The following is a 72,089-nucleotide window of genomic DNA, read 5'->3' on the forward strand; positions in this document are numbered from 1 at the left end:
TTATAACTCTCTTACAGGTCTGCATCCTCTCATCATCACAAAACTATGAAGTGGAAAAACATATTGTTATATGGTTACATGAGCCACATGAGCAGCTCTGTTGTGTATCAGTTTCTTAGTTTATACAAGTTAAGTTTTTGAATAGGATTTGTTTCCAAATAAACTGAAAATGTCCCACTGACCTTCATTTCTATTTTTATTATATCGTTAACTTCTTAACTCATTCACCGCCATTGACGAGTTATCTCGTCAATTATGAGTTAATATTTAACTAATAAATACGCCTTTCTGGACGAATTTCAAAGTGAAAGTGTAATACCGCTTTTATCCACTAGATAGCGCCAAACCGAATTAATCAAAAACGGAAGTTAAAAAGAATTAATGATTTATTTTAACTGCCTTTATGTTTGATAGTCATTCTGAGTCTGATCTCTAACATAAATTCCTTTACAAAAACGCAATTTTTTAAGCTTATTGCTCAAAATGTTGTATTTTTGAAGAGAAATATCCATATTTCAGTGGTTAAATTAAGTGGAAAAAGTAAATATATAATTAAACGTTTTTTCCCCATTTTGTTTGTTTGTTTATTGTTTGTTTGAAAGCAGAAGGTGTGTTCTTTATTTGGATATAATTTGTATGTTTATATATTTATAGAAGATAATTTTTCCTGCAAGGAATTTTGTGAAACTTTTGTTAAAATCACAAAAATGCAGGTGGGCAACTTTTCTCAAAAAGGCAGGCGGTGAATGAGTTAATAAACCACAAACAAACATGTATACATTTATTTGTCCGCACATTCTTTACTGTAGTTCCCTCTCACATTCCTGCCTCATTATTAGAGTTGGGTCCGAGTCCACCTTTGTCGAGTACGAGTCAAGACCAAGTCCTTAAACTTCAAGTCCAAGTTCACCCTTACGAAAGTTAACCATGGTTTTACTACAGTTAAAACCAAAAAACCATGGTTACTGTAGTAAAACAATGGTAACCACAAAATAACCATGGTTTTGACAACTATAGTTTTAAAAAACCATGGTTAAACCATGGTTAGTGTAGTAAAACCATAGTTTTGCTGATAGTAATCAATACACCAAAAAACCATGGTTACTACACTTCTACCACAATAAAACCATGGTTAATTTTTGTAAGGGCAAGTCCAAGTCCAAAAGGGTCCGAGTTGGACTCAAGTCCGAGTTCTTAAAGGCCGAGTCCAAGTCGAGTCCGCCCGAGTCCAGAAAGTAATTAAATTGAAAAAAGATACAAAATTTGTATTGTAAATGGTTACTTTCTATTAATACTTTAACCTTTCAACCCATTTAACCAATGGCAATACAAAATGTAATTAAAATACCTCTATTGCATCTTGTCATTGCCATTGAACATTTTTATTCTATGTCAACTAGTTTCCTATCAAAACTGATTTCAAAGAAAAGAAAGGGATATAAAGGTATCTTCTTTTTACCAGATGTCTTGCAAATAAATTCTCTTATGATTTTCGTAAACAAAACAAATTATTGCTGACTTTGAGGACATCGTGCTAGCCACGCATTGATGTGTGTGATGTATTTGTCTGCAAGTATGATGCGACTGGCTGCTGCCTGCCAGTGTGTTGCAGTAAAATAACAGGAGGGGAGACGGTCCCGTACACACTGCATATTAAATTGGGTTGTCACTTCACCTTTTAATGCTTAATCCTGTTCTGTACACACACACATCAGTAATTTACGGTATTTACGTAAAAAAAAGCCGAGGACCTGGCAACACTGCAAGACTTGCGCGCTGTGAAGCAGCCTCACAAAAGAAGCATACAATACACAACGCCTGGACGGAGGTTCATTGCAAAACACAATGCTTGGACGGAGGTTCATTGCAAAACATAATGCTGTTAGATTATTTTGGTCAAAGCTGTGAGTGATAAGCACGCGAGACGGCAGAACGTTGCTATGGTTATTTCTGTGTCAATCATCGCCAGCAGCCATATCACCCTGTAGCCCAAGACAGCTTGCCCACTGAAGCTAAGCAGGGCTGAGCCTGGTTAGTACTTGGATGGGAGACCACCTGGGAAAACCAGGTTGCTGCTGGTAGAGGTGTTAGTGAGACCAGCAGGGGGTGCTCACCCTGTGGTCTGTGTGGGTCCTAATACCCCAGTATAGTGACGGGGACACTATACTGTCAAAAAAAGCACCGTCCTTCGGATGAGATGTTAAACCGAGGTCCTGACTCTCTGTGGTCATTAAAAATCCCAGGATGTCCTTCGAAAAAGAGTAGGGGTGTGCCCCGGCATCCTGGCCAAACTTGCCCATTGGCCTACTAATCATCCCTCATACTAATTGGCTATATCACTTGGTCTCCTTTCCACTAATAAGCTGGTGTGTGGTGGGCGTTCTGGCGCAATATGGCTGCCGTCGCATCATCCAGGTGGATGCTGCACATTGGTGGTGGTTGAGGAGATTCCCCCATTCATATGTAAAGCACTTTGAGCACTGGAAAAGCGCTATATAAATGTAACTAATTATTATTATTATTATTAATTATTATTATCACATTTTCGGGAGTGAGTCTTGTTCCATACAGACATGAAACGAACATTTAGGGGATTCACTCCCGCATTTAAATGCGGTTGTCACTCTCGAAAGTTTGCAGTGTGTACGAGACGAGACATTAATTAATTTCTCATCTCAAGGTTATGCTGTTTTTAATGTTGCACATGACGTGGACTCGACTGTACTCGGGATATTTTCCGAGTCCAAAATCTCCAAGTCCGAGTACAAATTCACCCAAGTGCGTGATAAGTCCGAGTTCATTCAAAATTGGACTCGAGTCCAAGTTCGAGTACACCAACTCTACTCATTATGCAGCTCATAATGCAAGTCTTTTGTTTCCTCAGCTGTCAATTAATCCTTCTTGCATACGGCCCCTCTTAACAAAAAGTGTCTTACAATTTCTAAATCAATATATTGTTTTATGTGAATGAGTAGGCAGAATGATTTTCAAATCATTTAAAAAAAAAACTCTAGACTACTAGATTCTGTTTAGAAAAGTCTTGTGAAAACATGTTTAGTATGGGTTTTGTGGACTTATATCAGTGACTTAAAAATTTAGCTTTTTCAAAAACCACGCATAAACATTTTTCTCTCAAAAATACAAACATGTACATACATGTAGCTCATATAATATTGTAGCCCAGTTTGTGCTGAACGCAATGTTATGAGACACTTGTTATTATTATGTTTCAAAGCAATTAAAAAAAGACAAAATGGTTGAACCCCAGAGGGTTGAAGGGACCTGCCAATAGCGTTTGCATAAATCCAGAGTGGTGATAAACTGTGCCTCACTCAGTCTTTCTATAAGCTCATCCATTCTGGGCATAGGAAAGGGGTCAAACTTACTCACTGCATTAAATTTTCTAAAGTCCAAACAAAATCTTATTGTTCCATACGATGGGGTTATTCTAGGGCTGAACGATTTGACCTAAAATCATTCTTAAGAACCGGTGCCCAGTAAATCGATTCCTTTGAACCGTTAGCATGCCTGCTTAACGATTCCGCTTATCGGTTCCGCTCGTTGCAAATATGTCATGATGTCACACACACACACGCTGTGTTGTTTTGGTTTAGAACGCAACAAACATTGCATCGAGGCAGAACGACCCAAAGTTTGGTTATATATAGTGGTGGGCGGAGCGAGGCTTTGCGAAACACTGAAACAGTTGAATCAATAACTTATATTTCACGCGAAAATACGACAATACGGTCGCGTGGTTGATACACTATTACACAACAACACCAGCGAGTCAAGCAGCAGCGGAGCTGATGGGACGCCATCTGTTATTAATGCGGAAGGTAATGTGTTAATGTTAATATGAGCGCCATTTCATTATGTAAACTTTTACTATACGGATAATCTCCGTTGTCATTGTCCATCAAATTTAGTCTGGCTGGCTCTCACACTGGCTCAGAGGCTGCAGAAAGTATCTCTCGTGCACCTCTAGCTACTCCGTTTACAGAGGCAGGGAGGAATAAAATGACCGAATTGAGGATAAACAAATTTCACCGAGCAGTAGAGGGGGACACTACTTAAGTATTTCTACTTAAAAGTACATTTTCAAGTATGTTAGTAATTAAGTAAGTAATTTTAAACATACATTCCAAAGCATATTATCATAATTTTAACTACACTACATTTCAAGTTTTTTGGTTTATATTTAATATTTAAGTACATTAAAATGTAGTAATGTTTTTTTTTACTTTTACTTAAATAAAAAGTACTTTTGTAAGTAAAAGTACACAATTTTTATGTAATTATGTATTAAATCAAATTTAATATGCAATATAAAAGCAATATACAGTATGATTCTATGCACTAGAATGTAGTGAAAATTTTTTAGTCACGTAAAGTAATTTTTTTCCCCAGACAACACTCTGATAAAGCACAGATGCTTGGAAAATGAAACTAAATACTCAAGTAGTGTCCACCTCTGCCGAGCAGTGACTAGGTTTGTGGCAAGGGTTTGCATCCGTTTGCCACAGTAGATGCCTCTGCATTTTGGTAGGTTAATTTGCTGTATTTGCTGTATTTTGTCCAGCATCATGTCTTTTCAAAAGAAAATAACAAATGCATGCATGACCAAAAGTTGCATGTTTTATGTCAGTGTAGTTCTGTTTTATTAATTCCTAGTCCTATCACAGATTTACTGGTTGAGAGACACTGCTCTAGGGTATAGGTCCCTGGGGCCTCATTTATCAACAGTGCGTAGAAAATGTTCTATATTTGTACCTACGAATGAAATTTAGAATGTGTCTAAGTACAAAAAAATCGAGATTTATCAAACGTGCGCACGGGGTTCGTACGCACATCAGTAAGTAATCCTTGATGATAAATCCCACTTGTTCTTAAGCACCATGCTCGTGCACGTTCATGGTCATTTGCATTCCGAAACGCCTCCAATGAACCATATATGGTGACAACACCTCCCGTTATAAGTCACGTGGTTGTGTTTTTTCCCTCATCGCAATAATGACAAAGAGAGCGTAAAATAGGAACTTTACAGACACAGAAATTGAGTTACTGGTGGATGAGGTTAATAACACATCTGTTTGGTTATTAGTACGGGAGGAATGACTAACAAAAGAAAACAAATCTGCATGGGAACATGTTACCAGTGAGTTTAATACCGTTGGGTATGAGAACACTTCTAGAAATAAAAAAGTGGTTTGACATTAAATTATCAGCCAAAAAAAAAAAAAAACCGCGTCACAGCACACCGACGTGAAATCTGTAGGAGGACAGACAATGACAGAACTTTCCTTGGACAGCCGCATAACCAGCATCATCGGCGCAATCTCTGAAAACGCGCTCCCGGCGGAATGGATGATTTGCCAAGTCTTCCAATAATGCAAGATAAGCCACTGTTTTAAGCATTTGACGGAGCTTTCTTACATAGGGTTAGACACTTATTTCATTAATTAACTTCAATACTGTTTTGCAGTTACTTTATTAACAGTAATCATTTTTAACACCTGGGGGTGGATAATAAATAGACAAAGTGTTCTTTTAACACTGGGGATGGACGGTCCTGTGTAGTATCGCTATTCTACCACTAGATGCTCTGCGTACGCATACTCCGAGGTGTGCGTATATTTACACACATTTCTACGTATAAGTACAATTTGATAAATTCCACACTTTGCGTAAAACTGTTCCTACGCACACTTTACGCACACTTCTGTTCGTACGCACGCTTGATAAATGAGGCCCCAGGACTTTACAAATTTGTGCTTATTCCCTCACCCAATGAGAATCGATAAGAGAATCGATAAGGAATCGGATCGATAAGCAACACCGATAATGGAATCGGAATCGTTAAATTCTTATCAATTCCCATCCTTACAGGTGAGTACACTGGGCTCTTAGCTTTGGGGCGTACAGGAGGTATACAGGTGAGTACACTGGGCTTTTAGCTTTGGCCGTACAGGAGGTATATAGGTGAGTACACTGGGCTTTTAGCTTTGGCCGTACAGGAGGTATACAGGTGAGTACACTGGGCTCTTAGCTTTGGGGCATACAGGAGGTATACAGGTGAGTACACTGGGCTTTTAGCTTTGGGCGTACAGGGGGTATACAGGCATCCTTCCTCTCTTCAGCCAGCTCTGGTAAGACAACAGGGCCTCAAAGCAGGCTGGGTGGTAAGTAAACACTTAATCTGGTAGGCAGAAATTAACTTGGGACGATAGTATTAGCAGAAATACGGATAGCAATGCAATAACAGGGGGAGTTCCAAACGCACAAATGCAAGGTTCCTTTAAGACACACAGTCGAATCATAAACAACACTGCATGAATGAATGGTCTAGCACTTATCTCTGTTTTCGTTTCCAGCCCAAATCTCCGTCTTGATTTCGCCCAGCCTGTAAATCCACACAGAGACGTCTCCTCTATCACACCAGTAGTTTCCTCCTCGCTCCCCACGAACGCCGGGACAAACGTTGCTTTCCAAACTCCTTCCTTGAAGGTTACTTCTTCTCCACCATTTGCTGCTTTGTCCAGACACTCGTTTTTGCTCTCGGTTTTGTGCTCTCCCTCACCTGCCCCGCCCCCCTTTCATATCGATCCCAGCGGGCTCCCAGAGCTAACTTCCGTTCCTGCTTCTCAAACGCCCGTTTTATAAGCCTCCTCTTTTCTCTAAGGCCCAATTGTTGAACGCCACATTCGCTTTGTACACCTGATTCATATATGTTTTGATTTTCTTCCCCGGAGTCGACTGGACGTGTTTCTTTGAACTCCATGACATATACTGCAAGTTTCCTAAAAAAAGTAGATAATAAATTAATTGTTTTTAAAGTCTAGTAATTCAGGGCTCCAGACTAACTTTTTTGTTATTAGGAGTACTGTTCCCCCTGACTGAAAATTTTAGGAGCACAAGCAGAAAATTTAGGGCACACCTTAAATCAGCCTGCAATGCAATTATTCACATTTCCCCCCAAAATAACTGCATTACTGAAAAATACTAAATTAATTGAGTCAGTTGCTGCACATGTTATTATGCACAATTGATTAAACTTTTAAAATAGGAACTTATGAACCAAAGATTCATACAACCCACGTGACTAATTCTAGCCATAAGATACATATGTCACAGTGTGACTTTTTCATAGGCGTAACTAAAGTTGGGAAGGTTAGTTCCGCCTGAAGATGGTTTCCGCCCGGACGACTCACCGCAAACACCGAAACTTCCGGTTGTGTTCCGAAAGGCAAATCAGGCCAAATTAGACGCAGGTGTGCACAATCATCACAGCGGTTGGAGATTGGCTAATGAGAGGAAGAGAGGGAGTATAAGAGGAGCCTTCAAAATACAAACGGCGTGCTGTGCTGTTGCTGTGCCTTGTTCTGGATCGCTGCGTTGTGTGTGACCACGGAAACTGGTCCGGTGAAGGCCTGGGTAGAATCTTCTAAGAAGGAGCAGAGTTCGCGAGTGACTGGGTGAAGGACGTATCAAAGATACGATCGACTGGGTTGAGTACGTAACGAATATTTACCGTTGTGATGTGGATGTGCTGTCATGTGTTGACGTTGTTGGAGCAGCCATGTTGAAGAGTCTTCACTAAAGGCCTTGTTGAGGACGAATTACAGCGGTGGGTAAACTAAACGGGAAAGCAGAACAGCAGAGTGTCATCCATAGTGTGAGTACCCAGTTGTTGTTTATGAAGTATTAAGGAGATTTCTTTACCTGAGCCGGGAAATAGTACTGGAAGGCCACTGTGTCGTGAAGTACTGGCAAATGCACGTGAGTACCATAACACATCATAATACGTAGAGTGGAACGGGGAATATACCTCTTGAATTACATTGAGATTCTAGCGCACGACGTAGCGACCCCATTGTAGAGAGAAACGTAGGCGTGCCGGGGAGTAAGACTGGAAGACAACGTAGGAAGTCAGCGTTGTGGAGGATTGCTTCTCTCACGTGAGTAACATCACACATTATAGCCAGTGATACTGAAGAGGGTATATTACCTGACGTGTGTTGTGAAGTTTAGCACACAGATTTGCGGCCCCACCGTGGAGAGAAGCGTGGGCGAGCCGAGGAGTATAATCAGGAGAAAGCACAGGAGGTCCGGCGTTCATCCTCTAAGCACTTTTTTCCCCCTCCGCTAAAAACAACGCCCAGCCAGCCACATGACAAGCCCGGGTCGAGTTTTGGCTCCGTCCTTAGTCACGAAAAGTGTGAGGAGTGCCGTGGGTGAGTCATTGTCTTTACTGTGTGTGTGTGTGTGTGTGTGTACACATAAGCTTGCATAGGAGTGCTGTGCTTGTGTCGACAGGAGCCACTACGAACCAGAGGAGTCGTGAGGAGAGAACAGCCCGTTGAGGCTGGAGGAGTGTGCGTTCAAGGCAGTTATCGATTGGACCTCCTGAGTGTAAAGTGACGGATCCATTCTGAAGTTGAATAAGGGCAGTGGTCAAGTATACCTACAAAATAGTGTGAGTAGACCATCTGGTAGTCGTTACCTTTGGACGAAGGGTGCCTGTTATATCGCCGTGTGTTTTAACCACTCTTGTGTGTGTGTGTGGAGCCTCTTCAAAAGTTCGCCCCTGCTCAGCATCTCTGGAACCATAAGTGGAGGAGGAGCAAGGGAAGCGTTCGGCTCCACACAAGCATTTTGGATGCCCTTCGACCAACAGCGAGCCTTAGGTGGGCCGTGTGCTACGTGTGCTACCCCGGCCCTTCTGGAGGCCCGTAAAATTGAACGCCTACTGTGTTGGGACCTCACCCCGTAAGTCCACTGCCCCAGTGTGAAAGTTGTGCAAACCAACCGTTGTGTGTGTGAGGAAGAAAGTTAAAGTCTCAGTCACCTGTGTAAACTCTTACCTCTGCTTACATCTCCAAACCTGAGGAAGAAAGTTAAAGTCTCAGTCACCTGTGTAGACTCTTACATCTGCTTACAGCTCCAAACCTGAGGAAGAAAGTTAAAGTCTCAGTCACCTGTGTAAACTCTTACCTCTGCTTACAGCTCCAAACCTGAGGAAGAAAGTTAAAGTCTCAGTCACCTGTGTAAACTCTTACCTCTGCTTACAGCTCCAAACCTGAGGAAGAAAGTTAAAGTCTCAGTCACCTGTGTAAACTCTTACCTCTGCTTACAACTCCAAACCTGAGGAAGAAAGTTAAAGTCTCAGTCACCTGTGTAGACTCCTACCTCTGCTTACAGCTCCAAACCTGAGGAAGAAAGTTAAAGTCTCAGTCACCTGTGTAGACTCTTACCTCTGCTTACAGCTCCAAACCTGAGGAAGAAAGTTAAAGTCTCAGTCACCTGTGTAGACTCTTACCTCTGCTTACAGCTCCAAACCTGAGGAAGAAAGTTAAAGTCTCAGTCACCTGTGTAAACTCTTACCTCTGCTTACAGCTCCAAACCTGAGGAAGAAAGTTTAAGCCTCAGTCCCCCGTGAAATACTTACCTCTGTGTAAAGCGAAGAACCTGCTCCGTCGGACCACCCCCGTCAGCTGGGAAGCGTACGGTCTGAACCACAGCAGGGAACCTAAAGAAAGAGAGAGAGAAGAGCGTCAGTCACGTAACAGACAACATTGAGACAGATACACCCTTATGGACCCTCGAAGTGTGCAAGACCAGGTAGTCGATCCCTATTGCATAGAGTATTTACTGTGCCTCTCTTTTTAATTCTGCCTCGAGGAAAGCAGAGGGCGCCACGGGATCAAGAAACAATATTGAAGGAGCCCCGTCCCACTTCTCCCCACGAGAAAATCCTACCTGGAGGCCAGAAGGAACATTGTTTTAAACTTACCCTTTCCCCTCCCTGAAAACCATTTTAAATAATTTAATAAAGCTTGTTTTAACTTACCTGTACTCTGTGAGTCTGGTCATTGGGGTGGCTTTGGGACCTCCTCGAGGTGGAAACTGGGAAGGGGCGTGACTCCATAGCATCTGAGTCCGCTCCGGCCTGTGACACATACATATACAATAAGTTATATCCAGATAATGAGATGAGTGGCATGGTAATACACATTGTATCCTTTACACGTTTCTTGTCTTCTATTCAATTTTCTTTGACTGGGCACTGCTATATAAGACCTTTACTCTCATCTATAATGTTTCTGGTGCGTGACTACTTCGCTTTTCCTTGGCACTAGATGATCTGCTCAGTTAACACAGTGTTTGAGTTCTACTCCATGTATCTCTATGCTACTGACTGGACGGGGCGGAGCCACGTAACCTCACACGCAGTAGTTTGTTTTAAAGGGAAAGTATTAACAGGATTAAAAACCGAAAATAACCAACATGATGAAATAGGGTCGGTTAACGTTTCAACGTTTTCGGTTATTTTTAAATTAATCGTGCAGCCCTAGGTTATTCCATTCACTACTGGAGGGTTTTCTTTCATCATCTCGTGTTTGAGATCCACCTATGGGAAGGGCATCCGTACCTGACCTCTACAGAAGCATCCAATTGCTCCAAATCTTTCTAGACAGAAAAAAGCACGCAGCCAATGCCAGGTAAGACCACACCCTCTTATCTAAGGGACATATAAGGCCTATCCGCGCTGCTGCTCCTCAGTTGACATTCGCTTCTCGCAATCTCTACACGGATACAGTTCGGTTGGATTTTTCGCTGTTCACTGAGTCTCTCCAGGAGGAATTATCGTCAGATCAGCCTCCGCCTGATGTGGCAGTCGTTAATCTAGCCAGGTTAGCTGTGTCTGCCTTTTAGCATCATTGAGCCGCCCACGCTCGTGTTTCTTTCGCCTATCCCTTTATGCACGGCTGCCCGCCACGGATTTCTCAGATTTTTTGATCGCTGCAAAGGATTCGCACAAGTTTTGCGTGGTCTTTTTGGGTCTCAAACACGCAGGGGAACCTTTGCAAAACCCGGATAACTGCAGCCCATTGCCTTGCACTGCTGAAGAAACTTTTGCGGGCGCTGTCTTAAAGTTGCTTCAACCCAGTGTGGTGACGATGGCCTTTCAGATTTGGATGAGGGGCTTGGTGGAGGGGATGCGCAACTGGAGACATCCAAGGGCGCAACTTCCCTCAGCTGGGCCGACATGCCCAACCCTGCATTTCCAGAAGAGGACATCTTCGAGGAAATTGGGGCATTAGCCGGCAAACCGGTCAGTTCCGGCGACGCTGACAACGCGGACCTTCTTGGGACCTCAGAGGACGAGGAGGCCATCCTGCCCTCATGTGCTTCCCAGGTCAACCCCCAGCGGCCTTACCTCAGTCCATTCTCCTCGACGTATGTGGCCGCACGGCTCAAAATCGAGTGGGCGACTCCACAGAGAGCCAACAATCAGGAGAGGGATATTTATGATGGGAAAGTGCTGGGACCCCCTCCTGGCCCGAGGAAACAACTCTTTCCTGTTCTTCCTGCGTGCGCTAAGCACATGAGGCATTATTGGAAGGACCTTAAACACGGTCTCGCTGGCCTCGAGGTCAAGGACATGGCGACTCTCGGCTTGGGCGACTCGCCCGCGGTCAAGCCGTCGATCGCCAGACACTTCAACCCCGTCCAGGGTGGGCTGCTCACCCCCCCTGAAGCCGGCCTTGCCTAGCAAGATGGACCGCTTTTCTGCCTCTGTCCTACAGGCCTCATATAAGTCCTCGGCTTTGGGGTAAGGGCTCTTAATGTTTCCTCGCTCCTTTCCGCCTACCAGGCGGAGAATTTGGACGACTTGGGGGCTCAGCTGGACAAAGGGGCACCCTCGTAGACTTTGTGGAAGGAGATCCTTATGGTAAACGACCTAGTTCTCCTTAACGCTCGACAGGCCATCCAGGCTCGTGGGTGTTCAATGGCACTTTCTGTGGTGAGGGAGCGTGGCTTTGGCTCAACCTGTCGGGCCTCCCCGACAGCGAGAAGAGGCGAATCGCTGGTGCTCCGGTTGAAAGCCCCTCTCTGAACCCACGCATGTCGGCCCTTGTTTGTCCACTAGATGGCGCCATTGCATCACAAATGAGTCAACCGGCTGCTCACGAGATGAGCTGTGCGTCTCCGGCGGGGACTCTCGCGAGTCACGAGCCAGCCTGGCGAACTGTAGCAGCGCCCGATTGGGTCATGCGAATGACACGCAGGGCTACAGATTAGTTTGTCAGAAAACCCCCACTTTTCAAAGGTATTCTCTTCTCTCACACAGAGGAGAATTCCGCTCACAATCTGACATAGGACATCTGTCCTCTCTCGTAATAAAGGCAGCGATTCAGGTGGTGCCCCCAGATCTGATAAATCAGGGGTTTTATTCTCGCTGGTTCCAAAGAAGGACGGCTCTCTCCGCCCCCCTGAGAATGTCAGGTCTATGGATGTTGACATACATAGACGATTGGCTCATCATAGCCGAATTGAAAGAGAAATTGCTGCGAGAAACCCACCAAGTGCTCTCTCATATCACGTCCCTGAGGTTCAGAGTGAATGTGAACAAAAGCAATTTCACACCCAGTCAGTGTGCGCTCATTAAAACTCCACAATCTAGCTCACAAGCTGTTAATGTGGAGCAAGGGGTTTTTTCTGTCGTTACGTGTGACTCATGTTCCGGGCATTCTGAACAGGGGAGCGGATCTTCTGTCAAGGGGAAACCCTCCTTACGGGGACTGGGGTCTCCACTTTCCCCCCTTGTGTCTTATAATTCCCACACTGTCCAGAGTAAAAGAGAAAGGCTTGTTTCTCCTTCTGGTAGCACCCAGATGGCCCAAAGCTCCGTGGTTGGCAGAAATAATTCCTCTGCTATATGCCCGGCCGTGGCCCCTCCCCCTCCGCACATACCTGTTGTCTCAAGTGAAGGGGGAAATTTATCACCCGCACCCAGACAGGGTGGCTCTTTGGGTTTGGCCCATGAGAGGACAAACTTAAACACGCTGGGGTTACACCTGCACGTAATTGCTACTATTCAAAAATGCCAGAGGCCTTTCGACACGGTTCTTATATGGTTGTAAGTGGCAAGTATTTGAAGGGTGGTGTGATGAGCACGGTCTCATATCTTGTCAGTGCTCAGTCCCTGATATTTTGCGTTTCTTACAAAACCTTATGGATAAAGGCAAGTTTTTTTCCACAATTAAGGTTTACCTGGCGGCTATTTCTGCTTGTCACGTAAGGTTTGATGGCTGTACTGTCGGGCAGCATCCTTTAATCTGCAGTGTGTATTAGTGCATCTGCTACTTGCTTTGCTATAACTTCTCTTAATGGATATGCTTCTGGGTATCTAGTAGCATATTCACAAATGATTAGTATGAATCAATTACCCTTCTGACTCTTTGGCAGCAAACCAACAACTACACCTGTTCTCTCCAATGGTGTTTCCACTGCAGGGATAGAAACCAATGGCATTATAGAAATTGATTTGCCAGCTGTAATCTGACACTCTGGACATGTTCTAGAGAAATCCTTTACATCAATGTACATGCCAGGCAAATAAAACCTCTTAGCAATTCTCATAAACATTTTCATAAAACCCAAGTGTCCCAACCATAGCACTGAATGCCCAAGCTTTAAAATCTGCTTTCGGTATTGCTTTGGTATTACCATCTGCATACCGTCTTCATTTGATTGCCTATACAAAAGGTTTCCTTTTAATACAAACATGTCACTTCTCAACATATCTATAGCCATTTCTTTGTCTGCTCTATTTCGACAATCTGCCAGTGTTTCATCCGTTCTTTGCCATTCGGCTAGCTTATTAGATATATTAGCATCTACAGTATCTGGTTCTTCCAAATTGACAATAGACAATTCTGACATGTGCATGACATTCTCTACCCATTGTCTACATTTCTGCAATCTTTCATTTACATCTAACTTTGTCGGATGTTATTTCCTAATCAAAAAATGGCATGTCATGAAGTGTCTGTCCACCAGCCCACACAGTTTCTTGTACCAATTCAGCTAAAATGGGCATATTTGTACCTAAAATAACTGGATAGGGCAATGTAGCAGCAATGCCAATTTTCATTAGATATGGTTGCCCATTCACTTCAATGTACATTTTAGCAGTAGGTAAATCAGACTGATCTCCATGCACACAAGATATAGAGACTGTGTTTTCTTCCGAAAACTCTATCGGCACATATTGCTTTTGTACCAACATTTGACCAAAACCTGTGTCTATTAAGGTTTCCACTGACTTGCCATACAAAAGAACTGACACAATCAGATTTTTGATTGGTTTTGCTGTCATTACAGGGGTAGGTAAATAACACAGCCCAGCTGATTTAAGCTTCTTAAGCGGACACTGAGAACTTATATGACCTGGTTTTGTACAATTGTAACACAAAATCTCATCTTTACATATTGACTGCTGTGTTTCTACAGTTGGTATTGAGTTAGAGTAGGTGGGCTTTAAATTTTAACTGCAAGTGCACACTACCCTTAAACCCTCCAGAGACTGCCAGCATATCAAATAGTTCCAAAAAAAAACACTGCCCCGATGTAAGCCACCACAAAACGTACTGCCTCTGTTGCAGTGGCAGGATTTCTCTCTTTGACCCAGGTTCGTATTTAAGGTACCCGCATATATTGTTTTAGTACTAAAGTTTCCATAATGTCCGTTTTAGTTGTAGCATCAAAACGTGCCCATTTGGAAAATAAATCCTTAAGTCTGACATAAAGTTCCATAGGTGTTTCATCAGCTGTCGTGTCCAAAGCACGAAATCTCAATCTATATGTCTCTGCGTTTATTTCATATTTCTTGAGTATTACCTCTTTGAGACCAATCTATCATCGAAGCTGGAGACATAGCAACGAACGCCGTCCTTGCTTTTCCCATCAGTAATGGAATTAAATTGACAGCCCAATCGTCCTTTGGCCACCTGTAAACTTGTGCCAATCTTTCAAACGTGGTTAGGTAATTCTCATATCGTCATCATCTTGAAGTTTTGGCAATTGCATACCCAAAATCGCCGTGGACACCATTAATCAGTGTTTTGCTGACCTCCGTGTCTGGTGTGTTCAACATCCATTTGTAATTGTGTAACTTGATGAGTGAGAACTTTAAATTGCTGCTCTTGTCACGACAACTCTTTATCCTGTCGTTCATCCCTCTTTCGCTGATACTGAAGAAAAGTTTGAAACATATTTGCCAGCACTGCGAGCGGTGCTTCCCCTCCTGACACGGAGGTTCCCACTGGCTGTAGCCCGTCTCCATCTTAAGTATTATCCAATGGTTTCTGCCCGCCGTCGGACTCCATTGTTGTAACCTGTTGTGCCCTTTTTTTCGGTGGCATTCCAGTCACCCTTTCGGCGTTACTACTATTCTGCCTTCACTTCTGGCACCGTATGATGAGGATGACCCTTACGGTTATAAAAACGACCGGGAGAAGCAGGAATTTATTTAAGGCACATTTTATTATGCCACGTAGCAAAGTTCCACAGTGCAGACAAAACAAAAAATATTTTTCCTGTAGGAACACATTAGTATCCTTGATCAACCGGAGCTTACATTGCTCAATGCTCACCCCACTTTACCATACCTCCTATTTAATGTTACGGACGCCATTTGAACACTATGGCCCCACCTACCGAACGTTTGATAGTATTCACAGGTCTACTGGTAAGTAACTTATATTCACACAATACTATCACATATGTTTACACAAGTCATACATAATACTCAAATACAGTTTTCTACAAATATGACATCAAAATGGCATGATACACTATTATTCACAAACGCAACATGGATTCATCCAATGACGTCAATAGAAGCCCCCCATAACTTCTAACTAGCAGCTATCTGATTAATAAATGTCTCAAAATGGTATTACTGCATTTTGTCCTTAAACATACACTCAAATGACTTATGTAAAATGCCCACAAAATATACCACAAAATAAGTACAGAGTTTGCACTAAACATAATACACATAAAAAACAACATATGAAGAGTTTTGTTGCAAAACAAGATAATTGAAATTTTTCAGAAATCTCGTTTTTTTGTTGTGCATTCCAATTAATATCAATTCAACTGCAGTCGGTTTGTTTTGATCTAAACCTTCATAACTTAAAAAAATACAGCTAAGTAGCACCATAAAACCAAATAATAACATGATAACATAATAATAAACATGTTTTGACAAAAATGTTAAAAACAGAGTTATCTCGTGTTGCAACAAAACTCTTCATATTTTCACCCAACCTTTCAATATGTGTGTACATGTTATGCATGTGCATCACAGTTCTTAACTTGTCACGGAGTAACTTCGTTTTTTGCCAGTTTTGCCTAGTTCAATATGGTGGGTTAAGGAAAAGGTAGTGACCGGCCTTCTGCAGTAAGCCCAGGTTCTACCTCTTCAGGTCTAGAAACGAAAGATTTACCCAGGCACTGGAAGGGGCAGCTTCATTGGCGCTTTGGTAGGAATTCCCAATTCATCGGTCACGACGTGACGTCATGGTGACTGACTGAAAGGAAACGTCTTGGTTATGTATGTAGGAATGGAAGGAAGGAAGGGACGGAGCAGTCATGTCCCGTCACCACAGTTTGCTGTACCAATGCTGAGGTCGGCCGGGCACTGATGCTCAGCTTTCTCAGACAAAATAGCTGACTTGGTATTGCACCTGATGCTCGTTTTGTGCTTGCACTGTGAGGCAGTGCTGGCAGATACAAATACCTGCATGCAAAGTTTATTGGCATATTACAACTTTCTCAAAGTAGATTGGTCCCGCGAAGCACATTCTAAATTCTTCTGTCACGACGTGACCTCTCCTTTACCTTCCTTCAGGGAACAAGGATTATTATATACGTAACCGAGACATTTATTACCTTAATTTAACATGAGTAGTTAGAACCATGAACCCGATATCTTTTGATAACTTGATTGATGATAACTTGATGACGCTCTCTGTCTCGCTAAGCAGTAATGCGCATTCAAGTAATCAGTGTAGCTGGCAGCCCCCTCTGTGGGTAAAATAATCATTACATGATTACTCCAGTCTGATACTCTGCTGGCTAAATGTTGACTGGGCTTTTTCAGTTTATTTGCTGGTTGTTTAGGACGTGCTGTAAAATGGGGACATTTCCGTGGACAGCTCCGGGAAAACGGGGACGTCTGGTGACCTTACTCTAGTGGCAAAATATGTTGTGCTTTTAACCATAGGATAGAAATTTAAGGAGAGATAAAATATTATTTATATTTTTGGAGTTTCTTTAAACTTGATCAGGTTCCTGTTACGTAGAATTAAGTATTTTAGTGCAAACAACACTGCCCTACAAAGGCTAAGTGCAGTAACTACGCAAACACTGAAACCGAGAAAAACAAACAAAATTGAACCAGGAGACTTTATCACAAGACACAACAGATCTCATAATGCCAATTTCAACTCTTAACTCAATTTTGACCAAATGCGTAGTTACTGCGCTTTGGCTTTGTAGGGCAGAACAGCAAACAACAAAAATGTGATGTCCACGAATGTGGACACACCAAGTCTTAGGAGTGTTAAGGAACTTTTGACATATGCTCATAAAAATCATACAAAAAAATCACCATTCACATAGTAGCTGCAACCTGATGATGCAAGAAGGCTCTATGGCAGCACTGCACAGACACATGGGAACACAGCATGGTGTATTTAGAATCCATGTTACTGTATGTGTCACACTTTCATTTCAGTCTAACATAAGAGAAACATAACATATTATTATAGTGTCATCAATCTAAAAGAGCACGTATTAATGTTGTGAATAGAATAACAATATTTTTTTTAAACTCCTATTATTTATAAATGTTATGCTAGCTTGTTATACCGTATAACACATTCACAGAAAATTAATTGAACGTTACAGAGGAAGATTTTTTTTCCACAGCACCCCTTTGCAGATTTACATGAAAATATAATCACAGACACTTCAGAATTAAGGTAAACTTTATCAGTGCAAAGGGACATATCAGTCATTTGTTTATTGTTGGAAATATGCTTAGGATATTGGAAAACTGTAAAACGGAAAAAAGTCTAATCATTAATTTAATGATCAATGATTTGCTTTTACTTGAATTTTGTATTTAATTGACAGTCACAGCACAGAAACAATGTTTTTTATTCAACATTACTGAGAAATATTTGTTCCCATGGTGTGGCTGAGTGTTGTTACAATAGAAACATAATCATCTGTAACTTCTTTGTTTAATGAAACTGATTTCTTTAAACAGAACTCTGCACGTGCAAAAAAGTTTTCAACATGAAGGACCTTCCTGTACAAAATATTACATATACAGACTTTAAACTAAATGGTTTCTATAGTTTAGGAGAATGGAGGCCTTTTTTATTCATCCCTTTCTTTCTGATGTTTGTATTGTCTACATCAGCAAATTCTATTCTCATATATTTAATCATATCTAAGAAGTCTCTGCATTCACCTATGTATGTACTTATAGGTTTTATGTGTCTTTCAAACTTAATAATGCCCATATCGTTTGTACCCAGCATGCTTCTAAGTTTTTTATTTAATTGGAGTGGGATATCCTTAACTGGTTGTGTGATACAAATGTTTTGTATTTATTTTACTGGTTCATTTAATACTACTTTGCTATTTTGGATGTCAGTAGACCGTTACTTTGCAATATGCAAACCTCTTTATTATCATAAGTACATGGAAATAAGCAATTTTATTAAGTTTGTTTTTCCACCAGTAATGAGAAATGCACTACTGGTGATTATAATGGTCTCTCTGGCTGGAAAACTGTCATATTGTACAAATATAATCGATCACTCTTTCTGTGAACACATGCCATTGGTTCAGTTGGCATGTGGTGATATATCCCTTAATAATTTTGTAGGTCTTTTGAATGCTTTTGTTATACCAGTTACAGATTTTATTCTTATTACTGTTTCGTATATTGTGATTTTTACATCTGTGTTCAAATCTGGTAAGGCCCATTCAAAGGCCATTAACACCTGCATAACTCACTTGTTTGTTTTGACAGTTAGTTTCATATGTGCTTTAATTGCATTTTTGATATACAGAATAAGGAATAACATTTCTTCCAGCAGCCGTATATTCGTAAGCATCTTATACTTACTTGGTCCAAGCTGTTTAAACCCAATTATATATGGATGGAGAACAAAAGAAATAAGACAAACATTTCTTAAATTCATAAACAATGTTAAAGTTTTGCCTTTTTTAGAAAAATAAATGGTTTGTATCAATTAAAGGATCTATGTGTGATAATACAGTGAACATCTGATTATAAAACAAGGTGCTATTCTTACGATTACATTATATTATGACAAAAGAAAGTCACTCGTAAAATATATCTTGTAAATAAATGCATAGTAAATCTTGTAATGAAAATAATATAATTTATTTCCTGATTCAAAACACTAGTGAATATTTTCTATAATGAAAAACAATAAAAATATTTATTTAGATGCTAATATGTACATTTAACAAATGAACTTGTATATTGTATATATATTTTTTAGTTTGCTTGGTGTCCTGAGGAGGACTCTAACTCGTGATCATTTGACAGTGGGACACAATTTCACTCAATATGATGATAACAATAGTGCGATTACACTGTGAAATGTGATGACAATATTGCATGTACACGTAATGCGATTATACAATGCATAACAATAAAGAAGATAGCAGATAGAAAACAGTGATAATAAACACAATTGTGTAAGTAAATAAATAAAGGGTGTCATTGCCATTTGATGTACATATGCAAGATTGAAAAGCAATGGACTTTGTGATGCTTGATGACAAATCAATACAGAAAAACAGGTTTACTTGAGTTTATCATAATTTTATCCATGATGTTTTTTATAATGAAAAATATTCTGTTGAATCAAAAATTGCAAATGCGTTTTTTATGAAATATATAATAAACAATGATGGGTGCTGTTCTTAGTTATAAGTTATTTCAGAGAAAATTGTAGGTTCATTTTCATGAAAGAGTACAAACTAATGTCTTTATTGCCATGTTTATTGTGCACAATTAGGCAGCAGTTGTAAAAGCCCTGTCTTTCATCAAACAGGTGATTTTTATTGCTTTTAATAGAGATTGAATTCTCTAAAACACACATTCATTGCAGTCCTTTAGACTGATATTCCAGGTTGATTAACAGTAGATTATCAGTTTGATTTCTTTATTTGACACTAATCATTTGCCATATTTTATAAACAATATGGCAAAGTGGTGCATGTTTGGAAGTTAAATAAAGGAGTTGTGTCTCGGTGGTGTAGCAGCACTTTCTCATTGGAGTCTTACCCTTAATTACTATGTTATCCAAGACCAATGATGGATTCAAAGCTTAATTTAAAGCTTGCTAGAGTTTTTTTATTTATTCAGAAATTAAAGTATGACCAAGTAATTCTTTACCAGGAAGTATTTAACCCTCTGGGGTACGACCACTTTGGGACACTGTCAGAGGTTCTGACATGCTCTTACATTTGGAATTTTTGAGTTGCTTTAAACATATTAATGGCAAGTGTCTCATAACACTGCATTCAGCACAAACTGAGCTACAATATTATATGAGCTACATGTATGTGCATGTTTGTATTTTTGAGAGAAAAATGTTTATGTGTGGTTTTAAAAAAAGCAAAAATTTTATGTCACTGATATAAGTCCACAAACCCCATACTAAACATGTTTTCACAAGACTTTTCTAAACAGAATCTAGTAGTCTAGAGTTTTTTCTTTTCAATGATGTGAAAATCATTCTGCCTACTCATTCACATAAAACAATATATTGATTTAGAAATTGTAAGACACTTTTTGTTTAGAGGGGCCGAATGCAAGAAGGATTCATTGACAGCTGAGGAAACAAAAGACTATCATAATAAGCTGCATAATGAGCCTTTAGACAGGAATGTGAGAGGGAACTAGAGTAAAGAATGTAGGAAAGGAATATATACATGTTTGTTTGTGGTTTATTAAGAAGTTAACAATATAATCAAATTAGAAAAGAAGGTCAAAGTGGGACATTTTCAGTTCATTTGGAAACAAACCCTATACAAAAACTTAACTTGAATAAACTAAGAAACTGATACACAACATAGCTGTAAACTTCATGTGGCTCATGTTAAAGAGCACCAATTATGCTAATAAATTAGCACGTTAGCATGTTATTGTAATATCCCATAGTACATACATGTTATTAAAACTTGAACTAATGCACTGTGAGTCTTATAAATTGCTTACATACCTCACCGATTTCTGCATGTCTGGAAAACGCTCGGATTTAGTTCCTGTCTCCGCCTCCCAAAATGTCTAGTGTATTCGGATTGGTCAGATGACTACTCAACTTTTATTGGTCAACTGGGTTCGGCGTGTGTTTGAAAGGTTACGCCCCTGACTACGCGTGGGTTTTCCGGTTCTGACTGAGAGTCACAGGCAACGTAAACAAGCGCTATATTTCTCTATAAACGATGGTGTCTGTACGCCTTACCACTTCAAGCTCGATCCAGAGAGTTCAGACGGCCGTTACGATATAAACGATCTCCGTCAATGAACGCGATTGGATTTAACTTTTTTAGGTGTCCTTAGCTCTGCCAGAATGCTAAACGAAGACGAAAATGTGTTGCAAAGACATCCAAAAGGTAATTATATAACGTACTACATTACTTTGCAAACTATATGGAAACACCAAATGTAGCACATAGAAAGTATTTTTTGAAATGATTATAAAACTATTTCACTTATTAACATTATTTTACTATAGTAAACTTTATTATAAAAGCCTGCTTACATACTATATTACTGTGCAAACTATATGGAAACACCAAATGTAGCACATAGAAAGTATTTGTTGAAATGATTATAAAACTATTTCATTTGTTAACATTATTTTACTATAGTAAACTGTATTATAAAAGACTGCTTACATACTATATCACTGTGCAAACTATATGGAAACACCAAATGTAGCACAAAGAAAGTATTAATTAAAATGAATGTTCTACATTATTTCACTATGGTAAACTTTTTTATGAAAGACTGCTTACTTATAAGTGCTATGTTTTTACTTATTAGGTTTTAAGGAGAATGCAACTTATTAGGTTTTAAGGAGAATGCAACATGTTCCAGGCCTCTTACCTGCGTGATTCATCATCCAGGTTTTGCACAAATTGTCTAAATCCCTACACACAGAACATTTATTGTACCGACTATAAGCCTTTGAGGTGCAGGACTAGAGTAAGTTTTATTACATTTTTAAACCAATAACACTAAAGTATCATTATAGTAACAAAGTACCCAAAAGAACAAAAGATGTAACTTTAAAGAAAATATAATAGTCAGTCAAAAGTTTTTTTATTTATTACAAATATATATTTATATGTTAAACAATATACAAATAAACATACTTTAGTAACCATATTGTGCTCTTGTTTCAAAAATTGTTCAATTCATTTCTTACAGCTATCTATTCAGATAAATGGCATATCAAAGCTTTGTCAGCTGGTGCTATTTAAGACGACACTATAAGGTTATCATCCTGTCGTGTGTTGTTCTCCAGATACGCTTGGAGCTTCCTGATCAGATCGGTCACAATTTTGGCTTTCGACGACCCCTGCACTGAAGATGGCATGCAATCACGTCCTCCTTTGAAGGTCTCTCAAACTGTGATGCCAGGTCCATTGGAATCGGGGTTTCCTTCAGCTTATCTTCAAATACCTCATCAAACACAAGCCTGATCACATCATCCACATAACTGTAGAAATATTGCAGTCAATAAATCTTTTGTTTTGATCATTTATTTCCCTGCTTCATACATTAAAGGGATACTTCACCGATTTAGCATTCAGCTTTGTATCTGTAGAAACCCGGCAGTATTACTGAATGACCATGTTTCCCTCCATCATTTCCCCCTGAGAGGAGAGATATCTGCATTTTGGTTCTGCAAAAAAGTCCTCCGATGATGCAAAAATCGTCATATTACATCATCGGAGGACTTTTTTGCAGAACCAAAATGCAGATATCTCTCCTCTCAGGGGGAAATGAGGGAGGGAAACATGGTCATTCAGTAATACTGCCGGGTTTCTACAGATACAAAGCTGAATGCTAAATCGGTGAAGTATCCCTTTAAGTTTTTAATTATGAATGTATTTGAAATAAAACATTACTGCTTACGGTATGTCACTTGTGTGTTTTGGGAACATAGCCTTGTACTTTCCCTCTCCTGCTTTTGTTACGGCTTGGTGACATGTAATGGATGGCTGCAAGGTACAAATACCTGTAAAATATAAACAAGCAATTAATTTATTGTAAAAGTAAATACTACTTTATTTAAAACAGTTACTAAAATACTTAAATACCTGCACAGCATTCCAATAAATGAGAAAATCAATTTTTTTTTGCTGCAAATCTGAAATATCAGGCTACGGACGGCAAAGGCATCCACTGATGATGGTGATGGAAACATTGTGAAACGATGCTACTGCGTGGGTTCCTATGATTATGCAGAGAAAAAAAACTTTGTCATCATCAGTTATACATCTAAGACTGGTAGTGGTATCACTAGCTAAATACATCATATGTGTTACACACCTTTGCTCCTCATATGCCAGTCTGACTCCTTGTACTGTGTGTAATGATGTTGCATGTTTGCATACAGTGTAGAAGGATGTGTCCAGCTGCGAATCTAGGATATAGACAAATAAAACAAACATGTATTTGTCACCACCAGGGGCTGGCTATGTTAAACTAAAGCCACGCCCCTTTGCAACTCCCACCTCGAGGAGGTCCCCAAAGCCAACCCAATGACCAGACAAACACGGGAACAGGTAAGTAAAATTTAAAACAAACTTTATTTGATTTAAATACTTAAAAGAACTGGGGAATTGGGGAAAGGGGAAATTAAAACTAATAGACTTCTTCTCCTCCCTCCAGGGAGACTGCAGCCACGGGCAGACAGGGGCAAGGGCAACAGGAGTGCCAACCACCATAAGTCGGGGGACAAAGGGAAACGTCAGGCTCCGGCCTGGACCCTGCTAACCGTGGCGCCCTCCTTCTTCTTTCCTGGAGGCAGAACAATTTCGGTGTGACTGGTAGGAGATTTTCCACTGTCTGTGTACCTTTCCTCGGTTCGGCAGGGGGTCCTCGCCCCACGTGCCTTCACGTTCCCCGTCGTACGTCCACCCTCGTTCTCCTTGTTCCCCACAGGTGATCACTGCGACACAGAAGCACTGTTAGCTTGGACTTTGTATATTCCTCAACGGTTCTGCTGTTTACAGCTCTCGGGGTAGGTAGCACGTTACACAGTCTGTTCTCCAATTGTTCACTCTCGTCTTCCTTTCTCTCCCAGGCGGCCACTAAGACACAAAGACACTGTTACTTGGACTTCGAGTCTTTCTCACCGGCTCTGCTGCTTACAGCTCTCTGGGTAGGCATCACATTACACAGTCTGGTCTCCAATTGTTCACTCTCGTTTTCCTTTCTCTCCACAGGCGGCCACTAGAACAAAAAGACACTGTTACTTGGACCTCGAGTATTTCTCACCGGCTCTGCTGCTTACAGCTCTCTGGGTAGGTATCACGTTACACAGTCTGTTCTCCAATTGTTCACTCTCGTTTTCCTTTCTCTCCACAGGCGGCCACTAGGACACAAAGACACTGTTACTTGGACTTCGAGTTTTTCTCACCGGCTCTGCTGCTTACAGCTCTCTGGGTAGGTATCACATTACACAGTCTGTTCTCCCATTGTTCACTCTCGTTTTCCTTTCTCTCCACAGGCGGCCACTAGGACACAAAGACACTGTTACTTGGACTTCGAGTATGTCTCACCGGCTCTGCTGTTTACAGCTTTCTGGGTAGGTATCACGTTCACAGTCTGTTCTTCAATTATTCACTCTCGTTCTTCTCTCTCTCCACAGGTGGCCGCTAGGACACAAAGACACTGCTACTGAGACTTCAAATATTTCTCACCGGCTTTGCTGTTTACAGCTTTCTGGGTAGGTATCACGTTCACAGTCTGTCCTTCAATTATTCACTCTCGTTCTTCTCTCTCTCCACAGGTGGCCGCTAGGACACAAAGACACTGTTACTGAGACTTCGAGTATTTCTCACCGGCTCTGCTGTTTACAGCTTTCTGGGTAGGTATCACGTTCACAGTCTGTTCTTCAATTATTCACTCTCGTTCTTCTCTCTCTCCACAGGTGGCCGCTAGGACACAAAGACACTGTTACTGAGACTTCGAGTATTTCTCACTGGCTCTGCTGTTTACAGCTCCCTGGGTAGGTATGGTTTCTTCCGTAGGTCAGCAGAGGGGCGAAGGTCACACACCACCTCACCGGGTCGAGCGCTGCCCTATCTCCACTGCCCGTAGGCCGATCGAATCCTGGACAGGGGCGCCCCTTTGTAGAGACCGCGGGGGCGGCGGACCCTTTCGCCTCTGACTCTGCGACAAAGACAGACACAGGTAAGTTTACACCACGAATATTTCCAATATTTTACTCACAGTCACTGACAGCTCTTGGTCTGCGTCCCTTCGTACTCCGAAACAGCACACTACGTATGGTAGCAGTAATTTCTGAGGTCGTTAGCCTCTCCGTCCTCTGCCCAGTAGAAGAAATGGATGATGCGGGGCTTCGTCTAACAAGACACACAGCAACCCACAGCAAATACACAGCACCACTTCAACGTGAAAAGCTTATTAAATGCAAAGTCTCACTCACCACACTATAAGTGCAACACAACAAGGGAAGCGCCCGGTGTCCCCCACTGCGCTTGGGCTGAGATAGGGGCGATGGAAAATACGACCAAAATAAAGTCTCGTTGCTGTGGCTGTTTGGATTTACACTTCTAACGGCTCGCCCACCACACTATTGTAGGGGTAGGGCCGCCCTCCTTCTCCTGGAGGTTTCCAACGGTTACACAGGTTAATTTCTGCAAGTTACTCCACACCAAAAGGGTATACTCACAGCGGATAGCCTTTGTTTACGTTGTACAACAAGGTCAATTTTCTTCCTGCTTTACTCCTTCAAAAGTACTGGTCAGACCAAGGTTCCTTTTTACCCATAGGATTTTCCGTTTACTCCAGCAGGTCCACCGTAAACTACAACGAGAGAGGGAGAGAGAGAGAAATGCAGACAGCCACCACGTCTAACAATGAGCACAGCTCCGTTCCTCAGCACACACTACCACCCTCAATTGTGATCTAACTGTGCTTTTTATACTCCTCTCTGTACTCCAGTTATCCAATTGCCCGGCGATCTCTTTAACTAGGCACAGCTGTGCCCAATCGGCTGATTACAGCCTTCGCGAAGCTGCCGGATGTCCGGTGTTTCTGTTCTCCGGTCTGGACGGAAACATCCGGGCGGAACCAAACTTCCTCAACTTTTGGTTCCGCCCTGAAAGATCGTCACCCCGTGACATCCTCCCCCGCCAATGCATTCTAGTCCCTGGAATGCCTTCGAGTAGTCCACTCACCGTAACGGGAAGGGGGTCGGCCTCGATTCTCCCGTTGGGAGCGCCTCACAGGGGAGTCAGGTTCGGCAGGCTCGGGCACAACCTCAGGTTGTCTTTGGGCGGCCGGGGGTTCGGCTGGCTCTGGTACTGGCTCTGGTTGTCTCTGGGCGGCCGGGGGTTCAACTGGCTCCGGTGCTAGCTCTGGCTCTCCTGGGGCAGCCGGGGGTGGTGCCACCACGGGTAGGCCTGGTACCACAGCCCATCCTTCCATCCAGGGGGCCGTCGGTGCCGGTTCCGCAGCTACCTCTTTCGCGACCTCGGGATAATTTGGGCAAGGGCGAATCATGTTTCGGTGTACCACACGTTCAGGGCCGGCCTTTCCTTCCGGCCGGATGGTATACACCGGCTGTCCCGGTCTCTGTTGCCTGCAGACTACGTACGGGGTGGTCTCCCAACGGTCACTCAGCTTTCCTTTGCCTTGCCGCCGGTTGTCTCGTACCACGACTCTCTCTCCTGGTAACAAGGGGGCGTCCCGGGCCGTCCGGTCGTACAACCGCTTGTTCTTTTCCCCTGTGGCCCGTATCTTCTGGGATACCTGTTCGTAGGCAAAGTGCAGCCGTTGGTGGTGGCGCCCCACCCATTCCGTCACGCTCCCTTCCTCCTGGCCAGCGGCCACTCCCAAGACCAGGTCCGTGGGCATCCGCACATGTCTGCCGAACATCAGATAAGTGGGGGCATACCCCGTCGTACTATGAACGCTGTTATTATAGGCTTGTAAAAGGTTCGGTAGAGCACTCACCCAATCGCTCTGCTTCCGTTGATCCAGGGTCCCTAGGAGCCCCAACAGGGTCTGATTAAACCTCTCACAACAGCCGTTTCCTTGAGGGTGATACGACGTCGTATGGGTCTTCGTGCACCCATACAGCTGGCATAATTCTCGGATCACCTTTGATTCGAAATTGGCCCCTTGATCTGAGTGCAAGAACTCTGGACATCCGAATGTTTGGAAGACGTGCCGCCATAGAGCCATTGCGGTGGTGTTTGCCGTCTGATCAAGGGTGGGAACTGCCCATGCGTATTTTGTAAACAGGTCGGTGATTACTAAGATGTTCGGATAGCGGTCCTGTGGCCGGCCCAGTGTCAGGAAATCCATCGCCATGATGTGGAGGGGGGCTTTGGCATGTATGGGCACCATCGGCGCTCGAGCCTCTCGTCGAGATTTGAACAACATACACCTGGGGCAAGCTTGGACCAAGCTGCGTACTGATGCTTCCAGCCCCGGCCAGTAGAAAAACCTGCGCAGCAGCGATACTGTCCGTTCTTGTCCCTGGTGCCCCAGCTGATCATGGTAGGCGGACACCAAGGCTGCTGCTTGATCGGCGGGCACCACGATCTGGCGCACCTCCTCGTCCAGCTTCGGGTCACTAACCTTTCGGCAAAGCACCCCTTCCTGTAGTTCCAGCTTGTCCCACTGTCCCAGCAGTCTTTTTCCCGTCTCTGTCTGGGTCAGCCTCTCAGACGACGTTGGCCGTCGGCCCTGCTCACCCACATCTTCACCTGACACACATCCTGATCCTGGGCCTGCCTCGCTTTCCACCGACAGGGGTCCCAGCCCCAGTTCCCCGGTACCGCCTCCTGCTGGCCTCCTGGTGCCTCCACGGCCCCTATCAGATAGCCTTCCCTCTGGCTTTCTTCTTCCTGGCCCCCCCGGCAACCGGGGTTGTCCACCTCTGGTAATCGGGACAAGACATCCGTGTTCGTGTGCTCTCGCCCAGGCCGATACTGCAGTTGATAATCGAAATTGGCAAGTTGTGCCACCCAGCGCTGCTCCACAGCTCCCAACTTCCCTGTCTGTAAATGCACCAAAGGATTATTGTCCGTAATCACCGTTACCTTAGCACCCCAGAGGTAGTCCTTAAACTTCTCGCTCAGGGCCCACTTCAGGGCCAGCAGTTCCAGTTTGAATGAGCTGTAGTTTGCATCGTTCCTCTCAGCTGGGTGGAGGCTTCGGCTTGCGTAGGCGATCACCCGTTCTGTTCCCGCTTATCGTTGGGCCAAGACCGCTCCCAACCCCAGGTTGCTAGCGTCTGTATACAAGAGAAATGGTTGAGTAAAGTCTGCATAGGCCAAGATAGGAGCCTGTAACAATTCCTGTTTCAATCTCTGAAATGCCCCCTCACAGGACTCATCCCAGTCAATAGGGGGTGACCCCCGTCCCCGGTTCCGCCCTGTACCGACCAGCAGCTGGTTAAGTGGCTTAGCAATCTTTGAAAAATCTTTTATGAACCGTCTGTAGTATCCCACAAACCCTAGAAATGACCGTACTTGCCTCACAGTCTTGGGTGCACTCCAATCTCTTACCGCAGAGACCTTCCCAGGGTCTACGGCCACCCCAGCAGCGTTGACCACGTGACCCAGGAACTGGACTTCTCGCCTCAACAGATGGCATTTATCGGGTTGCAACTTCAGCCCATATTTCTCCATCGCCTGGAAAACCTCTTCGAGGTGTCGGAGGTGGGAATCGAAATCTGGGGAGTACACAATTACATCATCTAAATATACCAAGACTGACTCCATAAACTAACCTCCAAGACAGCGCTGCATCAGGCGTTGGAACGTGGCTGGAGCGTTACAGAGCCCGAAGGGCATCCGTTCCCACTCGAATAATCCAAACGGGGTCGTGAAGGCGGTCTTCTCCCTATCGGCCTCGGCCACTGGCACCTGCCAATACCCACTGGCCAGATCCAGAGTGGAGTACCATGCAGACCGCGTGAGACCGGCAAGGGAGTCTTCGATCTGGGGTAGGGGAAAAGCGTCTTTTTTGGTCACCAGGTTGAGCTTACGATAGTCCACACAAAACCTCCAAGCTCCCGACTTTTTCTGCACAAGCACGATGGGGGCTGCCCATGGGCTACTGCTTTCCCGGACGATGCCCCGCCCCAGCATTCCCTGCAATAGTGAGCGTACCTCTGTATACAAGGTGGGTGGGATCGGCCGGTACCTCTCCCTACTGGGTCCTGCATCTCCAGTCGGAATATGATGTTCCACCACCTTAGTGCATCCGTAATCCTCCTCGTGTCTTGCAAACACATGTTGCCATTTCTGAAGGAGGGCTTGGAGTCTTTGTGTCTGCGCCTGTTCCAACTTTTCCCCTTGCAGGGACTCACCTGCCAGGTGCCTCGGCACGTCCCTCCCCCCGTTGTTCGAAGGGGCTTCCATCTGTGTCAGGGCCACGTCGATGACAGTGGGGCACACCTGACGGAAACTAACATCTCTCTCCTCCCTCACCTGATGGGGTGCAACCCCGTTAGTCGGGCCAGCCGCTGGTGTCGGTGTAAGTGTACTGGATAGGGGTGGTCATTTCGAACCTTTACAGGGACCCTCCCCCGGTGGACCGCCGCTAGGCCTCGTGCTACTTCCACTTGGGGGCAATCGGCGTGGGGTTCGACCAATACCCACTCTTCGGGGCCAACTCCTCGGGGGGCCACTCTCACCCACACCATGGCCTCACTCCTAGGGGGAATAGATAAAGCAAAGCGACACATCACTCTTCCTACCTCTTCCCGGCCTCTGCGGACCTGGGTCATCTGGACCCGACGACAGTCGGCGACTACTCGCTCCCATAGGGGCCTCTCGACAGGGGAGATCCTAGGGCCGGGCTTAGCCCGAAATAACTCCTCCCAACACTCGGAGAGGACGTTCATACCTAATAGGGCTCGATGGACACCCAAACACCTGTCTTCCACGATGATCACCCCTTTTTGGGGAACTAACACCCCGTGAACTTCTAAGTCCGTCAGCCGGTAGCCAATGTAAGGAATCTCTAGGCCGTTGGCGCCCCGCAACGTCAGCCAGGGGGCCTCTCCTCCTTGGGTTCTCTGCGAGAGACTCTCTGCAAACAATGTCACTTGAGAGCCCGTATCTACCAGGCACTGTACTGTCTTGCCACATACCTTTACCTCCGCCATTGGGCTATGCCCAACCATCTGGTCTCTAGAATTATCACGTCTTCCCGGGTCTTCTCGAGGGGTCCCGGCCACACGACCCACTGTGGCCGGTCGTCCTAAAAACCCCCTTCCGATGCCCTGCGAGGCCCACACTGACGGCTATAATGCCCTGGTTCTCCACAACGATTGCAGATTGGCCGCCCTTGGTCATCCCACTCGAAGCGGGGCCGGTTAAAACGGTTCGGGCGTCCCGGTGGCTCTCGGCCCCTCTCAGAGTAGACTCGCTCTCGGGGTGCCGGCCTCGGTTCCTCTCGCGCCCTACCTTGGCGAAGTTCTCCCAGGAGAGTCTTAGATAGTTCCGTCATCTGCTCTCGGACGTCTTTCAACAACTCTACTCTCAGGGCTTGCTTCCAATCTGCGTGTTCAGGTGGCGCTGCTGTGTTTCCACTTACGACTGCACATACAGGGGTTTCACTTACTTCGACCTCATCGCCCTCCAAGGCCAGCGCCTCCTTCTTTAGATCTTCAAAGGTGAGCCCGGAGTCCCTCCGAAACTGGACCCTCAGACTTTGTCTCACGGGGCCCTCTTTGACATATTCAGTCAAAAAGACATATTATAACAATAGAGTACAACGACTATAAATCGTTAGACTATTCATTAAAACGTAAATGTATTACATATTACATGGCCCAACATTAGCAACACACATTACGTGTTTACTTCGTTTCAAAATCTAAGAAAGCTTCAAGTAAATACAACAGTAAAATACATATAACTTTAAACAAATCATCTGTACTTAGAGTTTCTTGAGTTTGATCATGAGAACAAATTTTACCTGTAACAGTTTAGCTGGCATTTGTATTTGTATTTAGCTTCCCTGCTGAAAAAAACAGCATCAAACCAGCATGGACCAGCATGGGAATTATGCTGGTCTATGCTGGTTTAGCTGGTGGTCACAGCATACCAGCACCAAAACACAACATATGCTGGTATGACCAGCATGGGATGCTGGTGCTAATGCTGGTTTGTTGCTGGTTTAGCTGGTGCTGATGCTGGTTTGATGCTGGTTTAGCTGGTGTTCACTAGCAAACCAGCACCAAAACACAACATATGCTGGTCTTGCTGGTATGCTGGTTTTTTCAGCAGGGTTAGCAACTTAGCAAGTTTGTAAACATGTCTAAACCAACATCGATAAAAAAAACGATAGTCTGCATAATTCAACATACACGTGTGTAAATATGGTACGTTGTTTATGAAATACAGTATTACAACACAAAACAATTAGCTTGCAAGCTTAGCTCTACACGCACATTATGTTAATCACCGGTTACGTAATGTACAGTAAAAGGCAAATAATAAACGTGAATACTTACAGCCTGTGATCCAGAAGTGCACAGTAATCCAACTTTCAAGAGGAGACGTCGCGCAAATCCAGCTTCGGTTCATGAGAAGCAGTTATTGTGAAAACTCCGTGAACAACTTCTGACTGGATTTTTCCGGAACCGTATTAAACATGATGTCCTCTGTGGAAGTCCATAAAGTGCTATTTTGCCCTCGCATCTAAAGAGACAGCGTCTACTCGAGAGATTTAATCGCTTAAACAATGAAACAAGAGTTTGCAAACAGAGTCAAAGCAGGGACTCACAACCTCCGCCATTTTAGCTCTCTTCTGACTCGGCGCTCCCCACCCCCATCTTTGAGGGCGTACCCAAGCAAAGCAGAGAGGGCTGAACTATGATAATGTTGGTCTTATCTAAGTCACTAATCCCAGGAAGTAAACTGTTGCCTACAATCCGAGTGTTTTTTGTAGTCCTCGAACGTTAGAGACAATAACTCGCGTCATCGTTTTCTTTGAGGTATGTACTTTTTGAATATCGTTAGCATGTACTTATGCACACTTACACACAAAAGGATGTTTAAAAACGTGTATCCCATAATAGGTGCTCTTTAACATATAAACTTTATGTCCAAAAAGTGTGAATATGTTTTTCCACTTCATTGTTTTGTACTGAGGGATGCAGACCTGTAAGAGAGTTAGATATAGTGGATGCTGACTGTGTGACCCTGTGTGACCAACATAACCAATTTATTGGGTGAAGATCAAGTGCTCAAGATCTACAATCATTTTCATTTATGGAGTTACATGCTGACCTGAAGCGGCTGACTCCTTTCCTGTTCAGCATTGTTTCGAAAAATCACAAAAAACTCTGTCCCACACATTTGTGCTGCAGCCTCAATAGCATTGAGAGGAAGACAACCCCATTTATCAGCCCTATCAATAACATAAATTCAGTTTTATTGTATGGCAGGGCAAAAAAGGCAGTTTCCCAGCGACTAGTAAAAATGGCCATCTCTACAACACACTCCATTGCAGTTGGCAAACAGAAAGAAATGGCTCAATACTGTATGCTTCCAGTGATGTCCTTAAAACGGGACTTGGAGTCATTCCTGAATCAGCAAAGCAAAGATGAACAAGATAGGATTATTCAAAGAAGCCTTGAAGAACTGTCCTTATCAGGTGAGTTGTTTAATATGTAACAAAAGAGAAGGATCCGCACACCAATAAGCTCCCTACCAAAAGGAAGCTGGTTCACATGTTCTGAATGAACCCGCGTTGTGGAAACGCGTTGGTAGGCAAGTGCCTAGTATAGTTTATCAATACAACGGAACGACATGGATGCCTCCTTGGACTTACCCGTTCAATGTAAGTAAAGAGGAGAAATTCTAAGCTTACAAAGAAAAGTCAGATCACTGGCAGAGGTCATTTGACACCAACGAGGATATATTTATGAATAAAGACATTGATCACTTAAAATCCTACTTATTGCCACTTTAAAGGATTACATTAAAGAATCAAACAAATTTTTGTCGTGTCTGCAGATAAAATTTATTGTGTTTTTTGTTTTGCCACAGCCACCCCTGACGGGGTAATACCGGACCACATCCAGCAAGGCTCCGCAGAACAGAAGAGGACCTGGCTCCATGACTCTGTTGCAGAGGTCGTTGACAAGTTGTTGATGTCAACAGAGATTTCTGGACTGTCAGCTGGCATTACTAAAGCGGCAAGAGCACAATATACTGAGAAGGAGATGCTCCATTGTCGTGAGCCAGGTTGCACCAAAGTGTTCTTTTATAAAAAAGCCAGAGAGACCAATGAGAAGAAAGTCCACAGTCTTTTGGTGGCATCTATGCCAGTTGTTGAGCCTGCTTCCTTTGATTTGATTGACTACAAAATAAGCATAGTGAGGCCAGGCTTAGCTTTGGATTTCTGCTTTTTGATATGTTGGATGCGGTGAAAGAGGGAGATGGGGAGCGCATGATAAGGCTGTACAAGGTGGCACTATTGATTTACAAGGCTTTCAGGCACACTCAATATGCATACAGCATAGTGCTGCACAATTAATCGCATCGCAATCGCGATGTCAGCCTGTGCGATTATATGACAGCAAAATGTTGCAATTATATTAAATAAATAAATGTGTGGACTTGTTAACAAAAACTTTCTGATAACAGTTTGATGATTTTCCTTGCTGTTTAAAAAAAGAAAGAAAAATGAACAAAAAGCAGTGCACGTGTGGCATGCACGTGTGTGGCATGCGTTGTCACTTGTGTGTGCGCAGCGCGGAAATACCAGAGCAAAGATGGATGCAGAGGAGATTGACAGTGATCTGGTAGCTGAAAAAAACTCTACATCTGTTGTATGGCGGTATTTTTGGATTTAGGATTACTGACACTTGAGCAGTTGCTACATCACGTGGCAATACGAAAACATTTCTAGTTTTACAAATACACATTTTAGCATTATCCCTAAACTGTGTGTGGATTTTCCTTAAAACCCATCAAGTTGACTCATGATTCCATTTATTATAATTGCAATCACACATTGCAATATTAGCATCAATAACCGCAATGGGAAAAATTACCCAAACCGTGCAGCCCTAATACAGCACTTTTGTCTTAAAAGTACAAGTCAATGCAACATTGTCTCCTTGGGCTGCACACGGTGTAACCTGGAATCGATTCTGGAATAACGGGGGTGGAAAAGGGAGAAATGTACCTCTTGATCTGCACCTGGAGCACCCTTAACAACTTTCTTAAATAATTTTTGAGGATCAAAGGCACTATAGAGCAAACAGCTGATAGGGTCAGCAGATCTGCTGGTGTATTGAAAAAACTGATGGAGACAGCAGACAGAGAGCTCCAGCTAGCCCAGCCTAGTGACATCCACCATGCAGCTGATCTCAAAAACAACGTTTTAACTGTACTAGAAGTATTTAGGAAGACAGAAGTTTTCAAACACCAATCGGGAAGACATTTTTCTGCATTCCCTAACTTTGATAGAAACATTCTGTCCACGCTCAATTACAAGGACTTATGGCAATGGATGCATGCCAGACTGAAAGACTGGAGGGCTGTAGCACTTTAACCAGTTACTTGTGTGGTTTATAATGGTCCAGCTTTGAAGCTGTCATAGAATGACTACTTTGAATGTTGTTTGTTTAAATAGTTGGTGTTATGTACAGACAAGGAGTAAATATTTAAATAACATCTATATTCTAAGTGTCCCTGTATATAATGCCGTTATTTTATTATAGTTTAAATAATTTGCAATGAATAATCTTTCTCTATCTGCAAATGTGTAATAAACAACAATTTTTCATATTATGTCTTATTGTTTCTTAATTACCTTAAATAATTATGGTCTTCAAAGTATGTTTGTACATTTTTATTTATGAAATGTAGTTTTTTTATTAAAACAAATTAACCATTTACAACATGTAAAACTGAAACACCAACCATGCTCCTGCACGAGTACACAAAGGGGCTCAAAGTGTTCTATTCATCCCAAGAATCACTAAATTTAATGATCCGAATCTGAGCTACTGACATGTCTCCTGAGTGCATCTTCAACAACAGCAGCAGCATCATCATCGTCAAAGTAGTTGCTGTAATAAAGATCTGGATCAGTAAAACACCCCCCTGAATCATCTTGCAGATCCACATCAATATCACCAAAAACATCATTAATGATAATTAAAATCTCTCTCGCATGGTCCAGTCTAAACACAGGAAGGTTAGCAGTAATGTATGTCAGGTCAAATATGTGTTGACAATGGTCCAAAACTGCATCCACCAGTTGCTGACTGAATCCAGTGCAAGCTACATGTGAGGTGTACAGCCGATTAGAGGAATTGATTAAACTATCACTGTAGTCCTTGAGCAATTCTGCAATCAAAGATTTGTCTTTTGTAACCACATGCCTACATCTCAGATTGATTGGTTCATCTTTAATCAGTTTATAATTTGACATTGGTTCTGTACATGTTCCAGACTAACAAGAGCAAACATTCTGACAGTTTGTTCAACAGAGATGCCGTGGCTCTACATGGCTGCTTCAAAATGTGCATAAAGACATTTTCTAAAACGTGTTTTTCCAAGATCAAGCAGTTGTTTTACCTCTTCATCCACCTTGAAATAACTTCCAGTGTTGTAAAGGATGGCATGTGATAGCTGACCATGTCTTCCATCCCTGCCAACCTGTTGTAAAATTGGCTCTAGGTCCACTGGAGCCCCATACATTACCACATGTGAAACATTAGGGAAATTCAACCCCATCCCCAAAGCTATAGTTGCAACAACTACCCGGCACTTCCCTTCCCCCCTCAGTGAAGCCAACACTCTCTCCTTGTTTTGGGGTAGGGTTTTGCTGTGGAACATGCCAATGAGGAGGTTTTCACTTCTACAGGATGGATCACAGTCTTCCCAGGCATGTCCTTGCAGTTCTGCCTTAACTCTTTTGCCGCTATTGACAAGATATTTTGTCAATTAAGAGAAAACGCTTCCCTGCCAATGACGAGAATTTCCGGCTTTCCGCAATACCATTATTATTTACCAGGTGGTGCACTTGCACAACTTTTACAACCGGGAAGTAATGCCTCAAGTGAAGGAGAATGAACTCTGTGTATGTTTTAAAGATCGCTCTGCATCTGATCTCTATCAAAAGTCCTTTACAAAAATTGAATTATATCAGCTTTTTGCACAAAATTGGGTGTTTTTGAAGAAGAGAGATGATGAAAAGAGAACTAATGAAGGTAGCATGAAATGGGTTATTTGTTTGAAAGCAGAGGGTCTGTTCTTTCATTGCACAATCCAAGACAGATTTTTGTCTCGTTGGGACTAGCAATGATTTGTACGGCATTGTCCATATGGAGTAATCTGATGACTCTGCTTCTGGACTTGATGTCAGCTGAGGCAGTAGGAGCCAAAACAGGTGTACCTGGGATAATGCAAAAAATACAAGATAAACACACTTGTTCAATTTTATAATGTACCAAACAAATTGTCAAGTGTTTGTGTTATAAGCTATGACAGGGAGGACTTAATAAACAGCACTATGAACAGTAATGCACTAAATCCATGTAATCACGCAATTCTGTTTCATTACAGGGAAAGTAACTAATCCTTGCAATAAGAGATTATACCTAAACTGAATATTGATGTTATAATAGCCTACAAATGAGATATACCACAAAAACTTAGGTAGAAGCAACACAGAGGTCAGTGCATTTAACTTACCCTCCTTGATGATAGATCTCAGCTCTCCGAGCTTGGCAAAACTTTCTCTGAATGCCGACTCGCTTTTGGAAGCCTCCCCCTGAGGTAAACGAAATAGAGAGTACAATATTTCTCACAAATCTTGTATCATATTCTCAAATTACAAATTACAGCATTGTCTAAGCTATAGAATATGCAAAAACAGCCCGTATGTCGTTTAAACATATAAGGTATTAACTTACCATTTGTCTGTAACATGGACCTCATCCACAATGATGCCAACAAGGTTGTCCTGGTATATTGTCGAGGCTAGCATTTCACGCCATTTGTTGTTTATCAGCCAGGACTCGGGGATTCCGAACACCAGGGTAAAGCGTCTGTCCAAAATGGGAGACCACAACAACTATTGGCTTTGCAACCCTATCGTTCGCCTTAGCCAACTCATTCACTGCTAGTGGAGTGAGCTGGAATATCAAACTTTTCCCAAACCCCGTGGGTAGGAGGGCCACAACATCATGGCCACCAACAAAACTTAGCAAACATTGTTCTTGCTCCGGCTTTGACTTCTGTACATTCGGCAGTTTTGCAACAACTGCCGAATAGCTTTTATCATGTCTTTCTCCGCTGCCATTACTGACCTACAACTGAAACTGATGCACAACATCAACGTAATTGTTCTCACCCACTCCCTTTGTTTGCTGATTTGATTTCTCGTAACGCTAGAACAGACCGAAATCTCGTAGTACTGAAGGAAAATGAAGTGCGTAGGAGGGTGCAGCAAGGCTAATTCTAGGTGTATATGACCTTTCATCAGTTAAACAAATAAATTAAGTAATATCCTTTTCAGCTTTGTAATGGCATTGAAAAGTTATTATTTGAAATCCATCATCAGAAAATAAATGTATGTTAATACCTGTATGTTTTCTGACTTACAGAGATTTAGTGATTGATACATCAAAGTCCAGCGGAGCTTAAAGAAAGTTTGGCTTGCACTGATGAAGCAGTGTGGGTGTCTGATGTAAGGGAATGAGCAGTTGTTGGTTAGTTTGAACCAATAACATGTTTCACTTTGTGCTTCCTCGTTGGTGGCGATCATTTAGATCATGGTATTTAAGCTGCCTACTGCTTACTATACTGCATGCCATTATCTCTGTAAGTTTTGGCACCCACCCGCTCCCAACTTGTCCTTCTTTACACTATTTTGTTTTTGTTTTGTGTTTCCAGACACAACAGGTACTTCCCTAGAGCAGTCCATTGAGGGTCGTTACCTTAACGTGAGGCAGCGGAAGCAGGCTCTATACCACCAAAATGGTATTATTTCATTGTCTATAGATAATTGCTCACTGTTTTTTTTTGGTCACTATTTTACATTCTGCTTTGTGTCTTTACAGATTCCGGCAAGTTGCTGGAAAATTGCTGAGAGCAAGAGACTTCTATTAAAAGACATAGAGACCTATAACAGTCATGAGCCTGCCATGCCAATTGATGTTAATGAAGTGGAGCAGTCGCTATCAGGAGAAAATCTGTCCCCAACATGTCCGTGGGAGGTTCAAGGCAGCTAAAAGTGGAGTTTCCTGAGAGCTCTGATTTTATTTGGAAAGACAAGTTAACATTTTTTAACAAAGCCATGCTGAAAATGAGACTGATGAGGAAAGGACAATACTTGGTCAGGAGATGGCTTAGCACTGCTCATGGTCACAGAAGTTGCATGCAACTCTTAAACGAAAAAACTTCAGAGGAAGATAAGTTTCATCTTTGTAACCATACCAGTCAAACAAGGAAGTGATGGTGATAAGAACAAGGAAGTGATGGTTGATAAACATTACACTGACCATCTAATTATTGTGAGTTATAAAAAATATTACAAAGCAAGTGGGTATATCACGGTAATTTGGATTTGTTTTTCACTTTTCACTTAAAAACAAGCGAAACAAGGGCCTTTCCTGTCTCTGCAGAAGACGACTGTGTGAAGTTTCGGATACTTTTTTTGAAAGAGGCTCCTTTAATACAAGGCTGTTTTAGGCCATCAGGGCTCTGCTATAGAACTGGCAGATAAACAATAGAATGAAAGTAATTTCAGCAGTCCAGACACCAGTGAAAATTAAGAGGATTTCAGGTAATGAATATGAGAAGGGTGTCTTTTTTTAATACCCTTAATTTATCTAACCTTTAAAATAAAGTAAAGATAACATTAATACTACATTTGTTTTCCAGAGTTTGAATAGGGACATGTTTAATGTCTACTCCTTGGTCTGTTTGTGTCGCTGTCACTCAGGTAGGAGCTACTGGACAAGGTGTCTGTAATCGCTTGATTGGATGGCCTGGGCAGTATAAAAGGATTGAATGGCTGCCATTTCAGGTTCCTTCTCTCCTGTATCACATTATTTAGCTTTTTTTCGCCTTTTTGCCATATGACTGATTACTCCACACTTTAATTTCTTACCATATCATTTATAATGATAATTGCTTATTTATCATTTTTCATCTCACATATTTACTGTAATAAATCACTATTTTTGTATCTTTATCCATGTGTGGTCTCTCCTTTCATGTTGCCTGGACAATAAGGAGACTGGTCAGGGTTACATTCCCTGCTGAAAAAACAATAAAACCATTAACTCTAATGGTTTTATTTGGAATTTTATTGGTTCTAGAGGAATATTGCCCAAAACACACTACAGTGTAGTGGTTTTAATGGTAAAAGCTAATGGTTCCTATTGGTATTTTTAATGGAAACCATTAGAATTTTCTGTAATGGTTTTATTGTTTTTTTTTTCAGCAGGGTTGTTGTTCCACATTTTTGGACTCGTAAGGTTTATAAATGAGCTACCGTAAAACTTCAAATAATTGCCGAGTCCCAAATAGACGCCTGTCTCTTCTAGACGCCTGGTGTGACGACAGGTTTGGATAAATAAACGCCTGTCTCAAATAAAGGCCGGGTCTGTTTTTTATTTTCGGGTTGTATTTAATCTTCTAAAACCCATCAGATCGTCTGTTTAAGCCAGTTGTATGGTGCAGATTGCACAGGCTGAAGTTTTGCTTACCGGTAGATGTCACGTGACAGACGCAGTCGTTCCCTTACTCGCCACTATGACAACACAACAAGGTTCGTCTTCAGGATTGAAGTGATGATAACAGTAGCGAAGTGGCAAAGAGTCGGGACTTTTCCCAGTGGGCCAGTAGTGTTTTGAGGCCGCTGATAATAGCCGGGCTTTCAGTCTTTTCTTCATGCATGCACTCCCACCACACATTGTATTTTCACGCGGAAACACTATTTATCATATTTAATATGCTGCAGCGCCCAAAATGTATCTGGCTGCACTGCACGCTCTCTATCAAGCCCGTCTCCCTTGGAGTTCTAGTCGAGCGAGCCGATCCAAAAAAAAGAAAGAGGCTACACAATAGCCAATCAGAAAATTGCACTGTTGTATCTGGGTAAGATTTCATGCAACAACCAATAAAAAGCATATCCTCGTTTGCTTTATTTATGCTGCCAATAATTTAAGACTGTTATTCTTACACGAACTAATTTGTTAAACACATTCAAATTATAAATATAATACGTAATATGTCGTAACCTCCTGCTGTCATGCTGGAACAATTGAATTTAAAGCCTGTCTCTTATAGACGCCTGTCTCTTTTAAGACCATTTCACATGGTACGCGGCAACCGCGAGTGTTTAGTTCTTTTTCAATAGGAGACGTGCGTAAAGCGGCAAAACGGGGGCGGTTACAGAGGTGAATCAGAGTTGGTCCACACGCCTTGCTCGTGCACCCAAAATCCTATTCCTTCTCCGGACATGGTACTTCAAGACAGGTGCCGTTGAAGATAAACATATTTGCACTAAATGCTGCACAAAACGCTTCCAATACAAGAGAAAAGCTGAAGGCAATTTTGCCGCTTGCCGTGTACCGTGTAAAACAGCCATAAGACGCCTGGTGTGACAATAGGTTTGGGAAAATAAATTTTTTTTTTATTATTTGAAGTTTTACGGTAAGTAAAATCACACCTTACTTACACATTCACCCTATAGCACCTTATAGAAATCTAAATTTGTCCAATCTTATGCTCTGCCTCCTGACAACACACAAGCAAGATCTAAAATTTGACTAACAAGTTTATCATTCCCAGACTCAGCGCTAGACAAAAATTCACGGATGGGCATTTTTTTCAGGGGGCACAAATGAGATCAATCTCACTGCAATGCATAATATCATTACTTATGAATTAAATGGACAAAAAACTAGGAAGAACTGATGTACTTCTCCATTGATGCAATACAACAGAGGAGTAGTAAAAAGATTGGACAGAGTCTATTGAAGCAATCTAAACACATGTCGCAGGCAGGGCCGCCTTAACCTAATGTTAGGCCCTGGAGCCGAGAGGTTTTTTAAGCCCCCCATCCAGTGGTGTAGTCTACGTGATACGCAGGTATACGCCGTATACCCACTAGAAATGGTCAAGGATTTCCGTATACCCACTAAAAATAGCGCAAGGATGCGTAACAGCATGGTTTTGTGACATATTTTTAAACTTTTAGTCATAATATAGATGTGAAGCACTGATCATTAGCATGCTACACTTGCCACTTTAGCGGGTTGAAATACATATTAGGCTATATACTTCCTGCCGAACTGCGCGATCCGATCGGCGTATGAATTTATATGAAATCAAATTACTATAGTGACGCGAAAATGACTGGGGAGCAGACTGGTGTGACGCCACAGGGAAGTGACAGCAAAGCACCGCGAGAGCGACTCCAGTTATCACATGGAGAAATCTGCTTTGAATCGCTCTCGCGGTACTTTGACATCACCAAGAGGTCTGCTTAGCGCCAAATGAAGTCAACCCTGCAGTGTAGCTGCTCACGCGACACTGTAAACAAAAACAGTCCAGAGAAGTGAACGAGTGCTGCAACATAAAATCCATAGAGTTTACAACGCACATGTGAGTACAACATTTAAATCATCCGTCCCGTTTATTACTTTATCTGGAGGTAAGGCTCCAAATGCAATAAAATAAGCCCGTGATTATATCCTGATGGTTTTTAGCTGCCTTCAGTTCCTCTGCATGTTTGCTTGTGCTTCACAGTGTTAAACTTTCCTTCTCTGTGTTCATTTATATATCTGCGTTCAAGATCATCTTGACAAGATGTATATGATCTTAAACTTCTGTGAGGAAATTCATGTCTGCGTTGATGTTCAGTTTAGACTTGCAAATTTTAGGCTACAGGATGGTCTTGTAATAATAATTAAGTATAAGCCTGTTTTCATTTTTAGACAATGCTTATATTATATGCAAAAAAAATAAGCTTTAATATCAATGACTATGCAAATTATAGTTAATTCATGGTCATCATAAATGTGTATTAATTAAAAACATATAGTTGTAAGATAATATCTATTGAAAGAGTGAATATTTTTTTCTCCTTCAATGCATGTGTTTGCCACGGATTGAAGATTGTAAACAGTTTATTTAATTTTAATTAACAGTTAAGTAACTTTTGTTCCTGAGTTAGATGTTGATTAACACTAAACCAGTCTAAAAATCAGTCCAGTTTCCCCAGCTGTAAACCCATTGGCTCTAAAGTCTTTTTTTTCTTATAATAAACTGACATGTTGAGAACACATTCAGTTTATGTGTTTATGAGTACACTTTCAGAATGCTCTAAGTTACATGAATATCTTTACTGTATGCATCTGTGAGTGTGGTGGTGCTTATGAGGTGTCGCGCTAGGATGAGTGAGCATAAGGGTGAGAGGGAAAAATCACAGTATACTCACTACAAAAATCTAGACTACACCACTGCCCCCATCCCCTCGATTTACAGAGTCTTGTTTTTAAAAAAAGTGTAATATCTTGGTAATCTACATCACAAAATGCATTAGTTTCTTTCAAGACATACATTCCCTCTTTGAGCCAGAAAACACCATAATATTGTTATTAACATATCACTGAGCCCACTTTTGCATAAACACAAGACACTTTAACAACCACACACAGCAACTTGTGGTGATAATAAAACCAAAATGTGTTAAAGTATATATTTTTATAAGCTTTATGTTTGTCTAGTATTTGGAATATACAAATTTGCAGAAAATTGCCACTAACTAACTAAATGCCTACCACAGTTTTAAAAATATAATAAGTTAAAGTTAGTGTTACAGTGAAAATGCACTAAAGATAACAAAAGATAAGTCTTTATAGAGCGAATCTTGTTTTTAAATCAGTTATTTATTTTGTAGGCTATTGAAGATATAGTATGCATTGTATTTTGTATTTATGCATACATAAGCATGTAAAGCAAACAAGTATGAATATGCACAAAACAGACATGGAACATACCTGTATATAAGATCTTTAGATAAGGAGATTATAAATATAAATGGTGCTTCAGGTGATGATCATGGAATCTGTTTTGAAGAGGTCTTTTTGCTCTTTACGCTTTTACTCTCTTTCTCGTCTTTCTGAAATGCGTGTACTTTGAGCAAACGTGGCGTCAAACTACATTGCTCCAGCTGTGCATGCGTCATGAATATAAACGCAAGTATTGGCTTAGCTTGCTTAAAGTTCAGAAAACTTTTTAACAATAAACAGCGTTATGTACGGGAACTTCTTTATTTTGCGGCACAGTTTCTTGTGCATGGTTCGAGAGACTTCTGCATGCCAGACTGCACGAGCACAGAGAGAGCGAGCGTGTGTCCGCGAAAGAGACCTGCACCTAACTGCTGCTTATTATGAAATTACTCTTTCATTTGTTGGTGGATTATTTCCCGTTTCTCTTTCACACTTAGTCTAACATGCAGGAATGCCAAGTTGACCACGCGCACCTAATTACGGAATAGAAAAATCTGTTACGTCCTGACATTTTATTTCACGTTAAGTTACCACGGACCAATCAGCAGTAACAATCAGCATGTAACATGCAATTAGAGTCCTTGACAGAAAACTTGACAAGTTACAAAACAATATGACCTTTTCAGCTCATCATGAACGTGAACATGGGAGGCTGCTGAACTTGGGAGGTCCCTGGGCTTCAGCCCAGGTAAGCCCATGCATTAAACCAGCCTTGGTCGCAGGACACGACATTAACACTCGTCTGCTTATTAGGGACAAGTGGAAGGAAATTTTACTTGCCCGACTGGACAAGTAGCCTAGCCTGATTAAAACGGCAATAACAATCACCAAAACGCGATAATGATTCTGCATCCTTTAATCTCAATGGATTAAAGGTAGGGTATCACATTTTGAAAAATGCTAACGGTAGCCGACTAGCAATGAAATCACGGTCCCACCCTCCATTCAAATCGCCATCCAAAGTCACGCCTCTTTCAAAACACATGAACATGCACAGATAAGACAGTCACATCTCATGTCTCATTCACCAGTGAGAAAACTTAGCAGTACAAAGTGAATCACATTTCCAAAATAACCAACATTAACAACTGGTTTACATCAGAATTAGTTAAAGCACACTTTCGGTTGTGTAGACGTAGTAACTATATCGTTACGCTAATCCATAAACAAACACAAATTTCATAAGCAACACAATGTTTCATCAAAGTAGAATATCTGAATCCATCTCAATACAAACATCGCATACCTACCTTACCAAAATAAACAGTGCAACGACCCTTTCAGACCCTTTGCTTCCTGCAGCTGTTTGCATCTCGCGGTAAAGCAGTAAAGTTACCGATGTTAATTTGGGTTTTTGCTCTTGCTGATCCAGGCAGTTTTTGCTGTTGTTGTTATAAAAGATGTCTTTCGTTTTGTGGCTCCTGTGCAGGTTGTCAATTCATCAGAAAAGTTTGCCATTCTCTTTCTGTTTACAGACAGGAGGTGAGCGCACGTGAACGTGCTGATGACGTATGGTGTCTGCGTGGACTAGTTGCGCGGTGGGCATTCAAATTACGCTTACGGATGAGGGACAAAAAAGGCAACGTCCGTTCGGACCGAGATCTATGATTGGTTGAACATTTTTTGGTCCTACCTCTTTCACAGATGACATAAATTTCTACAAATACATTTAAACAACTTAACACAGTGATTGCTATCAGGATGTGAGGAGACTTTTAACCAGCATAACTAATGCTTCAGGATCAAATGTGATACCCTACCTTTAACTGTGTGTTAACAAAAAAATGTGGAGTTTGTAATAACATGATAACATGAAGCAACATCACATCACGATTAAAAATGTGACACCAATTTCATATGACAGTTCACTAAACAAGTAATTAATATTAAGTCACTTACATTTCAGATGCAATATTGACTGTTTTTGTTGTTTTAGCAGCAAAAATAGTTTAAAGATCACAGCAGAACCACAACGTGTCAGTCTCACTGCAACACTCAACCGTGTCTTAACGTTAAGCGGTGGCGCTATCCTTAGCAAACAACCAAACATTTCCGCGCTTACTATCGACAAACCAATCAAATACGTGTAAAGTTTAATATTATATACCATATGCAAATGTATGTCTACAACAGCCTGTTTACATTTTCAACAGAACAATCAGCCATAGTTTTATATATGATTTTCCCTTTAGAAGACCTTGTTCTTTCTCCGTTTCTGTTTGCTGCTGCATCATTTGTGACCTGTGCTGGCAAATTGAGTTGGGATGAGCAAATTTTCAAAAATGTCTTATTTATATTTTAACATTCTCTATTAAAAAACTTCAAAACCATGCATGAGTTTTTGGAATCTGACAAAACATGACAGAACTACACCTGTTTACGCAAAGCAAAAATAATATCAATATATGTTGAATATATATTTTTCTTTTATTGTTAAATTTTGACATTGAGACGGATTGCTTTAGAATACTGTAAGCTAATACAAGGGTTTAATATAATGTTACACAACAGATACTTTTTCTCAACAGTTAACCAAACATTCACTTCAGATAACAGATTATAGGTCATACCTGCGTGAATTCTTGTCAAAACAGATATTTTTAAAACTGTAATTTTGTGTATTTTAGTGTGCATGTGCTTCAGACGTCAGCGTCAGGGAGATCGCTTTTGAGTTTTGTCACTCTTAATAACTCTTTTAACATCAATCAGGTCCCGAACTTTATCTCTATAAATAATAATTTTTACATCAAGCAAGTCCTGCAGTCTATTTTCTATCATTTCTGCATGCTTTAAAAACGAAAATAAAAGTGAATGAAGACGCATCTTTAGATTATGGATTTGGGACGGTTGGTGCACCTCTCAGTAAAAGTAAAAAAAAAAATATTCTTAGATGTTTAATGACCATTTAGAGCATTGGATTCGCTAGACGAGAGCTTAATGGTCTAATTTTTATAAAAACCGCCGACTGAACATTTTGAGTTTACTCACTTCATTCGCGTGTGAAATTCTAGTCATTCGAGACATTCACACGGAAATTCGCTTCATCAGAGGGGCTTATGCGGCTCGCCTCCAAGTCCTTCAGTGTGGACACGAGGTGAGTTACTCCAGACAAGTCTGCTTTAGTCCAGAAAGTCTATAAAGTTTATCAGCAACTCCACGGCGTGATATTGCTTTAATGACCTGATATCAGTTTAATGGTGTGGCGATGACAGACAATACAGAAGAACAATTTCAAATTGCGTAGCGTGCTTAAGTTCACATTGTAATTAGAAATAATGTTCGGTGTTAGGTCGCCTGTCAATTAAGCATCAACCAAAACGGGTTTCTTGTGATGTTATAATCAACTTTGGAATTATATTGAAAGTAATGATGGGCCAATATAATAACAAATAAACATTATATGCTTATTAGGTGGGTCTGTTGATGAAAGTGGGCTGGCTTACTGCGGTAGTGAGAGTGTGATGAAATCGCTTCTGTAACAGAGAGAAAAGTTATGATAATAGGATAAATGCGAACTGAGATCCCTACTGCGATAGAGATCAGGAAAAAGCGGCCAACAGATCAGCGTTTTAAATAATACTTAACCGACTTCGAGACGAGTCTGTCTGAGCAGGCAAGCCTGTAACATATCTCATTAATCGAACCATGCAATACAATGCATATACTATTTATCTTATACACTCTTAAAGTATAGAAACTTGCCATTTAAAACACAATTTATTGTCTTATATTTGTATAGAATGTACCACTGAAAGAGGAAATAATTACAAACCGATTTCTGCATTGTTTGTAAAGTAAAAAAAATGTACATGAAATGAAATTTTTTAATAAAGACATATTTAATAGATTGTTGTCTCTTTCATGTTCTTTTATTTATGTGTTAAGTTTTGATGTTACAAAAATAGGGTTGATCCAACGATCGACTTTTTCTTTCCTTTGCTTTGTGTTGGTTTTTGAACTCGATTGCACAAGTCGCCCCCTGTCGGTTCAAAGAATAGTGCAACAGTGAGCGCGTCAACTATGAATGCCTTTCGTTTTTGAGACGCACACCCGAAAAGCGGAGGCTCGCAGTGTGGAGCAAAGCGCAAGTATCCTCGCCCATCTGCGGAGACCGTCCTATCATGCAAGGCCAGTGGAATGCGATGTTGCCTTGAATGGAAGAACCACGTGGGACCGTGTAAGCCAGGAGCTGTTCTAGACCCTTTTTAGGGGGTCTCCAGCCACCCTGTCTGTCATCTTAGCCACCCTAAAATTAGTCCTAATATTTCTACCAAACTATCAAATATATTTTTCTGAAGTTTTATTTATTTGTAAAAACAATTTATTTGAAAATAATAAAATAAATAACGTAAAATGCAGGACATTCCGATGAAAAAGAAGAAAGAGGTTAAAGGTGCTCTAAGCGAATTGACGTGGTTTAGACCATAAAACATTTTTTGTTACATACAGCAAACATCTCCTCACTATCTGCTTGCACTATCTGCTTGCTGCCTGTCCGCTGATCAAACTGTAAAAAAAGCGATCTCTGTAGAGAGCCCAGACTTCACAAACGGCAATAACAAAAAAGTGGCCAAACCTACAAACAGAAACCATAACAAAGTGTATCAGCCAATAAACGACAAGAAGGATTTGGGGGTGGGGGTTGGGCGCGTTCATGAAAGCACGGAAGGGAGGGGGAGGAGTTAGCTACGCTCCGTCTGTTTGAAAACAATTCAAACGTCAACAATAACTAACGTCTCGCAGATTCGCTTAGAACGCCTTTAAGAGGCATTTAATTAGTTTTGCTGTTCTGTGCATGAGTCGTAACCGGCAGTGGAGTAAAGTGGAGGAGAGCGTGAGCGCCTGTGCTACAAGTCACACAGCAGCTGCAAACTCAAAATTATTGTTTCATAAAATATCAAGCGTGGAAGCTCATAGAAGGTTTTTTCGCTTATGTTTTAATTTGTTTGCTAGCCTGTATGAGTGCAGTCATGTCTACAAAATATAAGAATATTTGTCGTCTTAAATTAGCTAATATTAGTTGTCCCCCATTTATAATTTAAAATTGTTTTGCAAACTGAAGCTTTTAGTTTACGGTCATAAATTACACATTTTGCATTATAAGGTCTATATTTTGCCGTTTTCTTGTTAACAGTAATACTGGCTGTGAATTATGTGATGCTTAGAAGAATATAAAGTTTTCAAATGTGCCATTGAGAAATTTGTCATTTTGAGTTTAACCCACAACATTTCTGTAAACACTGCTATCACACATACGCACGGGCACACACACACATAACACAAACACACGGCATAGCATGTAACAAACCCAGTGCACTCACAAATTGTACATATGAAACACAAAAATCATTTTTTTAATGCTGAAAAGGAGAGCAAACAGGTGGAGAAAGAGAGAGACTGAAGGGTTCAGAGACAGGTAAGAGATGATGAATTAAGTTGTTGTTTGTAGCAGTTTCATAGTCATGTTAAAGGTTATTAGTTCCTAAAATAATTTTTCCTAACCCAAACATGCCATTGTCGTGTAAAAGAACATCTGAACTGCATAAAAAGTAGTGTACACAGCCCCTGACAACACTACTGCGGTAGTAAGAGTGGGAACTAAAATACACTGCTGATGCAGTGGTATTTAAAAAAAATTCCCAGGTTGGTGGGAGCCTGGAGGTCATTGTGTGGAGATGTGATTCCAGAAACGGGCGGGGCCAAAGGCCGGAAAAATTGCAGCTGGACGCGGAGGCCTGAAGGCTGCCTTATATACGCCCATGATGATGATGATGATTGACAGGCCTGAATGTTTAGGCTCCTCCCGAACCTACATTTAGAACTTCATTAAGTGTTACTGGTATTTTTACTTTTTCAGGTAAACTGAAGTACTGCTCAAGTAGAATTACTTTTAATAAGTATATTGGTAGCATAACTTTACATAACTTACAAATGTACTTGCTAGTACTTAAGTTGTTTTAGTACATTGAAGCATACTTTATTTTAACCTGGGATCTAATATATTAGTTTCTGACACTTACGGTTTGATCAGGTACGCTGGTGCGTTTGGCTGCCGCTCCTTTTGCCATTTGTTTGTTTTCTTTGTTGATCCTGGAGTTTTCTAACCTGCTGATTTTAAAAGTATTTTAGTAATGTCGCGGGTCTTCTTCACACTCCCTGGATTATTGCTTTTATCTGTCTGCGCTCTCTGGTGGTCCCTGGAGCTAAATCGAAGGATTCTATCCTGTTGCTGTTGTGGATCTGTCGCAGTTCTAGCCACACACAGCTACTGCCTTTCTAACAACATTTGCATCCCTATAAGCTGGTGTCGGACTAAAGAGTGCGACCCTCTGGTGCGGTCCTCAAAAAAGTATCTTAATTCGTTTGATTGGAGTTTCCTTTGGTCGCATTGCAGAGCCCCATCAATGCTTTTATGTCTGAGTTTGCTGACTTGTTGTCATTGGTGTGTTGTAAATTTTAAGGGCATCCTCATCTTAGGGGATTTTAATATACACATTGACGCAATTGACTGCTTGATGACAAAGGATTTTCTATTCCTGCTGGATTGTTTTAATCTTAAACAGTTTAGAAGTGGCCAAACTCAGAACAAAGGTCACACTTTGGATATTGTGATTGCAAACAATGCAATTGTGTCTTAATTGTCTTCTGCAGATATTGGACAGATCACCTGGAAATCTTCTTTAATTTGGAACTGCATCTTCCTCGTACGTCACCTTCACACACTGTTAATTTCTGTAAATGGAAATCAATTAATTTGGCAGATTTTGCTGGCTCTTTTGTTCCCTCTCTGAGTGATCTTTATTTGGCTCCTCTCGATGATAAGATCCTAAAACTGAACACTGCTCTGGCATCTAATTTAGACCTTGCAATGTCTCTTTTGCTCGTTCTCCCCCTTAGTTAAACGCTGATTTGTGTTCTAAGAAGACAGCTTGCCATAAACTGGAGCGCAAGTGGCGTGACTCAGGTCTAATTGTTTTTTATCAGTCCTGGAAGGACTTTAGTCTGAAATTTAGTCTGCGAGATCTGCATATTTTTCTCAGATCATAGACAGCAATCAAAGTAGTCCTAGACATCTTTTTAACACCATAAACCGACTTCTTAAAGTTAATGTTGGCACTTCTTTACCTGTCTCAAATCAGCTGTGTAATGATTTTCTTAATTTTTTCAGTTCTAAAATTGACAATGTTTACAAACTTGTTCATGCTGCACCTGTTTCATCATCCACATTTTGTTCACCTAGTTTCTCTGGCACAACCTTCTCTACCTTTTCACAAATCGACACTGAGCTGCTCACTAGGGAAGTATCCAGTATGAAAGTTACCACTTGCTTACTTGATCCCCTCCCTACAAGCCTGTTTAAATCCTGTTCGGATTCATTGTGCCCTGCTGTTCTCAGTATTGTAAATGATTCTCTGCATACTAGTGTTGTCCCAGCAGCATTGATAAAACATAACAGTGACTTGGACAACTTAAACAATTATCGTCCTATCTCAAATCTGCCATTTCTTGCTAAAATTCTTGTGGCTCTGCAGCTACATAGTAATCTTACAGTAAATAATCTTTTCAAATCTCTTCAGTCTGGGTTTAGAAAATCTCATAGTACTGAGACAGCCTTGGTCAAGGTCACTAATGACCTGTTATAAGCCTTAGATTCTGGTTCTCTCTCTATTCTGATCCTTCTTGATTTTAGTGCCGCTTTTGACACTGTTAATCACAACCTGATTCTCGAGTGTCTGGAAAATGTATTTGGTATTTCTGGGACTGTTTTAACTTGGTTTAGATCATACCTTTCTGATCATCAACAGTTTGTATGTATAGGTGGATACCGGTCTGTGACTGAAAGTTTTTTTAATACTTTTGTGTTCTCCCGCATTGATTATTGCAATGCACTTCTGGCTAGGGTTTCTAAATCTACACTTAATAAACTGCAATGTGTACATAATTCAGCTGCTAGGATCTGAGCCAGGCCAAATGAGCACATTACTCCAATTCAGTAGGGGATAGGGCCAGGCTCAGACTGGTAATCTGTACAACCGGGCAAATGCCGGTCGATGGTGGCCTCCGAGATTTTTTTTTTTTTAATGCCAAAATGTTTAAGTTATTTATTTTCGGCCCGTCATGTATAAATGAAGTTGACTTGGGGGGCGGGTTATAGGAAAATATTTTCGGCTTCTTCATGACAGGTTCAGTGTGTGTTACGATCGCGCCACCAGGCCCCACCCCTCAAATGGATTTGTCCAAGCAGCCGCTAGGTTTATGGGGAAATATACAGTGATGATAGCACATCATTTAGCCTTGTACTTAAGAATAATAATTATGGACAACAGAGGCTCCAAAAAGAAGAAAGGGGGAGCGGAGAAGATCCGCGAGTAAAAGTCGCCCAGGTATATTAACAACCGCCCAAATATATATGGCATAATTTTTTTTGTTCTTCCATGATAATGACACTATTTGATAATGACATTTGAGTGCGAGCACGTGTCTCTTCCAACGAGTTCGGTATGTGTTCGCGTGCTCTCTGTTTCTCGAGCCGAGGCAAGCTCAGTGTCACATTGTGTCCATGTTTCTGAACTTGAGCAGAGTTGTATGCATTAGAGGTCTTCACAGAGGACCCGTATAGTTTCGGGTTTATGTTTTAAAGGGGCAGTTGGGTCTGGGTCGGTCCCAGTTTAATTATGCTACTTCGGGTCCTGGGTCTGATCGACCAACCGTGATCAGAGTCAGTCGGCGCTACTGCGTTAAAGAGCATGTGCAGTCTCAAGCGTGGCTCTGGTTTCTATGGCTATAACAACTGCCTCTTGTTTTGAAAGTCACAATGCACTTTCTTTCTTGTATTTTTATAAATATTATTAATTAACCATCTTTGCTTTCTGAGCAAACATTTTAGATATAAGAGATGGTAATCTTTTAATCTGCAAGAGAGAAATAGAAAGCACTTTTACTGCTTCTGCTCTATCTAATATAAAGTGAAGAAAGCTACATAAACCATTATAACACCGGTCACATTTATAATCTATAGACCGATTTATAATCTATAGACCTGCACTGTCCATCATTAATATACTTTACATATTATTGTATTCAATAGAGTTTGATAAAAGGGGTCATCTACACAAGTATTGCTTCATATAACAGTGCAAAAATAGTAAAGTGTTTTTGTGGTGCTTTGACAAACAGTGTCAGCTTTGTTCATGGCAAAGAGAGTTTGAGGTGGTTGAATTTTAACTATACTGTGAAATTAATATAAATGTTCAATAAATCAAAGCATTGGGTTAGGGGGGCAATTTTGGTATCGGTGGGCTTGTGTGTGGAGTGTGGGGGGGTGTCATCGGTCCAGTGGTGGGCCGCTCCACGAGAAAATTGCCAGGGCCGAATTTTGTTCCCAGTCCGACCCTGGATAGGGCTTTTTCATCGTATGCACCAAGACTTTCTCCCTCCTCACATCAGAGGAGTACACAACTTTAGTACTTTAAATCCCTTTTAAAAACTCATTTTTTAGGGTTGCCTTTTTTAACTGTTTTATTTTTGTGTGTACCTATATGTATGTGTGTATTACTTGCTTTATTTTGTGTATGTTGTATTCTTATTTGCCTGAATGTAAAGCGCCTTGAGAAGCTACTTTAAAAGCGCTATATAAAAATAAAGTTATTACTATTATTATTATAATATTCTGTCTTAACCTTGTTATACTTTGGGTACACACACTCTGTCTGTTTTGAGGGAATGGACTGTGACTGGATTATTATTTAGATTATTTAATTTTCATGCAACAAAGTTTATTTTTGTAATCATTTTAATAAGCAATATTATATAACAAAAACGTTACCAGATACTAAATAAGGACTTGTTTAGTGCTCTTATGAATGTTTTCAGCATGACTATGTTAAAGGTTAACTCCTAAATTGAAATAACAGAATTATTAATTTGGACATTTATGAGGCAAGAGACAACATTACCGTCTACAGCCGAGTGAGTCCGCCATATGCTGCTTGTAATTCAATGGATTCTGTAATGTGGAATGACGAGTATGTGAACTTCACGCTAGTTGCCTTATTCAGTGAATTTAGCCTATTCAACCTGCCAGGTAAGTTCTGTATGCTATAGTTTTTCATTTAAATAACTGATAATATTACTTTTAACGGACAGACATCTATTCAGCCTGCTGCTCTATCCGCTATTGTTTAGTTGAATAGCTAATTGTTTAGTTCTTCTGCTTGGATTTTGTGAAATAATTTTCTAAATAAACGCGACGTATAGTCCATTGTGACTTATATATATTATTTCGTCTTAATGAGGCATTTTTTAATGATGCGGGTTAAACTCCGGTGCGGTTTATAGTCCGGAAAGTACTTTATGTTTTGTTGAGATTAGCTTTCCCGTTTTACGCTAGGGGTGTTAACATACTGTATTTGTATTATTTTATTTAAACCCAATTCTTCTATCTATGCACCCTAGTTTTTTTCTGTTTTTCGATAATGTTGATATTGTTGATACTCTTACAGACACAATTATGATGATTACTGATTTTGTCTTACCGAATAGTCCTGTCAGCGATAACCTGCTCGCGCTGAATGATGCGCTGAATGATGCGCTGAATGATGCGTCTTATTTGATAACTTTCAGTTTAGGTGGTCAACTAAGTACACCTAATCATCACTTTATAGATAGTGTCACATTAATTGCTAAAACACTACACTTAAAGAGGATTTTTAACAATGGGATCTGGCAACACGGCAAATTCTGTACCCGCGCCCTCGCAGCTTAAGCCAATCTTCGTCATTTTACACTAAACTATACAGTAAACTGTCCAAACTTAATTATATACCCAGACTCGTTTTGAAAAACTAATTAGTCATTCAGAGAACTGCAAATTGTATTTTTTAATATGAAAAATTTACTGAGGTCCGGACCTCGGTGACCTCATAGTTGGCTATACGGCCATGATGATCACTGATGCACTTACCTTAAGTGAAGTGTTTATGACAGTGCCTTGAAGCATGATATTTAATCCAGTATTCCTAAGAGACTGCTCCATCAGCAAAAACTGTTCATGAACTCCCAAGAATCCTGGAAATCTCTGGAGATATTACCTATGTTAAGAGAAGGCCTCTCATAACAAGTTGAAAGCTAATTAAATCACCAGATAATGGAAACATCTAGATATAATTACTATAATTATGAAGACAGAGTTTTTTTGAGACACAAAGGCCCAGATTTACTAAACAGAGCATGTAGCATGAGAGCACAATTTCAAAACAGCACTAATGGGAGTGAACGTTTCTGCGGGTGATTTACCGACAATGTGCACATTAAAGAACGCAAAAATCGAATTTCCATCAGAATACTCTCACCTCACAAATTTTGCATCTGAAATGAAACTCCTACAAGTTTTTTTTAAAGAGACTGTTTATTATTTGCATATGGAAAAAGGTCTGTTGCCAAAATAATTAGGAAAAATGTCCATGCCGTTTCAAAACTAATTTTGTGTCATAAGTAAATCCTGACAGTATACATTTATAACAGCATACTTTACCAGTATGAAAGGACATCATTACCATTGATCCATAGCAGAGGATGGCCTGACCACTTACAGTATTGCATAGCTGCCAACTCTCACGCATTCGCCGTGAGACTCACGCAATTGACCCCATTCTCACGCTCTCACGCCACACATCCATTTTCTCACGCAGGCTCGTGCCCACCATTTAGATTCCCATTGAGTTTAATAAAAGACATTAAATAATTTTATAAAAATACCTAACTGTAAATACTGTAAAACGCCTATCTCTATCTGGCGTGCCTCAAACAGCATAAAGCGCTCGTCAAAGTCAAAATGATGCGAAGGCGAATCAAATCAAAGAAGGTGGAGTTATTGTCTACAAATGCCGAAGCGCCAGCTACAAACTACAGAGAGCGAGTGCGCGGCTGCGCGATGGTGAAAGAGCAACGCACGATGTAAGTAGCTAAAGCAGTGCTCACAGTATTGACACTTTTATATTTTAGCGTACCTTCACTGTCTTATGTGCCACCACTTCTCATGGTGCTGGTACTTTGCTGCAAAGAGTCAAAGAGCATTTCACTTTATGTGGCGCTGCGCAGGAAGTTCGGCAGCGAGGACATCAGAGTACCGCGAGAGCAAGTCGAAATGTTACAAAAGGGTCCGCCTTTACCTTTGCTATCGCGTGACTCTGATGTCATAAGCCGATCAGTCAGCGCCGCACCAGTCGAACACACAAAGCGTCAAGGTCTGGATGAAAAGCAGAGAATTGCCCGGATTCCACGCACGCAGATACCCTCAGAAAACAGCAATTTTAATCAACCATCACTCGCGTCACGTGTGTATGTTTGCAAGCAGTACAAGCCTGCGTGATGTTTGCGGTGACAGGTTTTAATAAAAGAGAAAAAGGTCAATTTATATTTGACATCTATAAACAATAATATATACGAAATATAATTATATGGTCTTGACGTACACATTATCTCTTGCTTTAGTTTAATATAAACTACTAATTTGGTTTATTTGATTGTGACAGTCCTCTATCACCAATCACAAATCATCACTTTACGCTTCTCTTTCTCACTGGATAAACTGAATCAAAGCTGCTGTCATCTGCAGTTATACATTTTACAGAGACCAGTAGCCTATTCATTAGATTTTAAGAACTTTTTTGGCACTTTTATCAGAAGGAAAGCATAAGTGTATAAAACAATAGTAAAGACTCTAATCTCAGGCATTTAAACTCAGTAAAAGCTTTTATTTCAATTTAATTTCTAAAATATGATTCGATTTGTATTGAACCATTTTAACGCAGTCTTTTCCAACTATTTAACACAGAAATAGCTAAAATCCACACTATTATCAATTGGCAAATGGTTAGGACTTATATAAAAAATTATTACCACAACCCCCCCCCCCCCCCCCAAAAAAAAAAATCTCACTCCAAGCTGAACTCAGAAGTTGGCAGCTCTGGTATTGTGCAAAAGTATTTGGCCACCACCAGCTGTTGTTTTAGCGCAAGTTTTGCTCTCTTAATTAAGAAGTAAACAATTTGGCTTCTTCGGGCAAAAGTCAGCATTTACTGTGGCCTTAAAGTCACAGGGGCTTCAGTCCCAGTACTCTCTTTTATGCAGATGACACTCAAATTTACATTCATTCAAAACCGGACAATCACACTGCTGTTGCTTTCCTGCATTTCTGAGATTAAAACATGGATGTCTAAACATTTTCTTTGTCTTAACAGTAATAACACAGAGTTTATGCTGCTTGGCTCAATCCATCAATTAAGCAAAGCTGGATCTCCATCACTTAACACAATTCTGGAGTTTCAAACAAAACTAAAAAATCTGGGGATGATATTTGACACTCATTTAACATTTGAACCACATGTACAGAATACTGTTAAAAACATCCCAACTCTGAGCCATATGCTATATTTTAATGTTGCAGAAACACTGATTAAGCCTGTAAGACCCAAATATAGAAAAAACTTTCACCTTTTATATGTTGTTGTAGGAGTCCTCTAATGCAGAAATAAATTGGTTTTACATTTTTGACATTTTAGTAAGTTTTTATGAAAATGTTGTAATATTACAACATTGAGCCTATGGGGTAGCAGATTTGCTGTGATTTCACTCACTGTCTGACAAATGTAAATTTATAACATCTAAGAGTTCATCTGCAGGGTGCACTTGTTATTTACCCCAATAACAGTAGTCTACAGTTGAGTTTCTCAACCCTGGTCCTCAAGGACCCCCTTCCAGAAAGTTTTAGATGTCTCCGAATTTAAAACACCTGAACTAACTCATCAGCCTCCTTCCAGAATGTCTCCCTAACAAGCTAATAATTTAAATCAGGTATGTTAATTAAGGAGACATCTAAGGTTATGTCCACACGAAGCTGGTGCCTTCCCTATCTGATAATTTTTTCCTTGCTCTAAAAAAATAATTCGTAAACACGAAACCACTGAAACCGACTGAAAGCGGTGTAGTATATATGCCGGACCAGTATGGGGCGCTGTAATTCTGCCACAGATATACACTTTACACGGAGAAGAAGACTTTGAGCATGCGCATAACCAACGTATGGTGTTGTCCATTATCGCTTGTTGGTCACCACAATTGAATAGAAGCAATAGATTTTGCTGTAATAATGCTAGTAGGCTTTAGTAGCTTCTGTAGCACGAACACAATCACGTAGTCCGCCGTTATCGTTGTTGCTGTTACGTGTGACACTTCCGACACGTGATGTGATGACGTTTTCACTTCACAAAATATACGGATTGGCTGTACAGACGAAACCGCAAGGGTGTCGGTTTCAGATTTATCCACTTTAGGACCCGGTTTCAAAAAATAGTGGATTCAGTCTCCCAAAACGCTGGATCCGTGTGGATGAAACGCCAATACGATAACAAATTTATACGTATACAGTGATACGCGTCTCCGTGTGGACAGCCCGTAAAACATTCTGGAAGGGGGTCCTTGAGGACCAGGGTTGAGAAACACTGGTCTACAGTATATATCCATATACATAATCACACAACATAATGACCAGACAAAACATATTTTTTATGAAAAATTATTTATTATAAAAAAATATGCTCAGATTGTATTTACAAAATCAGAAAACTGGTATTTACTGTGTTTACAGACATATTCAGTGATAGTGATCCCATTTTGTTGTTTATAAAAACTCCTTTCTATTGGAAACTGTACTCATTTGTGTTATCTGTCAGAGCCGTGATCATGTCTTCTGACGCAAACCTTTGGAGGTACTCCAGTGGTATATGGAAGGAGATGGCATCATTAGTGTTGCCAATAACGGAAATATCAGTATTGAGACTTATAAAATCCTTTTTCAGACAGTAATACCTGTCATGGGACAAGTTTTATGTTCCTGAATGGTTTGATTTTGTTACCATCATGACCACATAATCATCATATGCGCAGACAAAGAGTTTATTATTTCTTTTTTTTCAGTTCACAGGCATTGCCACATTCCTCCTCATCAGTTATATTAGAGTCCCATTTCAAAGTCACTTTTCCCATATTTAGATGATACAAATGACATCATACGCTTTCAATCCTGAGTTTGTTTTTTCGTGCATTGATTATTGCTTTGCTCGCTAGAGTATCCTAAAATACCCTTAATACACTACAAAATGTTCAAAACTCAGCTGCCAGAATCCTAACAAGGATGAGAACTAGAGAGCATGTCATTCCCATCTTGTAGTCCCTACATTGGCTTCACGTCAGGTTTTGTATTGATTTGAAAATTCTTATGCTTACATATAAGGCCTTAGGTCCACATTCCCTATTTTAACTTTTAACAGTTAAGATCCTGCAGCTTTTTTAAAGTTCACAAAACAAAGGATTTTATTCAGTCATAATCCTCATCTTCTGTGAGCTGTTAAGTGATGTTATGAGTTCATTACTGCAACACATTTTTAATAAAAAAAGACTGATTCAAAAGACTGATATGCTCACAAAATAGACATTACTCCTTCTCTCACTAACATAATATATAGTACATATTTAAATTTCCAGAACATTGCCTTTAACTGCCCTCAATGCATACTGATTTGTTAAAAAAAAAAAAACAGTAGAACTCATTGTCCCAACCTTGTATCAGGGGAGGGGAGCAAGGAATATTTAAGAGAGGCACCACTTTGTATTAAATCAGTAGGGGAGAGAGATTTTGTAGATGCTGCTATTGCAGACATGCTGTAAAAACGACAAACTGTTGTTTTTTTATCTTATGTTAAGAATTGCTTTAGTATTTAACTGATAAAAATATAGAGGCTTTTATTTATTTCAACTCTGCGCATGAAATGTATTAAAATATTTAATTTGGACAACATTAATGCTTAAATGCAAGTATATATTATTCAATGATATATTTTGATAAACTGAAGAATTGTTTCTTGTAATAATCTCGTTCTTATGTCTTTACAGTGAACTCTCACCCAAGGAATGGATTATAGGACATTCAACTTTTCCCATAACGAATTCTACTTGATTGGATTCACGGATTTGAAAGAGTTTCGGCAGTATCTGTTCATCCCATTTTTAGTCTTGTTTGTTTTCCAATTGTTTGCGAATGGAATTATAATGTTTGTGATTATAAAAGAAAGAAAGTTGCATGCTCCCATGTACATTCTGATTGGGTTCATTGCGGCTCTGGGCTTTATAGAACCAATATTTCTTCTTCCAAGAATGTTAGTCAGTTTTCTGTTTGGCAGAAATATGATTTATAGAAACGAATGTCTCATTCAAATGTTTTGTCTGCATATGGCGGGTTTGTTCCAGTCAAGTATATTGGTCGGGATGGCAGTGGACCGATTTTTTGCCATCATTTTCCCCTTGCAGTACCATGAGTATGTAAACTTTAAAACCTCATTAATATTCTGTTTGTCTCTTTTTATCCGTAACTTGCTTTATGTTGCCTCAATGGTTGGTTTGCTTGGTCCACTCTATTTTTGTAAATCAAACGAGATTTACCACTGTGTTTGTGAACACACATCAGTTGTTAATTTAGCCTGTGGTGATCTTACTAAGAATTACGTGGCGGGTGTAATCGGTTTCAGTTTAACATCAAGCGACTGTGTATTCATTGTCTGTTCTTACATTGTTATTTTTGTGATTATATTTCGTTCTCCTTCAGGCGAGTCGCGCCAAAAAGCTATCTATACATGTAGCACACATTTAATGGTCTTGGTCGTGGCCTTTCTCTCTGTTGTTGGTGCATTTGCTGGCTATAGGATTCCTTCAATACCTAGAGATCTACGTGTGCTATGTACCTTGGGATATCTTATTCTTCCGAACTGTTTTAACCCAGTAATCTATGGCATGAGAACCAAAGAAATCAGAGTTCAAATTGTTAAATATTTATCTTCTAATAAGGTTAATCTACATTAACCTTGAGATATGATTTCATTTGTTGTATCTTTGTTTTCTGTTCCAACTTACTGTGTACATGGATGATGTTTGTAATTAGTCTGTAATTTGTACATACATGTTAATAATACATCAACTTTTGTTAGATCGCTACAGTACATGAATTGGTAGAACAGATATGCATGTATTCATTCTCTTTTGTGTGTGATTGTCATATGCATACATACCTAAAAGCAACCTGAAATTTTCTTAAGACTGTATATGTAACATTTAATTCTGGTATGATTATAAACATGCCTTTACAAATAAAATGCACCAAAGTTGTGTTGGACTGTTGTGTTTATCATTCTGTGAAATGTACTGGCTACTCATGTTTACACTTCATTCATTTTCTCCAATGACAAACATTTGTCCTATTTGTTGAGTGATCCTATGTTTTCCTAATGTATGAAAATGTATTCGGTGACTGCATTTGCCTTTTGCACTTATCAATCTTTTTACAATTAAATGACTCAATACATTTTGTTTTATGACAATTTGTGCACTATGCAACCATACTTTTTATATTTGCACATTTAAAGTAAAGTAAGTTCAGATTAAAATATTTCATTATTTCCTTATTTTACAAATGACATACATTATATTAAAAAAATCTGCTATTTTTCAAAGTAAACAACACTACAGTAAACACATAGTTTTATGCATCATAGTGCTTCCCCCAACTCATTTTTCTTATAGAAATGGTCCAAAAATTTAAAATTAGCTTGAAGTTCATCTGAAAGTACTCACCTACTTTTTGTTTTAACAACCTACAAAGTACTCAATCTACATGAGGGAGATATACAATTTCCTTGAGGGATCAGACTGCCTACATTAATAAGGTACACTCTGTTTTAATTATAATTCCACATTAGGTTTTGAAAGGTTATCTAATATTTTAATTAACCACCAGAGTATACAAACATCTGTGATCTTCACCCTGGTGTCAATCGTTCTGGCATTTGGCCCCGCCTTCTAACCCATGCATGTTTATAACATTTTAACTTTTTCACTGTTACACCAATCCCCACATTTTCAGTGCTTTGTTTACAGGATCAAACCCCATTGTTTCAATACCCCAGCATATGTGTCTAATTCTAGCTTCACTTACCTGTTGAGGATTCCAGATAGCAGATGAAGCAATTTCCCCAAGTAAACAGAGCAAGGCACCACTGAAAACAAATCTGATATTTACAACCAGAAAAAAATTTGCATTTACACAGACTGTTCATTGCTGCACTAAAGTAGAAGAAATGCATTATCACTTCACTCAATGTATTGTCTATTCCTGAGAATAGAAATTCATCTTTGACACAGGCATTACATAACACAATGTAACTAAAATACAAAGTCCACAACACATCCATACAACATGAGAACATACAGCACATGCTTAAATACTTTACAAAATAGCATATACAGTAGCACAGTTAAGATAATAAAATAATTTAAAGGGCACCTATTTCATTGTTAAAAAAACAATGTTATGTTGTGTATTTGGTGTAATACAATGTGTTCACGTGGTTTATGGTTCAAAAAACACATTATCTGACCTGACAACCTTGGAATTTTTTTTTTTTAGTAGCAACTTACCGCAGCGGCGCCAGGTCAGGCACATTTGCTGATCAGTAGTGATTGTAGTTCACATGCTCACTCATCACTTATTACTACAACTTATTACTAAGCACATAGTTCCCACTCACCACCATATCTAGTCTTTCAACATACAAGTAGGGTATGAAGAACTCTTTTAATGAAAAGGCAACCTCCAAAAATATGCCTATTAAACAAAGCGCCTATGGCATGTCTTAAATACATGGGACATTATAAATAACAAAGAATCAACAAATAGCATGCTATATCCTTGCTTTATATTTCAGCAGGCACGTTGACATGAACCTCTAATGGGGCACAGCCGGCCTCCCACTACTTTTTCTTTAACATACCTAACATGAACAGTATTAATATGTTTTAAGGCATAAATGGCATGTTTTCAGATTTGCATTCTACAGTACTGATGATAATGAGTCTTTTACAAAAATTTACAATAGCATTTCTTAGCTGCTACTACAATAAAAAACATATGTGGATGATTGTTTTGTGTATATTATCTGCATAATGTTTAAACCTGTTGAAAAATACCAGCATAGACCAGCATAATTCCCATGCTGGTTTGGTGCTGGTTTAGCTGGTGGTCACCAGCATACAGCACCAAAACACAACATACGCTGGTCTTGCTGGTGCTGGTATGCTGATGACCACCAGCTAAACCAGCACCAAACCATCATGAGAATTAAGCTGGTCTGTGCTGATGGTCACCAGCAAACCAGCACCAAAACACAACATATGCTGGTCTTGCTGGTATACTGTTTTTTCAGCAGTGATGATGCCAACTGTTTATGTAGTGTCCTAAAGTAGATCTAGTGAACTAAACAGTAATTTCATATCTTACAATACAGAACAGTACACAAACGTGTTGATTTTCTCTGCAATAATGCTCTATACTTGGTTTTGACTGGCTGAGCATATAGTTCGGTTTACCTCCCTCATCATCTATACTTTCTGCTTCTATTTCCCTGCTCTGCACAAAGAAATCTGATGTACATCGACAGGAGCCAATAACAATCGAGTAAGAATAAGATTGATATTATTTAGAAACGTACTTTTGTTCACATGCTCTTCTGAGTGAGCGGCGGCTAAGTGCTACAAAAAGTAAACACAGACGCTCCGCTCGCGGACATCGATTTCTGCGTGCTCGCACCAGTTTGTCTTTTCCGTTAATGTGGGACTACAACGCTTTTACAAGCGTGAATTACGGTTCATATAGCTCAGTTTTTTGCCGCGATTAGCAATGTAAATTAGTATACTGGCAATTAAACTAAAAACTTAAACTTGAGGCACAACATAGGACACTGGGTACAACAGATTTACACTGGGGCACGTGCAACAGTAAAAAGGGTCTAGACGCCCCTGGTTGGCAGGCTTACTACAATGGATGTAATTCACAACTCCCATACTCTGCACATTTACCTTTAAAAACGGTGTTTAGAACCATCCTTCCATGTAAAACAAGTCACAGTATGAAGATGGACCGAGATGAAAAACAATTTCGTTATTTTCGTTATTCGACGGCTCCCTGCTCCTTGCTTTGAAGAGTTTAACACTAGCGCAATGATTGGTCGACGTCGTCTTTTCCCAACAGGTTGCTGCCCAATGCGGTTACACCCATAGACGAGTTGCCTAGTGCGCAAATGCACAGACAGTCAAACTCAAAGCCATCAAAGGCTTTTCGCGTATTTTGAAGTGACAAATATTAGCAGCATAGTTTGGTGTATAAATGCGTATCTGTTATGCAAAATGTGTAAAGGTTGGCAGGTCTGCATTATTTTCCACATACCGTACATTTTTGTAGCTCCAGATATTCTGAACTCCTCAAACGTTCTGATTTTGTACAAAGCTCACACATCTGAAAAGCTTTGTCCCTGATTGGCCAGCTAAACTGTACGATGTAATTGGCATGAATACCTCTGACGTTAGCCCGAAATGTGACGCTCCTTACCATGTTTAAAAGATTTGCTCACAATGCAATGCTGAGAGGAGTTAACTTACAGGCTGTGAGTTCAATGTGAGGAATTATGATAATGTCGGTCTTGTCCAAGTCAACAGGCCCATGAAGTAAACTGTTGCCTACAATCTGTGTGTTTGTTGTAGTACATGAAAAGAGAGCACTCTTACTTTCTCCATTACTGTATGGTGGGGTAGCTGTTTGGCAGACGATGAGTCTGCACTGAATAGGGTAGTTAGTGCTGCGTCAAGAATAATTGGGCTGGATCTCCCTAAGATTTGTGATATTTATAACACCTGTTTAATTAAATCTGGTCTGAAAATACTTAAAGATCATCTCACCCGGCTAATTCCCCTTTTATTCCTTCACCATCAGGCAGAAGGTCAGAAAGTATAAGAACCAGAACCACACGTTTCTCTAATAGTACTCACAACAGCAATCTCTATCTACTTTACTTATTCTGACACAGCTCTGTCCTTATATTTGTTTTATTACTATTTATTGGTAGACATCCAAGTATTTGTTTTCTTTTAAAATTGTATGCTTTTATTGTATTTGTTATGTTGTATTGTCTTGTGTGAGCCAATTTACCAAAATGAATTCCATTCCAATTCGATGTAGGTCGCTCTGGCAAAATAAAGACTTGAACTTGAAGAGCTTTACGTTGGAGACAGTTAATTTGCGTCATCATTTACTTTGGGGTTTGTAGCTTTTGCATATCATTAACATTATACAATGTTTGTGCAATAAAGACAAAGAGGGTTTTCATTTCATTAGGTCAGGGGTGCCCACACTTTTTCCTACCAAGGGCCAAAAATGAAACCTGACTGAAGGCAGTGGTACAGTGTAAATTTTAGGACATCCTCAGACCTCAGTGTCAGAACTCAGGTATCAGATAAAACAGCATCATGTGGACTTTCAGTCTCGTGGCCTTAAATTGCATGTGCTCGCTTAGTCTATGAGTCCGTAGGGTATAGCTATAGTGTTGTATCTCTTTTCGTGTCTGCAGAACATGTAAATATAACATCAGCTTTTATTTTCGCAGTTTCTCTGCCAACTGCTTTTTTGGCACCAGCTCCTTATCAGCACCTAGCCATTCAGTAGGCAACCCTTGAAGGAGACATATCATGCTAAATCCACTTTCTTGGCTCTTAAATGCATTTTGTTGTATATTTGTAGTGTTTATAAGTACATAAAAGTTGAAATTAGTCTCTTCAGGTGCTTTGTTGATATCTTTATATTCTGTTTTGGTCATATTTTCCAACCGGTTCTGATTTTTCTATTATCTATTACGTTTTTTGAACAATTACGTCACAGTATTTGCAGCGGAACTGCTAAATAAGGACATCGACTTCCAGCCCAACACTACGAGCAATCCGCCATTTTATATTTCTCGCTGCGATATTGTAGTCCAAGCTCAAGGATGCAGAAGTTACGAGAGCGTAAGAAATGTACTCACATCTGTGGATAAAGTCATTTTTGTGTGCCCGAGGCACTTTAAGGATAACTACTTCACCAATCTCCGCCAGTATAAAGAAGGATTTACCGATAGACTTCGTCTGATTGAGGGGTCAATTACTTCTTTCTTTGGAGACGACGAGCAGAGCACTTCGGTAAGCAGTTTATAACTTAAAGTAAAAAAGTAAAGTACACGGTGGTCATGGTTTAGCAGTGCTGTTTCTCACTCCGAAGGCTGCAGCCTGCGGAGATCGCTTTTGGGCATCAAGCCTGGTTTAAGTTAACTGAGCATTACATTTGCAAGTCATGAGCATATTACAACAACTTACGATTAACTAAGAATAATAGTAAACTTTATAATTGTTAATATTCTGAAATAAGACCGTCTTGATGACGCATGCAGCCTAGATATGCGACCTCCGGAGGCTGCAGCCTCACACCATTGCGATACCTCAATATGAAGACGTTGTTCTGCAGGTTCGTCGTCTTCATTTTCCTCTCAGTCCGTTTCCGACTCTGGCGCGAACATATAAGGCTGGATGGACAAGTCTTCCGTTGTTGACATTTTGTGAATAACGAGTAAATAAAAAGTTTCTGTGCAGCTAGATAATCGTATCTCTGCTATAAAACTACAAAAATGGCCGAACGGGGTGGAGTTTAACCGAGTGTCACCTCTGCAACCTGGAGAGGGGGCAGGGTATGACGTGCATTTAAAAAGACAGTACCAAAACGAGTTGCTCTCAGATGCACATCAGAAAAGGGGTAGAAAGGGGGCTTGTGGGGCTATAATAATGAGGAATTCAGACCCAAGCATTGCAGTTTCGCTTTACATAGACCACAAATAGATGATTTATATGTAAAAAGGACAGATTTAAAAGCATGATATGTCTGCTTTGAGCAAGGCACCTTAACACCAATTGATCTCCATGTGCTGTAGGGATAACTGCCCACTGCTCTGGGTGTGTTCATATGTGTGCAAACTTGCAGTGCGTTTGTCCACTATTCACTGTGATGGGTTCAATGCAGATATCACATTTTGCTCCACAATTCACTTGAAAAGTTGATGGTGGACATCATATTGTAGTGTATAAATGTGTAGTATGTAGTCTCGCTTTACACGTAAGACGTAATGTATCACAACGTTGCGTGTGCTTTTTGTTAGAAAACAAAGATGATGGATGATCTCTTGTACGAAATCCAAACAAAGGAGAATCTGAGTGAATGCTTGGCATGGTCAGCAGCACAAGCCCATCTGGATTTATGACTGACACGCAGTTTTATAATAAAGGTATAAAGTGCCATTTTTAATACATGCTGTGATTTGCACCCATGGCACAAATGATTTAATTACTGTTGCTAGTGTATTGTTTATGTGATTGAAAAGTATAAGGACTAATGGAAGAAATCTCCTATGACAGCTTGCAGTGTTGCATATCATAGAAGTTGGGAAATGAACATGTTTGTGTATGTTTAAGTTTTGTAACATGTTTATAAAGAAGTATTATCTGTGTATTTACACTGCTTTCTAAAATGTCACTGCCTTTGTTTTGTATGACTTGCTTTTGGCCAATCAACATACACTTACATGTAGTTCCTATTGTTGTCTATTGTTTTACAACATTTTAGTTTAATGTTTTAAAAATTTAACTTATGTTTCTGTACTCAATAAAAATCACTCATGGATATATTCAGAATGATCTTTTATTCAAATATCAAAATTTACAGTAGCCTTTTTGATGTGCATATACATGGTTTTAAAACATTACAATGAGACATGCTGAACATTATGACAAATTTCACATCTAGACATAAACCTTCAAACCTGTGAAACAGCATAAACCAAAAGAATCATCAAATATAAAAGCATATAAAAAGCCTAACTTTTGTTAGCAGATTATCTATTAACTGAACACATACTGACATTCTTGTAACAGAGACTGGCTAGTGTGCCAAATCTTTGCAGTTTGTAAACCTCAATGATCTCAAAAGATGCTCTGTGACAAACACCAAAGGCTATGACCAGCCTCTTAGGGCACCTGATTCCCATACAGGGCTGATTGCTGGTTTAATGCTGCGTTCCAGGCAACCTGTAACCCGTAACTCACGACTTCAAAACCACGACTCACGACTTTGAACTGGGAGTACATCGATCTAGTACGAGTTCACGGGTGGGAAGTCACGGGTTTGACTGCCGTTCCAGAGCACTTTCACCGGTAGAAGGTTGTAAAAACACGAGTTACAGGCTGCCTGGAACGCATAGGGTCGTGAGTCGTGGTTTTGAAGTCGTAACTCACGGGTTTAAAAACCTGCCTGGAACGCACCATAAGTCCTGTTTGGAGCAGGTTTCGGTAAGACCTGCCACATGCTACAACCATTTTTAAACATCTGTACTGTATGTTTTACAGTTACTGTTATACACTCCCCTTTAGTTTATCTCCCTTTTGTTTAGTGTGCATTAATGAAGTTTCCAGCACATGGGAGTTTAGAAGGTAGACAGCCCTATGTTTTTCTGTGCATTTATGCAGGAGCCACTCATTCAACTAAGAAATCTGTGTTGCTACTAATATGAATAAACTGATAAGCTGGGCATATGCAAACTTCTGAAACATATCTGAAGTACACTCAACATTTTAGTTGATGTAGTAAAATCTGAACAGGGTAGGCTTTTTTAGGCTTTAATTTACACGAAAACTTTTTTTTACAACCGTTCATTGTTTTGCATTCGATGTTAAGGTCTCGCATACACACTTCAGATCATCCCAGGCAAATCAGGCTGCACTGTATATATCCTTTTACATAATTCATTTTACTGCATTAGGTCGCAAATAAACTTTTTTATTTTTTCAGTTTTGGTTAAAAAGGTAGGACCTATATAGTATTCATGAACTTAAGAAATGCTTGTCTTATTTCTTTTGTTCTTACTCCGTAAATAATTGGATTGAAACAACTTGGAAAAAGTATATACATTGTGCTCACAAATATACGACTATTAGGAGAAAAATTATTTCTTACTCTGTATGACAGAAATGCAGTCAAGGCAAAAGTCAAAGAAACTGACATAACAATAAAGTGAGTAACACATGTATTAATGGCCTTCCCATGGGCTTTACCAGATTTGAACACAGAGGCAAAAATCACAACATAGGAAGCTGTAATGAGAATAAAATCAGCTGTTGGTATAAGAAAAGCAGTTAAAAGTCCTACTAAATTATTAATGGATATATCACCACATGCCAGCTGAACCAATGCCATGTGTTCACAAAAACAGTGATCGATAATATTTGTTACACAAAATGGCAGTTTTCCAGCCAAAATGACCAGGCAAATGATCAAGAGCGCATTCCTGATTAATGGCACAACAACAAACTTTAGAAAATTGCGGATTTCCATGTATTTATTATAATAAAGAGGTTTGCATATAGCAAAGTAACGGTCTAGTGCCATCCATAAAAGCAAAGTAGACTGAAATGTTCCAACAAAATGAAGACAAAACATTTGTGTCAAGCAACCAGTTAAAGATATCCCAGTCCAGTTAAATAAAAAGTTTAAAAGCATGCTAGGTACAAACAGGACTGGCATTATCAAGTCCACAATGGCCAGAAGACATAATAGCACATACATAGGAGAATGCAGAGACTTTTGAGATACGATCAAATATATAAGTGTAGAATTTGCAGATATGGACAATATAAACATCAGAAAGAAAGGGATAAATAAAAAAGGCCTCCATTCTTCAAGGCTGTTAAAACCATTGAGTTCAAAGTCTGTAAACGAAATATTTTGTTTTGCTGAAAGATTCTTCATGCTGATCGACACCTTTACAAGTTAATTAAAATTGTGAGAAAATATACTTGATAAAGGTTGCTTATAATAAAAACCCTGCTTATTAACACAAAAGCTATGCTATAACAGTATATACATTTTACACTGTCAGAACAAATATATCTCTGTACGTAATAACCTCTAATTACACAATAAAAAATTATGTCCAGTAGATATTATAAGATATATATGATTATAATGCACTATAAAGAATTATGTCTGGCTGATGCTTCAAGTATACTAATTTTATCTTAATTCCTATGCCGCCTTGTTTGTTACACTCAAATGAAGCTACGTAAAAATGACTTTTAATAATTTAGATCAGAAATTGACAGACAATAATGCTTATATAAAAGTAGTAATTAAGTATGCATATATCATGCTCTGACTTTTATAGCTGTCGTTTCAGGATCATGTTTCAGCTATAATGCCCTGTCCTACATCCCAATGTGAACTGTAAGCTTTACAGTCTGTAAATATATCATGCTGTTTTCCCATGAGTCTGTGTACCTCTCCAATAGCTGTGTGAGCTTTCAAGAGAGACTTGGAGGGAACAAATGTAAATTATGTGGATTTTTTTAAGCGAGAGGGAGCAATGACGAGTTTATATAGATGCGAATTAATATTATGTCGGAGTCCGCTGCTTGTGTTGTAAGTAAACATGCTGAACAGTGTTTTGAACATGTATATGCAGGGTGCGATTTGTGAAAAAAACAGAGGGGGGGATGTTTTCAGAGGCGTCGATTTCGGCGACGGTGGGTACTCACCATATTTCGTCATGAGTTATTTTGAACCCACCACTAGTTTTTACTTTTTTGACTGTTTTCAGTGGTTATGAAGAGCAATATGAGAGAGAAATTTGGTAATCATTGTCCGACCTAACAAAAATCCATTATAATATTATTATTATTTTTTTTATATATTTCTAATTAAAATATTTCTAATATTCAGAAATGCGCTCTCCGCTCACGAGCTCTGATCGGAACAAACCCGAACCTCACTGTCTGCTGAACTTGCGCAGAAACATCAAAATAACCAGCTTTTTAAAATGGTTTTAAACTAAACATTTAGACTATTTTAGCGCAAATTATGAGCTTATTGACGATTTTTTATCATTCTTGACATAATGCGTCTGTTCACAGCACATTTCAAAACATTTTAATTCATAAAAATAAATCATGAGAACATTAACTTCATCACTGCATTTGCAGGAATTGTAAAAAAATTCTTAACTCATGAAGCAGCCTAACGCAATATTTTTACACTAATAGTTTATCTTTCCCCACACATATGAACTGTGATCATGCACAACGAAAAAACACGCAAGAATTAAATCTTGAATGGCAAAACTGTATGGCACAACGTAGTGTCAACTTAAACATATATGAACAATGTATTGATTGCAAAGTTAAACCATAACAGTAGAAACAGCTTTACTGCTGCTTTTAAAGTAATAACATTAACTTTACACCGCAATGCTGAGCTACAGTGAAATGATAGAAAAGACAGATGCATTATGTCAATTAGCCTCATTTGCGCAAACTGGACGCGCCCGCGCCTCGCTAAACGCCTCATCTGCATTTATCATGTGTCACTTCTGCCATTCTCAGTGGTGTGACTGGGACACTTACTCTGCTTGTCATCATAAACAGATTATCAGATTGTGATGTTTATTCTCGCTTTATTAATATGCGGATGAATATGCTGCCTTCCATCGTTTCGACACACAGCTCCATAACCATCTCGCATGTGTTGATAGGCTTTTACTCGTGAGGTGTAACCGGGTCTGTAACCAATCAGGTAGCGCCGTGGGCGGGACATTGAGCAAGTCTTCAGAGTGGTGAATACAGAGAGGCTGCGCGGCAGCTGTATCAGAGCCAGCCAAAGCAGCGCATTTTAAAACAAAATTGACTTTATTCAAACCACGGATCCGTGATAAGTTTTGTGATCCGTCTCGCCACTAGTGTAGTAGCACTGATCACTTTGAGGGGGGGATAAATTTATCCCCACGGGGGATAAAAATTATTAAGCAGAGGCAGGGATACATTGACCAGAAAGGGGGAAATCCCACGCATCCCCCCCAGCAAATCGCACCCTGTGTATATGTAAACGCTTTCTTTGAGATTTCAGCACAATTGATAAAATAAGATAACCCTTGCAAAATGAAACGCAGAGATCAGCTGCTTTATCAATGAAAGGCAAAAAATAGCGCTGTACACAGCGTGTTTAAACCAGAAGTCAGAAAAGACGTAAAACATTGTGTTTAGTACCTCAGATTAGATAAATGGGCCGAGAGAAGGCGGTCGCATGTGGCTGTTTGAACACATTCAACCACATGTGCGTTTACACTACAAAAGCAATCCGATCGAAAGGGGATTCGACTACCTCTGAATGTGGTTGAAAGTGGTCGAATGTGGACGAGCTCAAAACGTTTTGAAGACAGTTTACACCTGGCATTAACGTCGTTGCCAAGTGTAAACACCCTTTAGCTATACAAGACATTTTATATGATATTCTACAAAGCAAGTTCAAAATTCACCAATATAGATTAAGTATTATATTTTTATGGGTACCAGCACATGTTGGAATAGAAAGAAATGGGGAGACTGATCAAGTGGCCAAGAAGGCATTAAAACAAACTGATATAGATATAAACGTATCACTTAAGTCCTTTTTACACAGACATTACAAAAAATACATGGATCGTTTGATTTTTGGTTCATTCACACTGTTTGCATGCCCCTTATGGCATTGTTTCTGTGTCTTCATCAGACAGAAAGATTTCCGGAAATGTTACTAGGTCCTCTTTATAGAAGGGATCGCAGACGATTTACAGGACGTGTTTGTGTTCACACAAAAGCCTTTCTGCCAATTTTACATAAATGTTCTGGGACAAAAGTGCTGTGTGAATGGGGTTTTGAAATGAAGGGAATAATCTGAGGGGCTATGATTAAGAAATGGCAAAAGATGTGGGATATGACATAAAGCACGAGTGGGGAGCCCTGGGTCCTGGGGAGCACTGGGTCCTTCAGAGTTTAGTTCCAACCCTAATCAAACACACCTGAATTTCATTTCCAAGTAATCCTGAAGACTTTTATTTTATTTTTCATGTGTGTTAT

The 72,089-nt window shown here is 40.4% G+C and overlaps 3 protein-coding genes, 1 long non-coding RNA gene and 1 pseudogene across 4 annotated transcripts; 3 read left to right on the top strand and 2 right to left on the bottom strand.

The window, feature by feature from the left end:
* The first annotated feature begins 1,964 nt into the window (after positions 1-1,964).
* LOC135771901 (5S ribosomal RNA) lies at positions 1,965-2,081 on the top strand (annotated as a pseudogene).
* A 16,078-nt stretch (positions 2,082-18,159) lies between these two features.
* On the top strand, positions 18,160-19,113 carry LOC135720888 (olfactory receptor 52N2-like). Its single transcript, XM_065243000.2, has one exon. It carries the CDS (start codon positions 18,160-18,162, stop codon positions 19,111-19,113), a length of 954 nt encoding a protein of 317 aa, XP_065099072.2.
* A 4,161-nt stretch (positions 19,114-23,274) lies between these two features.
* LOC141282491 (uncharacterized) lies at positions 23,275-32,232 on the bottom strand. The gene is made up of 3 exons (XR_012337178.1): positions 31,656-32,232; positions 23,477-23,570; positions 23,275-23,378 (listed from the first exon to the last, which is right to left on the bottom strand). It is a non-coding gene; the product is annotated as an uncharacterized lncRNA (long non-coding RNA).
* A 26,930-nt stretch (positions 32,233-59,162) lies between these two features.
* On the top strand, positions 59,163-60,231 carry or55d1 (odorant receptor, family 55, subfamily D, member 1). The gene has a single exon (XM_065280227.1). The coding sequence runs from the start codon at positions 59,163-59,165 to the stop codon at positions 60,105-60,107; it is 945 nt and encodes a 314-aa protein (XP_065136299.1). The 3' UTR covers positions 60,108-60,231.
* Positions 60,232-68,016: 7,785 nt separating this feature from the next.
* On the bottom strand, positions 68,017-68,952 carry LOC135770588 (olfactory receptor 52K2-like). Its single transcript, XM_065280228.1, has one exon. The coding sequence runs from the start codon at positions 68,950-68,952 to the stop codon at positions 68,017-68,019; it is 936 nt and encodes a 311-aa protein (XP_065136300.1).
* Between the last annotated feature and the right edge of the window lie 3,137 nt (positions 68,953-72,089).

The sequence above is a fragment of the Paramisgurnus dabryanus genome, chromosome 8 (genome assembly GCF_030506205.2).
Source record: "Paramisgurnus dabryanus chromosome 8, PD_genome_1.1, whole genome shotgun sequence".
Lineage (NCBI taxonomy): Eukaryota > Metazoa > Chordata > Actinopteri > Cypriniformes > Cobitidae > Paramisgurnus > Paramisgurnus dabryanus.

What these genes read in the sequence shown, in the direction of transcription:
- LOC135720888 (XM_065243000.2), top strand. Translation starts at nt 18,160, where the DNA reads ATGAAGGACCTTCCTGTACAAAATATTACATATACAGACTTTAAACTA.
- or55d1 (XM_065280227.1), top strand. Translation starts at nt 59,163, where the DNA reads ATGGATTATAGGACATTCAACTTTTCCCATAACGAATTCTACTTGATT.
- LOC135770588 (XM_065280228.1), bottom strand. Translation starts at nt 68,952, where the DNA reads ATGAAGAATCTTTCAGCAAAACAAAATATTTCGTTTACAGACTTTGAA.